This window comes from Opisthorchis viverrini (assembly GCF_000715545.1).
Source record: "Opisthorchis viverrini unplaced genomic scaffold opera_v5_223, whole genome shotgun sequence".
Lineage (NCBI taxonomy): Eukaryota > Metazoa > Platyhelminthes > Trematoda > Opisthorchiida > Opisthorchiidae > Opisthorchis > Opisthorchis viverrini.
In genome coordinates, this window is record NW_008751880.1 from 303,547 (window position 1) to 375,635 (window position 72,089).

General features: G+C 40.5%; 2 protein-coding genes across 2 annotated transcripts in view; one reads left to right on the forward strand and one right to left on the reverse strand.

The window, feature by feature from the left end:
• T265_08525 (hypothetical protein) overlaps positions 1-4,368 on the forward strand; it is a gene marked incomplete at both ends in the record, with an annotated part of 18,955 nt that extends 14,587 nt beyond the window's left edge. The window contains 4 exons of the mRNA XM_009174354.1: positions 425-620; positions 2,041-2,107; positions 2,815-3,272; positions 4,229-4,368. Of these exons, the coding sequence (XP_009172618.1) occupies positions 425-620; positions 2,041-2,107; positions 2,815-3,272; positions 4,229-4,274 (767 nt within the window). The remainder of the gene's footprint in view (positions 1-424; positions 621-2,040; positions 2,108-2,814; positions 3,273-4,228) is intronic.
• A 39,556-nt stretch (positions 4,369-43,924) lies between these two features.
• Positions 43,925-56,887, reverse strand: T265_08526 (hypothetical protein; the record flags this gene model as incomplete). Its single annotated transcript, XM_009174355.1, has 2 exons — positions 43,925-44,061; positions 56,589-56,887. The coding sequence occupies 2 exons, from the start codon at positions 56,885-56,887 to the stop codon at positions 43,971-43,973; spliced, it is 390 nt and encodes a 129-aa protein (XP_009172619.1).
• Positions 56,888-72,089: the final 15,202 nt, after the last annotated feature.

Sequence of the window (72,089 nt, forward strand, 5' to 3'; positions counted from 1 at the left end):
GTCCACCTTTTTTCACGGAAATCTCATAGCACTCATAGTAGGTTAGCCCATAATCGTCTGATCTGCACGAATTTCTTGCTGCAAGTGTGTTTGTTTCAGCTTCACAACTTTGGATTGTTGGTGTATATGGCGTTCGTTTCAAACATTTGGATAGCGAACTGGAGTAGTCAGCTACCGAACACTGAACACTGGGCCATTGTAAACTTTACTACCACGCTGGTAGTGGGCGGAATAATCTAAATGGCCACTAGACCGCTCCGGAGATAACATGAGGACCGTTTGTGATGTTACCACATTTCTTCAGTTGGGCGGTTGAAATGGAATAGTTTTACTGACGTATAGATATCCACACTCGGCTACCCTGATCCTGCTCGTCATCTCGCAGCTGTAACCTAAACCTCTGTTTCCCTGATTTCTACCGTAGAATTGGTGGAGGCAGCTTGGGATCCGCTATCTCGACGTGAATCGGAACGCCTTGTAGCCCTCATGAAAGACTTAACTACAAACTACCCCAGTGTGCGCGTAGGAAGTCGACCAACAGAACAGCTGTTTACCACAATCGTGAAGCGCTTGGAAGTAACTGTCCAGGAAGACATATTCATTCCGTTGTATTCAAGACAGTAAGTTGCCTACTAGCTGTTCATGAGTAGCGTGATGTGCACAAAAAAATCAAACACTTTTCAGTCCTTAGGCTAACAAACCCTTGCATTTCATTTATAATTATTTAAGAAGAATTATACAACCCATATGGTCACAAACTTGAGTAGGCTAGCACAGACCTGACTTCGGCCACCTGTGGTCCCTCGGCAAGTTAGACTGTATCCAAGTCTAATCACAGAAGGACCACCATTTAGTAGTATACCCAAGTTTAATTCAGATATGTTCGGTATGTTTTTGGGGAGCTTCTGAATATCGCGTCACACCAGGCCTAATTTAAGCCTGCAGAGGTAGCACCTCCGACGCTTCCCTCTCGTACTCCACGGATAATCGTTGGAGATTTATGAAGTACCCTGTCCAGGATCGGAAAAATGCTCTGCATGAGGATTTTGCCCTGGCGAGTAAATCTTTTATGCTAGAAATCATTTCAAACTCTGTAAAACGATAGGTTCAGGTCACCCAGGCTTTCCATGATCCCACTTCTTTTGAATTCACTTCCTTTCGGTCGTGCATTGTTACGTTCCGAGTAATAGTCGAACATTGTCAGCATCACCCCAACCTGTTTACCGAGTATTTTTAGGCGTGTACGACTAAGCCCCGTGTGAAGTGCAACAACAAGTGGAAAGTACCGAACAGGTGCCCCTCAATAAGGGTGAAAGAGTTGTACGGTTCTTCCTTTTCGGAGTAGATTGTTTTCATTTGCTGGATGAACTCTCCACGTAAATTTCAAAATCGCACCGCGACAAACTTGCAGGTACTCAGTGGATTTAGTGTCATGTGCAAAAGTCGGTTGGTTTATTCACTAGACTGTTGAACCAGGCCACAGGATTTTCGCTCGCACTCTTAATCTAGAGGCCACTGTTTCATCAGTGCAGTCGAGCTAAAACTGAAGACATTGGGAATCGTTAAATATGTGACCAAACGGCCTCGAGTAGTAAATGCCTGAGTGTGCAAAATAGGTATCCAACTCAGCGAATTCTTGCGTTAAACTGGGAGGTGGATAGCAGCTGCTGTTAATTTGGGCGGCCAGTTGCCTAGTTCATGGTGGCTTGGTTTCTGACCACGCTCGTAGATAGGTCTTCAAACAAGAGAGAGAACTCTGCAAACGCGTGCTGTGTAATATTCTAATGGTACTTTTATACCTTTCATTCCCTAGACAATGATGCCTTGTTTGTAACAGGTTCGGGGCACCCGTATGAACTCGAAAATTTGTCTTCTACTTTGACAGTCTATGCGTTGCTCACAATTTGCCAAAATATCAACACTATATCTGTGCAAAAAATGTAAAAATGTGATCTGCTTGGTGCTGCCCAACCTCTTGATCATTTCTGTGTATTTTTCCATGTTATTCATGTTTAGTCTAATGAAAACTTCCATCCACAGCGTTATGCAGTCCAGACAAAGTGCTGCGTTTCAGTTCTTCGAGCGCCAGCTTCGAATTGGAATCAAGGTAATTACTGTTCCTATGAGGATGCCGCCTATAAAACTACTTTGTTTATCCACTGCTGTTGGCACGTTTGTTATTTCATCATTTATTTGACACAAATTTCATCATGTTCCATAAATCCCTATTGGGAAGCTTATATCAGGTTTTTTATTTTCCACTATTGAAGTTTTTTTGCAGTTCAGTTCGTTAGGATGATTTTTTTATTTGTTCGCCGAACTAGACAGTCCAACTGCAAGCGCTTCACTACGGGTCAAAGGGACATTAATGTCCATTTCTACGCACATTACACATTAATTGTGTTATCCTGACCGACACTGAACCCTTCGTCCAATGCAGCAAAGAAACCAACTTTTTCTCGGCTTAAAAATACCTCCATGTCTTGAAGAGCTGAAACATGAGGTGGTATTTGAGCAGCACACCTAGTCGAAGGATATCGTAAAGGAGAGATTCAGCTGAGATTCACTTGAGTCGTCCGCGATCAATTTAATTCCGCCCAACCAAATTTGGTTTCAGCGGCGGTGTGCTAGTACATTGTAACTGGCAGAATGAGTATACCAGAGTTTACCTTTCGATTGGGTCAGTATTTCCTTTGCCACCCTCATGTACTACTATATATTTCGTTTCATTAGGAAAAGCGTATTTGTGCGGACTGGGTTGATGAACGAATGGTTCAATGAGTATAGTCTCCGTATTTTTCGTGCTACTTTCAGATGCTCAAGAACATCCTTTTGTGGCATGGATTGATCAGTACCGAAGCACTTCAGCATGTCAGCCTGACATGCTTGGTTAACCGTTATCTTCTTGTTGGTCTTGCCAGCCTGATGTGTGCTGCAACACTTACCACCACGTCTACCGAGGAAAAGAATTCAGCTCCCTTTTCCCTGTTAAATAATTTCAACCCTCTCCAAACGGCTACGTTGACTTTCCAAGATTGCGTGGATCGTTTAACTGAGATTGTTGAGGCACTTCCAAAGGAGTGGATAAGTGCATCAAGCCTTCCACAGCACACTGATAACAAAATCGATATTCATACACCGGAAGAAACTCAGAGAAACGATAAGTCCTCTCCGGGTGCGCTTTCGCAGCTGAGACGTTTTGTCTCCCAGCTGATGGAACACTCCTTCCTGTCACCTGATGGCAGTCGACAAGGAACCTCCCAGCTTGAACGGTAAGTTGCACTTGTTTTAGGGCCGTAAAACGTTGTACCCTAGTGCGTTTAGGCAGGCCCAAGCTCATCATTATTGATAGCGTAAAATCAGTGTTCAACATTGATATTCCGCTGCCATATAACCAAACCCAGTCTATTGATGTCGGATCCGGTATCGGTCTAATTTCCGAACACCAGCCCATTCATCACGAGCCGCACCCTCGAATGTAAGTAGATACGTCACTTATCTCTCTCAACCGGCCTTCACTCACTTTTAGCCCAGTAATTATTCTCCGACCATTGACAAAATTTTATAACTTGGTTGGCTTCTGATAGTTCGATGTGGTTCCATTCGAACGTATTTGAGTAACACCACCCGGGAAACCTCCAACATCTCACGGCTTCCCGCTACAGGATCCTCTGAATGACCTCTTTACAACATATAAGTTTTCTCCTGACATTCGTTTCACTTGATGTATGTGCTGCACTCCTCTGCAGCAAGCCTTCGAGAAAAAGGGGATCAAATGCGGTATTATCAAGGAGTTGATCATAATATGAAGAGACATTTACCGTGACTTGGGATTGCTACACAGTAGTTTTAAACCGGGTTCTTCACTCAGACGGCTGATAGCTGATGGGAGTATTACTGTTGTGTGGGGATCACGGACGGAATTCCTCTAGTTATTAGCCCAGTCTTCCAACCTTCTATCCAAGTCAACACGACGTATGAAATACGAGCAAATACCGTATTTTTTACACCAATCCAGATTCACATCCCTGTCAAACGGGGACACATTTAGACCTTCGAACTTTGTTGCTATATGCTCTCTTCAGCTGTGCATTATTTCGTCAAGTTGTGATCTAGCGGATCCAGTTTATCTCCTGGAACTACCATTTTGATTGCCCGTTTGCCTATGCGTACCATCTTTATTTCCATCAAATCGCTTTTGCGAATCTTAATTTTGCTTTCTTTGCAGGGAATGGATCAATACCCTTACACATATCCGGGACTCTCTGGTCTAGTTCTGATCTGACACTGCTGTCTGCATTATTTTCCGGTTTCGCTGTGTGTGTAATACAACTGTAAATTTTCCCTATTACGCAAAGCTTCTAACATAATGCGTGGGAATCTTTTATCGGTGATCTGCGTCCCAACATCCGTTACTGTTGCTTCGGTTTGCAGTTTAATTTTTCCCCTGGGAGTTTCGCTCAAAAATTATGGTTTCTGACTCCCCTTAGTTGGTAATCGACTTGGCAACCCCTTGTGGGGTCATCCCACGATTCACTGTCGTCAACAAGGCAGCGACCATGAATTTGCGTTATCAGCAGCTAGTTCACGCATGTTTGAATTCGCCGGATTGCGAACCAACCAGAATGCTGAAAGCCCATTACTACCACAATTGGAATTCTACTGTTTTTTCACTTCATCTGATAATGAGGAATTCACTTTGCCGCATCTTAAACTAAGGAGGAAACAGTTTTATCTCTTCTACCGAACATTTATCGGCTTACTTAAAACCCACAAGAACCCTTAACGAGGTACTTGGTCCCTCGACGTGTATCTCTTCTGCGGGTCAGTCTTGTTTTTCGGCGTTCCCATTTTTCTGTTTCCTGTTGGGTGGTGATCAGATGACACTTAATCTGCTCTCGTGATTTACAACAAGGTTGCAAACGTTTCTCCATCACAGGGGACGTCATCAGTGTACGGTCGGGTAATGGTGCCTCCCTGAATGGTGAGAAGCCAAGTATCAAGCGATTAGATCGACTGTCACTCGTTTACAAGTGACTTACTACCAGTATTTGACATGTACTCTGTGTGTCTATTGACATCATTATCCTGTCAGTCAAAATTCGATAGAGATTGGCATTAAATCTACCACCAGTCCCCTGAATTCCGTAACGTTTTAGGCGATCATATCAACCATCTGGAAATAGGTATCATATTCAAAATTACTCTCAAAATATTCTTTTCAGAGAACGAGTTCGGTTTACATTGGCAACTGATTTTACTTTATGTGCCCCCGAATTTTCGACATTAGGCGGAGCATTCTTAGCTAGAAGTACGCCGGAAACATAGCTGTGTTGTTAAATCATATCGAATTAAATCATATGTTAAATGGCCTTTGACTGAGAGGTTTCTGCTAGCGCAGCAGAACGCATGTTTCGAGGAGATCTCTTGGACAGCAGGTATAGCAGTATTGTGCATTGCTATGCTTCTGTTTGGTTGCTTGGTTGGCCCACTGTCAGGCTGGATATCCGCTTATAATATACTGCCCGGATTTTGCGCATTTTACTCGCAGCCTGAATGAATCATTCTAGCGATATTTGGCTATTTGTCAACAGTCAGCTGCTGGTCTAATATCTCCGCGGGAGTAAGACAGGTGATGCGAATACTTGGGTGGTCTAGTTGCGTTTGATAGATGTGATCACATATACACGTACCAATCTCCTTGACTACGTAGTGCAACAAACATTTAGTGCATAGAGCAATCTGTGGAACTGGGATATTCCCGATGTGGTTGTATTCCTTGTAAACAGTGTGAATCCCAATTTAGCACGGACTAAATCTAATGGTGTAATAAATGCTCCGAGAAATCGGGGTTCTGTACAGTGCAAAGCTATTTTCCGTAAATCATTGATGAACACAAGTACCCTATAAGGGTGCACCCAACGCTGTAGATAACAATCCAAAAATAGATGTGTTGTCATCCAGGATCTCTAAACAACCTGGCTCATTGAACAATGCTTTTCGTGGGTGTCCCGATGCGCTATGGAGTTCGATGCGCCTGGTATTGGATTTTCTTATCCAAATGCCACTAAGAGTATATCTTGCTACACCCTGAATTGCAAAATTCAACTATTGTATCGTGACTGTGGGGTATCTGTCTCACTACCCTCATTGGCAAATGGATACATAAGTCGTTTTGTGAACTTAATCGTCCCTTTGAAGTATAGGTAAGTGTTAAAACCTGTTCGTCCTGCAGCTTGGATTTATCCCGCTAGTCCAAATACATGCGTCTCTTTCTCTCAGAAAAACGAAGGGGTGTTGTTTGCGAATTCCAGACTGACAGGTTTAAGTACTGTCGTTGCAGACGTTTTACCGACCTGTTCATTCTAATTTCATTTATGGTAGTTAATCAAAAACGGAGAAGTGGATTTCCGTGAAATTTTGTGATCACCTTCCCGTACACTCTGACTTTCACGAAGGTATGGTTCACTAGGGCTAGGAAGACGCGTTAGCGCGTGTAAGAGACTCGTCAAGCCAGTTGAGTTGAAGTCCGGGAAAACCAAGTTTTCTATCGGCATGTCGTTGCTTTTCCAAGAGGCTATTGAAGTTGTTCTCTGCGTTATTGCTCCCAAATTTCGGCCATTCCTTAAGGAGCGCCCCGGCGCCAATACAGTTGATACCTCTTCGGTTATATTGAAATCCGTATAACTGTCGCGCTAAGGAAGTATGAAATAAAGAAATCGCTCACCTGTTGCGCTTTCGGTGCTCAGCCGCCATACCCCCTCCCCCCGAAGGAAGCACGAAGGCTGAGATACTGCCAGGTTCCTCAAACATACAGGAGAAGTCAAGGTGCAGAGGTCGGGTTTGAACCACGGACCTTCCAGAGGGTAAATTCGCGCTCTGAACACTGAGCTGTCTCGCTTACGGGCATATACGGACTGATCAGTCAAGATAGTAATTTCTGTTATGTGGTCCCCCTTCCGCAACAGAAGCATTGTGATTTCGCTCATCCTGTATTACATTTTAATTCTCACCGGGTCAAGTAGTCTGTCGCTGAAGAGATGTGTTGCTTGCGCTTAAATGTAGTGTGTATTTATTTGAATCATGTGGTATCATTTTAAGGGCTTGAGTGGTCATTCATTTGTGTAATATCACTTGAAGTAGATACTTCATTATGGTTTTTCGGTCAGTTGGTTTTTCTTCCCCTGTCTGATGTTCATTCAGATCACTTGTTTGATAGTCCTTACTTTTGTCAGTCATTTGATCAGCGCAATTCTTGCTGTGCTAGAGCTATTGTACTTGTCCATTGTCAGGTATAGTCCGAGAGCAGGACCACTGTTGACTTTCACATTAGTTGTGTGTTGTAATAGTGCACATTCTAAATCCCCAACTCGATCTAACTAACCTAAGCGGTTGATATTTCACAGATCAAAACGGCCGGATTGTTTTCATTTACAAGATGTGAACTACTCCATAAACTATTTGGAGCTAAAGTCTGCGACTGACCGCGAGGTGTTTGAGAAGAATTTGGTGAATGCACACTCAGCGTCTTTATCTAAGGCCATACATTAGTGGGGCTGACTTTTTACCCACACAGCTAAACGGGTGTCACGTGAATGAAGTCTTCAAAACTCTGGTACGTTTTTTTGCGTTGTTTGGGACAGCTAGGCGATTCTCTGTGTAATCCAGATCCCGAAATGCCACCATCTCATGTTTTTTCCATTCGCGCAACCCGCGAGACGATTGCCTCGTATAGAATGTTAAGAGGTCAAATCGGCTAGTTAGTAGCAGCAATACCTACCATATTTAGCGAATAGATTTATGCTAATCACCGTAGCTAGAGAGAAAATGATTTTCAAAAATATGCATCACCGAATCCCTGGACAGTTTGGGAGGCGTGCGTTTACATTGCTCACACGGTAGTCCTTGCTTTCGGTCAAATTTTCCCGATGGAATGTCTGTCAGCTGAGTGACACCTCGTCCAGATCAAAGCACGTTCACCCTGTGTTCCTTAAGTTTGAAGGACTTCTCGGATTGCATTTCATTACTGCTTGCACTCTTGTCTTTCCGTAGTTTAACCACCTTTTTTCAACCGATGGTTATTATTTCGCGTTACGGTTGATTAATCGGAAGCGCCTTGGCCTATTTTATCCTTCTCAAACATTTTGACGAATACTGTAGTTCTTGTATACTTTCATTTCATACGCTCTAGGTCTTCAGAAAGCCACTTAGACCTCATGTGCATGCTCAGCTTTCAACCGTTTTCTACCGAATCATAGCCCTTAGTGTTTTCATCTCCTATCGTCTGGTTAGTTTGATTAGAGTTTGGAGATAGCATCATCCACGTTCGGGACTTAGACTCAAGGCCGATCACATGCAATCGTTGAAGAAAGGAAGTAATTTAATGTGTTATTCACGTAAGAGACACCGTCGCTCTCAAAACCATCTCAAGTCTATGCAAATAAGTGTAGAAAAAGCATGGTTCTTGTCAAAATGTTTTTGGGATAGTTTTCGTTACCTAGATCGTAAATATTGCACTGCGAAAAAGTGCTTACCGAAGAATGTGACAGGTGGTGATTCGGGAATGTTTTACTAGACAAATTTTAGCCGGATTTGTGTAGGTCATTCATATTCAAACGTAGGCTCCCTTGTACCGGCTTTTCCGCAAGGACCTTATCGAGTGTGGATTTCTCATGTCTATCAGGAGCAGCGAGGATATTTCATCCCGCATAATTTATGACTGGTGAATTTAGCCTTCGATTCCTGTTTATCCAAGCATTGTTTCCACATGAATTGTCTTGATTTCCTAGTGCATTTTGTCACGCAACCATAGTTACCCTGTAAGTGGGGGGAGACAGTTTACTCTATCCTTTAGGCGTTTTATGTCCACTGTCTCTAACTTGCCTATCTTTTATGTTTAATATGTCATTATATTGTCTCTTATTGATGTGACAATCAAGTGTGCGATGAATACGCTGGAGTACTTACTGCAACTGTTTCCACTAGGCAATAGAGTTTATCCTTTAATTGTGTGGCTTGTCAATCATTATCAGTCTATCACGGGTGGTGGTCACTAAGTTGTGGTGTTGTCATTCAAGAACAACGGTTACAATCATAATAATTGCGATTTTGCAGGATAACGCTGTGGCTGAGTCGGAGTCCAGCTTGCTCGGAATGCATCTGAATTCAGTAAACAGGGCTACGCTTTCTGCAATCAAGTTTTCCTGTCTTCAGGTTAACCGCTTTGTTAAAATAGTGCACTAAACAAATCCAGGAGCCGGCAGCTCGAATAGAATTTTGTTTTCATGTGGTTCTTCTTGAAAGTTCTCATCTTGTTTTGAAGTACCCAATACTCGTTTGTTGGATGTTCCTAGGGACATATGAATTTACAGTTAGGCTAGACGATCAAAGTCAGTTGTCTTCAAAAAATGCGCGTGCTACAATAAGATGTTGATTAAAACGCCTCGAATATTTGTATTCACGAGTCGAGATAGGACACTATTTTTTAAACGTTAATGACCATAATTCTGGCTGATTTAATGATTTATTTATAAATGATTTTCGGACTCCAACTCAGTCCTCAACAAAATTGGTCCAGTACAGATGGCGCGAAGTCCTGCGGCCGAGTATTAGAAACGGTAGAGTATTCTATATTGGAGATGAAATCCATATTCGGCAGTCTCTTTCAAAGCTTCTAGGTCCAAACTGTGGTATCCATCCATTTATGGGGCTTAAGAAGCACAGAAAAATACCACGCGGAATTCGGAAAATCCAACGCAAGAAAAATTCAACCTGAGAAACTTTCACATACGTATATTCCATGCATCGCTTCAAAACGCTACCAAACAGCTTCATTTTTGGGTATGCGCTCAAATGTTTCGATTTTTATTCTCAACGGGAAAGGCCGAAAGTTCGTCGCTGTGGTTCACCTGACAACCCAAAATGCACTTTGTTCTTTGAGGAGTGCTTCACTTAAAACCTAGCGGTTTATATTCTGTACCCAATTTATCGTGCCCCTGTCCGAGGTAACACCTTGAACTAATAAAACATTTTCAAATGTACCATTATTTGCCCAAACCGTATAATAAGACTTCTCTGGAGTGAGTATGTCTGAATCTACTCACCTGGAAACCTTCAGAAGACCTTTCCCAATCATTATCCGAATTACTTATCCTGTATTCAGTGACGATTACCGGTGATCTGCTTACACTTTGTTCTTACAGTCATATCTTCAACGACCAAAATGTTTACTAGGTACTAAACAGAAGCACTGGTTTCATCCATTCGTATGTTTTGATTTTCAGCTTTTTCTGGAGAACTGGTGGTTTTTCTCTTCAAAAGTATACGAAATTCGTGTTTGATAAAGATGCCGCGGACTCTTAAGCTCAACCAATTAGAGTGCTTCTTAAAAAATAAATGGCTTGCATATATAGATTGAAGAGCCATCCGTTTTAATTTCTGTTTAAAATGGATGGAGGAAACACGCAGAATGTGGCTCAACCATGTTCTTTCTATTCCAACATGATTATTTTGGCTAGCTCACAACAAATCTGGTTTGCACTCGACTGACGTCCTGCTGTAGTTAGGGCTCGTTAGCATTACACTACCTCGACCTTGTGGGATTATGAGCATCTTTTTACCCTATATTGAAGATGAGTCAGTTACTACTATTGCATCACATTCACCGCAATGATGTAACAAGCGGACATGCTGATCCACAAGCAATATGATTTATCTGATCACAACTTTTACCCGAGTATTCTTTCATTTGCTCAATACATAAATACTATCTATACCCAAATAAACGTTTACATTCTAACGCAGCCGAAATCCTTGCTCATTTGTTCATTACTGAAATTTTTTTTCTCATTCTGCGTACGTTCCCGCTTCACTGCCTCATCATCATTGGTTATGGTACAAATCTACAGTTACTGCCTGAAGTAACTGAATTTCGGGGTTCTCAGTATGTTGGGAACCACCTCACTTACGCGGCACTACTCACGACAAGCTTGTAATAAGTAATATGTCAATAAACCCCTTAATACTAAAAGACAGACAGAACGCTGCAATCCATTATATCGTGTCCGAAATATCAGCTTGAAATCAAACGACATAGCCGACCCAACAAGCAAGGCCTCTAAAACTCCCACATTCTCAAAAGTAACAGTCTGAGGGAAAATGTATTTGTCACACTAATGCGCTAAGCTCTTTTCCAGTCTGTGGTTTGTAGGGATACACAGCTAACCGATGAAAACTAATCCACAATTCGCTGATTCTCTTGGGTGACTGGTTTCTCTTCCATCGCTGAGGTTTTACGGGATTTAAGTTAGGGATACTGAAAATAGTTGACTCCCTAGTATAAATGAACTCCAAGTCGAATATTAGTGGAAATAAGAAGATTAAGTTGGTGGGTGTTGAAGAAGACTGAGCTGATGTCATAAACAGGTGAAACCAGTTTCTGCAATAAATTGGTTTCCCTAGCCTGATGGAATTTTAGCAAACTTGTAGACTTTCTGATTGAATCATTCTCAGAACGGATTATTTTTCGTGTTAAGTGAGCACTTCTTTTCTCTTAGATGGCAACGAACAAATGAGCCGATTTCGGATAGCCTATTTCTTTTAATTTTTCACTCCTAAGGTTTCTCACTGCATTACATCATGGCCAAACATGAGTTGTCAAAAAGGATCATAACCGATCGGAGGTACTGCATCGAGAGCGAAGAGTTTAGGAATTGCTTGCAGAAGCTGGGTATCAGACGGCTAAGGAGGGCAGCCTACCATCCGCAACCAAGTGGCCCAACCGAAAGATCAAGAAGTGGCTGGCGGCCAAAGGAGGTGACTGGGAAGTAAACTTGCCGATGATGTTACTAGCTCATCGTGCTTCCATACACCCAACCACAAGCAAGTCCCCGTTCATGCTGATGTACGGTAGACATTCGCTCCTTCCAGTTGATCAGGAAATTGAGTTGTGGACGGCAACGCACTTGTCTATTGGGGAGCTAGGATAGGAAAGGAGGTAAACTTGATCGCGGTTCAGGAAAAGACTAGACAGAAAACAGCGAGTACAAAGGCACGACTATTCTTCAAAGGCGTGAAGGTCAAGTAAAAGGGCCATCAGAATCCTAGAAAAAGTGAACTGGGGTCGAGGAAGCTGGGCAGTCGATGGTAACGTCCGTTTGTCGTTATCGACCGCCGGAAGAACGTCTATGAAAATCAAGACGGTCGGGGATTGAAAAGAGTTAATAGAACTCAGCTTTGGATGTGGCTTGCTACACCCTAAGAGCTGTCGAACAGATCAGCTACTTAGGCCGACTTAAGGTAGGTAAACGGAACTCAGTGGCATGCAAGCGACCTTTAAAAAAGGAAGGACGGCTGATAAAGCATGCGAGTAGTATGCGGCTTTTTTTCATATCTCCGCCTCTCGTCTAAAGTTAGGTGCCCCGCATGGAGTACATTACGGAACCTGCGGAAACGCCTTGATGTATCCACTTACAATTGCGCGATTGCCAATGAACATACACGAAAGTTCAAGTAAACGCGTGAGAATGTTCAATCTTTAACAATAAGGTACATATGAGATATTTACTTTCATGTCCAATAGTTCGTAACCGTGTTTCCTAACGATCAACTGCTCGGCGAAGGGCTTTCCATCTTACGGCGATAGCAGTAATGGGCCGGAGTTTCCGGGTTCCAGGATCTTCAGAGTTCCGTGAGATGCATAGATCTGGTAGTTTCCGATAGCCATGAAGCAGCTGTGCAGTGCTTCCAGGGCTTCATGCAAAGAATTATTTCATTTTTAGGTAGAACTCTGCATTGGAAATTCGCAAATCTCACATTACCAACAAGCACGCTTAGGCGATTTAAAAAAAACACAGATGTAAGCAATGCCGGTATAATTTTCCGCTGTACGATTGATTGTGCGAGAGAGTACATTCAACTGGCTGTTGAAAAGCAACTTCAATATGAAAATAACATGCTTTTCTAAGTAAGGTGAGCGTCCTGAATATTCTGCGCTATCATTTATTGCATACCGTGCTTTGTTGACCAGAGGTAACAAGTGAATGATATCCTCATTTCCCTGCGTGGAAGCTAGCCATCAAGACTATTTTTCTGGAAGGATTTTGTTCTGCTTGATCATAACTTCAAAAGCATCTATTTCAAAAATAATTCCACAATTCACAAAATCATTTATTTGAAATTCTATGCAATCCAATAGAGCCAAACAGGACTGATAAGGTGATATCCTAAAATGTAAAATGTATTACAGGAGAGCACCAAGAGGAGACAAAAAGCTGTAAGAGCACTTCAATCGTTTTAGTTGTGTGATCCTTGTAAGTAAACTGTGGTGTGGTAATCCATAAGTGAGGCATTTCCAAAATAACAGCCATCCGAAAAGGAAATGTGCTAATGCTATAGCTAGAAAAAGGCACTAGTAACAACATACTTCCAAGTTTAAATTTCACAGAGTAAAGCATATCAGACGTCATTTGCGGCTGCAAAATAGTTTGTTGATGTGAAATGTTCGCTGATAGGTAAGTGAACCCAGGACAGCTTTCGTACTCATATATACAATTCTCATTCCAACTAGTGGAACAAGTGAATATTTTTCAGCCGCTGACTTTACTCTTGGATATATATATATGTATATATATGTACAGCGTTCAGTTGCGTAAGCTAACAGTGACCAACGAAGGGGACTTACTTCACTACACCTGAGCATACACCCGAAATCACCGTCGATGAAGAAGCATGAAGCGCAACAGAATATGGGACAAATCCCAGGCTATATAAGGCTCAGTAAGCAGAATGCCACATTTTGCTTTCATTGCCGAATTATCCGACGCAGTAAAGCTTTGCTCTATCATATCTATCATACATTTATAACTGTGAGACATTATCCGGGAAGCGTATTTGAGAGGAATTCTATCCCCTAGAATGTCCTTGCCAGAACGACTCTATTGGTAACCAATTCAGAGTCACCATTTCCTTACATGTTGCGTTAACATTCGTACTTAACTGAAACAGCGAAGACTTTTTGCTCTTATCCACAGAAAGGACTTGTGTACCGGATTGCTGATATTCATTCCAAAACCTAAGCATGCATATTTGTACCTGGAATCTATTGGAGAGTTTGAAAAAAGCTAAACAGTTTACTTGTTCACAGCCATTTTTCATTAGCCTTCATCCCGGTTTCCAAAACTTATTTTAAACTTTCTTAGATCATCCGTCGATCAAGCAATTGGACGATCAAACGTTTTTCACTGATCTTAACCTTTTATTCACATTCACCCCCATTTACTTTACATTTTACTTTAGTCATTGAAACTTCATTTCTGACGCTCTTTCTCTAATACATGCTGCAGCCAAATTAAGTTCGCCGAGCTTTCGCCTTGTTTTACACAATCTGGCTTTCTATGTGGATCGGGCTACATGTATTCGCGTCAACGTTCATCCGTGATCCTGTAGATCACGGTTTCCATTTTGAACGTCTGGGAATTTTTGCGTGCATAATAGGGTGCAAACAAGTGTCCATAAAGTTGTCTTCGGAAGTATTTGGAATAATGGTTTTGCTATTATATCAACATTAGTGCATTAATCGGGTAAAAATCGTTCTTCAAGGCTTTCCTAGCAGGGTTTCTGTGTGCGAATTGACGTGAGGTTTCTGAATAACTTGGGCATTTCAAACGCACTCAGTGTTTTAGTCGTGCAGTGAATATGTTGTGTCTGTTTAGCACGTACCTAATGCTTGCGAGTATGCATGTTTTCCACATTTATGTACCATTGGTGGATAAATTAAAGTGCCTGTTGGAGAGAAAGGGATTAATGTCCTCAAAAAATTATGATTCTAAATTTCAGTATGTGTTCTTCACTGAACAACGACACAAATATGCCCATTGTGGGTGTGTTGAACCGTGTTGTATGTTTTGACTTGTTAGATGTTGGTTCATAGCTGCTCCTGAAACGAAACCTTCATGAAAACTGATGATGATTGCCACGAATTTGAAGAGCAGACGCTCCTTTTGTGATTTCTAAAAACCTTTTGTTTCTGACTTATTCAAAATGTGCCCGAAGCAGGCCTTTAAATTTGTCACTGCTTCTGTAGGTCCGCTATAGTGATGGAGCTGTTGAGTTTTGCCCCTTTAAAACCGCAGTATGTTAGAATTTCCCACTAATTTGTTTGAGAAGAAAGCTGCAGAAGGCACCTTCAAAAATCACCCTGAGTTAATGGCCTAGTGTTTTTTGATAAGGAGAATCAACCACATCGTTAACGTGGCAAAGTAGGTAAGCACCTTGAAAAACGAAGATAGCCGAGGTTGACGTTGTCATTAGTCAAACAATATGGGGTCGCCTCATTAACTATGTTGATTTTATATAAGCAATAATAAAAACATTGTCCAAATTTGTTTGCAAACGTATTTCGCTAATTTCGTGAAATTTGGTTTCAGGTAGAACATAAGGTCGCCTACCTGATGAGACCAAGAAGGGCGTAACCGGTCGTGGGCTGTCGAAAAATTTTCAACAATCTTGTGAGTAGTGCGTCATGTATATACATGTATCGCGCTATCTCGAATATCGTTGCAACTGAAACATGAGGCGGTCTGGTGCAGCCCATTCAGTTGCCTGGAAACGTCCCAAACGAGAGATTCAGCTGGATTCCATCTCGGTCCATCTGAGTTCCATCTGAGTAAATAAGTCCCACTTGGGTTCAAATAGAACATAAGGTTGACGGAAACTCGAAGACTGTGCCTACCTGGTGAGCCCCAAGAAGGGCAAACCGGTCGTTGGGTTGTCGAAGAGTTTTCAGCAACCTTGTAAGCAGTTTCCTTTAAGTCTCTTGTCACATTTAGAATTGTCCAAAATTATATATGAAAGTATGATGAAATAACTATTGGTTTCCTGTTGCCCGACTATCACGTAGCATTCATGCCCGTGTATCTTTCCTAATATCTTCAATCAGTGACTCGATTACCTCCAGTTTAATCCCAATTTAGAAGAAAAAGGCTTTAACGGACATCCTGCAAGGTCTGTGAAGGATTTTTGTAATCTTAAAACAACTTTCATGATTCAAAAATCAAGGACGATTTAATAACGTATTCGTGTACAAAGAAATGTGTTAAATATTAGTCCTAAGTAAGCGAAGAAAATATTGAAACAGCGTGTCTGGGGTGAAAAGTCACAGGACGAAACGGAAAACATGTGTCCATTAGGTTTTAAATCCCGATATTTAATGGAACGCACTCAGCATCCAGATGGGGCCATATATAAAATACTCTGGGGAGAGTGGTGACAGTGTTTCCCAACTTGCTTGTCAGAAATATTGAAAAAGAGTATGATGAAGTAAAAATAAATTATCCGTTTATTGAGATTTTCCCCCAAACTTACTGATGTTTTACATGAAGTGGGTGAGTGGTAAGAGCGCATGTCTACCGGCCAGAAAGTCCGTGTTTCGACCCCGACCTCTGTCTACCGACTTCTATCTAGGCTTTGGCGAACTGGCAGTAAGCCCTCATGGCGCATGTCTACCGGCCAGAAAGTCCGTGTTTCGACCCCGACCTCTGTCTACCGACTTCTATCTAGGCTTTGGCGAACTGGCAGTATCCCAGCCCTCATGCTTTCGCCTGGTTTCATGGTAGTTAGCTGTCGAAAGAGTTCCACAGCTGGACAACGGAGTGACCGTTGTTGTAAAATGTTGAGAAGAGTGGAATGTAATCCGCGATTCTCAAGAAAAAGTATTTAAATAATCATATGCATGAAGTAGATCCTAGTGAAAATGCGTTTATTTTTTAGGCAAGGTTTTTCCTAAGGTTTGAAGTATCTGTGGTTGTAAATTTGGGAATTCGGAAGTTGGAGCCTCAAGGGAATTATTTTACTACTTGCAGGACAATAAGCGTTTGTTTACTCGAGCTCCACCAAACTGTCACTAGGATTCTGCGTCTTCCCGAACGACATGAAGTAGAACGGCCAAGATTTTGTAATGCGAAATTCGGAAAAAAGAATGTGCACTGAACCAACCGAATAGACCTCATTTTCCTATCTGTCGACCTGTCCACAAATGTGGAACGTAACAGTTCGGTGCAACTCTGATTTCAACCGGAGGCACTCCCTTTTCAGGTACAAATTAACTATGGCTCTTGGTGAAACTGCAAAAGAAACTTCTTTGCAAATTACCACTGTGAATTAGCAACTGTGAAATTTTCTGTGGCTGAAACATTCATCGGCTTTCCATAACAAGAAAATTTCTAGTAAAGTCTTCCAATACAGGTACTATTGAAAATGACCAAAAGCAGTATGATTAGAAGTACAATCCTCCACGCTTGCAGGTATGCGACATCATTGCTATTACTCACTGTGGAAGAAATATTGTGCCCGAATAACTGGCAGTGTTCATCGTCAAGCATCATCTCTGGCAAAACAATCTGTTATTGAATTTTCACTTTCGAAAAGTTCTAAGAGCAAAACGTTCGAAATTTAAAGGTTTCTGTACTAGAGAACAGGTTTCTAGCTGTTGGAGACCTAGAGCCACAGAGTTTTGCACTAATTATCTTGGTATCTATTATCTGTTTGTTTATTTAGGCCAAATGATATTTTAATAAAACTGTAACACCTGAGCCTGAAAAAATCGTTGTTTAACCTAGGCAATCTTGAAACCTCACTATTTTGAGGCTTTTCTGGTAAGCCCCAAATTTGGAGCGTTACAAAGATTTTCCTCAAGTATTTGTCACACGAAAATAAATATTATTTATATATGATTCGTTTGAGTGATCCCTGCTTTTAATCCATCATGGCAATTTCTTTTTGTGTGTTACATAATCACCTACATAGAATGTCTAGGATATTTCTGTATATCAAAGCGTTTTCGATCATTCTGGAAGTTGTCAACAGTTTCTTCAATAACCCGTTGATCTATGCGTCCCTTCCATCTATGGGGCGCCCAATTTCCATGTCTCACTTACTCGTCGTCTGCCGTTCCACAGAAATCAAACGACGGAGGAACTGTGCGTCCAGAATTTTAATTTTTTTGCAACCCTGTGCAAGGAATTTCAGGTAAAATTGTGAAATGTAGTTTAAGTAGAATGACATTCAAAACGGGGGATCAACGAAGTAGTTGATCACTTGATTGAGTTAGTCGTGACCAAGGTCCACTTACAAATAACTGCCCGAAGGATGCTACAGTTTTCATGCTTTGATGTACACCTCAAACTAGTGTGAATCGCAAACGCATGAACTTTGTTCAAACAGCTTTTTAATATTATTGCGCAAACGGTTTTTCATAATTATCCAGTTATGATAATTCGATAAGCGAATAAGAAACGTACCAAACAGAGGAACATTAATCACTTTCATCCCAAGATGAGAGAAGTAAGAGCAGTCGAAAATGCATAATGAATATAAACGTTCACGAGATCCACATTGGTCAGAAATCTCCCAATCCTAGCAGTAGAAATGAAAGTTTTCCAACACTAAGGTACTCGACATGTTTTGTCAAGGCCGGATCGTAACAACTGGAAGTTTGACTGCAAAATAATATGAAAAATACTGGTCCACAGCAAACCAAGCATGAACTGTGTGATGGACTATATTGCAGAGGGCGCCCATCTTGAGGTCAACAGGTATACAGATGATGTTTTTGTATTCGAATAAAGGATATATTGCCCACGCTAGTTTCTATGTTCAGAGAGGAGATTTTCGTTCAAGTAATGGAACAACCGAATACAACACCTCTGGTACACTTGCAATCAACGTGCGACACCGGGCATCAAAAAACGCCTTATTTACTAATGGAACATAATGGTAAACGGAGACTTCTCCGAACACACGAGTTACCTCAACGGGTCATCAAATGTTGAAGAGCCTGAGATATAAACTGTATCAGGCTAGAGGAGAAACTCCGGAAGCATCAGTCTTTTGTCCCTACCGCAAAATCTTTCTTGGCAGACTATTCCTATCACGGAGCAAGGCCTGTCACCTCTGATGTAGATTATTTTTTTAAACAACTAATATCAAAACAAAGCATGAGTGTAATCTGTGTTTTCAGAGTTTCTGTCAGAACCAAGCAGACGGAATATTACTACTAATGTGACGGCGGATAATACGGATGAGACACGCGACTTGTATTTGGTTTTCCCGTAACTCCGCCTTACGTCTAATGGAAGGCGGTGGTCACTACGGAACTTATCAAATTGGCTTGCAACGTCCGTTTACAGTTGCGCGGTAGTCAATGAATATCCACAAAAATTCAAGTAAACGCGTCAGAATGGTCAGTTTTAAAAAACGAGGGGCATCTGCGACGTTTACATTCTTGCCCGATGGTTTGTAACTTTTTATTTGGTGTTTGATAATAAACCACTCCGCGCGAAGGTCTTTCTACCTTATTCTGGGGGGAAATCGGACTGTAGATAGATTATAGATAAATGATTTAAGGGCTGCGGAAACCGTGAAAGGGGAAAGTTAATTATAATCACCAAGAATAACAAAAACACTTCATATTTCAATTGCCTAGTTAATTTTTTATGCCTGAAAGCTTGGAAAAATATACAGTGAGTTTCACCATAAGTTTGACCTTACCAAAGAAAACTGCTAAAATTTCCCGGCATCCTTTCACTCCGGGTGAAGATATTCAACCGTACTTATATTAGGTCAGACTTTTTTCATTGTCTGAGCGAGACAAACGATTCAGATCAAAGACAATTATTACCGTTGACCCATTTTAGCGGATCATCTGCGGTGCCAGTGTGCCTAATTTAAAAAAGATCTGGTTTTGGGAGTTCTTTTGTACAATTAATTTATTCCTCATTCAATTACTCAAAAATGAGAGGCAAAGTTGCCCAAAACGAGTGGCTGTGTCAAGCGTTGGCGTGGCTTAGATTAGTGGCTTTAACCTGCTCAGTATGAAACTTATTGGCTTTGTGTTCCAGTTATCAAAAAGGCTATTTTCAACACATGATACATAGCATTTCTACGTAATACTATTCCTTTGCTCATTGTATTGTTTGCAGTAGTTAGTCCATTGTTTTACGGTCTTGGTTGTCTAAAATTTCTTTGCATCAAACTTATCTGGGTATAAATTTTGAACACACAGGAGCTACTGTGAAAACTTTGTCACATACTTGCTTTTTTGCGGGGCATTATTTCCAAGCCTATTAATGATCCACACTGATTGGTATTTAGCCGCTTCCATTGTCCTAACAAGAATAACCATAAAAATCATTAAGTTCTGAGAAACCGCCAACTGCAATGTTAACATTGTTTGGTGTTTAAAGGCTGGGCGAAGAACACAAGGCGTACCATGAAGATTTGGTATACTGCAAATAACCCAGTAGGTAAAAAAGCACCACCACATCTATCAGTTCCATAGTGCAGCACTCTTACGAGAGGGTGAATCAACACACAGCAGCACAGATTTGTGATTAGATTATTCAGTTTTCTGGCTTCCAGCGCAGGCAAACTGGTTGGACGCTGTATGCCATATATATGTTAAATTTACGTTTTCCTCGGTTGCAGCTTATTGTCTTGTTATCACTTGGAACGCCGGAAAACTGTTTATCCATAACCAATGTAATTGATTCGATCCATAACAGCTTTCCCTGGCCTTTACGCAAATGCATGCCTAACTCCTAAGAATAACCCCAGACCATCCCAACTAGCTAAAATTCAATTATTGCGTTAATTCTGAATATGCTAGCGAGTAGGTCCGCAAGTTATCAGTCAAGGACTATTGTGCATGTTACATTGAGGAATGCACACATGTTGTCTACATAGCTGCAAATAATAATGCTTTCGCACAGTTGTCTTTGTTTGATAGTTTGTTGCAAGTTCCCTGTGAAAATACTAAAGTATCGTTAAAGCATCGCTGTGGTGAATTTGAAATTCTTGTTAAAATGATGCTGAATTAACCTAGTTTTTTATCCCAAAATTCTTCGACTTTCAGGATGAAAAAAACAGTATAAAAAAACAAAACGGGAAAATAGTGTGTCACATTTTCCTGCAGCAACACCCTGAAACAGTGCCTCGTTGAAATTTTCGTTCACGTAAGAACGTGGTGATGCGTGGCATCTTAGTTTTTTTCAAAAAACGTGCTCCACCACCACGTATCACACACTATGGCTAGGGTAAAATGCATTTTGATATCTGTAACGTACAAAATATTACCCAATATAAGAATCAGTGCTTTTAGGAATAAAGCCAGGGTTGATCCCGTTCGACTTTTTATCAAAACGACTTAAGGGAATAAGCAAAACTATTCATAATGAAACTTCCTTATTTCTTTCCATGCGTTTTGTTGATCAAATACCCCTTAAATTCCACTGCGTTAACTACTTACTTGGATTTGAAAAGTTTCCGGTTATTTGAAGCTGAATATATGCCTTTTGCTTTGGTCGTGTTTCTCATCAACACAGGCTTATATTCTTTCATCAAACAAAAAAATGCTTTTCACATTTACATTTATCATACCCAGTCTAGTTTCCGCAATATTCTCACGTGTTTGTTGCACCTACTATATTCTTTATCATAAGCTTGCGAAATGCACGGTTATCTGAATGATATGCACAACTGTGGGAGATTTTCTGCAAATGATGTTCTGCAACGGTACCAGCACTAACAAATATACACCATTTTGTTTGCTAGATTAGGTGGAGCAAATTTTACTATTTGCTAGCCCACTGTAGTGTATCACGTGATAAGAAGATACCTGAGCGCATTCTGGTACTTATTGAATAGGGATTGCGTAGAACCTAGAGTCCAAAGCTAGGATAAATGATAAGAGTTTCCGCGTACTTAGTAAGACCAAGTTGCGGTCCATCGAAAAGTTGGTATCCGAATCGCCATCCTAGTAAATATCATTAAACGGAATGTCCATGAACTTGAGGTTTTGTATTCTGTTACCTGTCGTGAACGTCAACCAGAATTTGAAGCTTATCTATGGATAAAAGTAATGCGGCTCAACAAAAAGGGTTCAATCTAGCTCACTTGTTGACAGGAGAACATACGCTGGTCAACTTTGCATTTAAAGCCTCGGTATTAAATTTTAACTGCAGATGTCTAGTGAAATGGATCTTAGAACAATCAACAAATTGTTACATTTATGTAATGTTATATTTATTGCAACTGCGGTTGATATGAATATAGCAATATCCATATTCGAGACATGCATTCAGATTTCCTGAAGTTCCACGTAGATGAACTTATAAAATTACTGAAAGTCTGGTCTATGATTTTAAATATTTGGGGTAGCAATGATTAACATGCGTGTACCGGCATTGAATGATAGGCTAATAATACAGCAGAATTTCATTTCATTTGTTTTTTTTAGTTGTTTTTCAATTCGGCGTAATTGCCTAGTTAACGGACCAATTATATGCCTAAGTTATTGAAGCCAAAAGCCACGATTTTGTCTTTTGGTAGACATTTAATTCTATCCATCAACTTATTCGATGCACTCAAAAGTTTAAAATAAATATATTTGCATTTAATGCTTTCTCTCCTCTTCCTAGCAGCAACCTTAACAGGATATACTGTAATCGCTGAACACCTACCATTCTATATAAATTCGTGGTTGAGTTTTGTTTTAATGCATGCGGCAATAAGTTTATGATAAATGGTCACCTTGCCGGACTTTTGCGAGCTAATTCAACGTAAAGCAGTGCTACCCATGCACTCTAATATTTTTAAGTGGCAAACATATGTCAGCAAAGTTGTGGAGGCTTTTGAGCTAAGTTTCATCGTTAACCTGAAAAAAAACAGGAAAGTATACGCTGTGTAATCTTAAGAAGTGCGCATTCACAATTAGTTTTGTTGAATAGTAGACATCCTGATTATAATTGAGGATTCAAAAGCGCACTTAAATTCACCGTGTTACGGTCAACCTTGCGTCAACAAGTGTTTGAATATCAACTATAAACCCTGATTGTTTACCAGATGAGAATATTTCATTGTTTTGGCAAAAACAGTAGCCTCTCGAAAAGCTATCTGTCCAAAGCGGGTCAAATCCCCGGGATCATCCGCAAGGGTTCCAATATATGTTAATTATTTGTGTATTACCTGCTTCCGAAGGAGAAATCACATCCTAAATTTTTTATAGATGAATTTTTGTGTGATATCCAGAGAATCAGTAATCGTAATTCTCTTATTTGAATTACTGGGCTTCTAGAAATTATATACTCTTCTCACAACCACGGATAAAAATTTTCTTTTCTGTGTTCACTTAATTTCGTATGACAAAAAACCGCTAGGTTTCAATAAAAAATGTGAACAAAAACAGCGGTCTTAGGAGGAATATGTATCGTTTCCATTTTGTTTGATATTTTAGTTTAAAGTCAGTTATCTGAGTAGTATGAATTAAGCCATTAAGGTCATCAAAATGAACGAAACAAATTGTTTCTCATTTCAATTAAATAATTTATCCCATTTCTGAGTTGTGCACACAACTACTAACCCACCGCTACACTACTGCGCTCTCCCAAATAACGCACTGATGATGTCACCTCGACTGGTGATGTAACGTTTGCAATCAGTTCGCCCAGCTCGGAGAACAAGCCGACGACCACCATTTACGCTACCTGAGCTACAAACTTAAGTGTACTATATGGCAAATCACATTACAGATCCCAGTTTATTACCCTAAATTCGCTTTATCATTTGAAGCTGAATATTTTGAATCCAACTGCTATCGGGCCAGAGTGTTAGAGCTATCTCATAAATGACCAGTGTTGGTAATTTGAAAACGTTGCCAAAAATGTCCGCAGCATCGACTTTTAAAACTCATGACTGCCTATAATGATCAAGCTGAATGTTATTCAATGGCATCCAGAGTACAAAAACAAAGTTCATTTTAGTTGAAGCTCGTGAAGAAATTAGGTGCTAACCGAATGAGTTGTCATCTAGATTGGGAAGAACCAAGAATCCTTCTGACAGATATTTAACTCCAGAGCTGACAAATATGCAAAATCACCTCCAATAATATTTCTAGATGATTAAAAATACAAGCTAAAGTGCATTTACGTGCAACTGCGATTCTGATAAGTAATCTAAAGTACTGCACGGCCTGTATTCAACAATGGTGTTTCTAACTTTTTGACATGTGAAGCGAACTTTTATTCACGTTGTTTGCTACCAACCTCTTTTTTTATCAGTCATTTCCTCCGGCCATCCACTTCATTAACCGTATGGCGAGTTTCTTTATATATAAGAAGTTTTATGCATTTTATTCATTACTGCCAAAATGTTTTCCGGTAAAAGTTACAAACAAGCGAGCCTTTAAAATATATCGGCTACTTCAACCTATTTTTTGAATTTCTCTCACAGGTGTCGGGAACTTGAGAATAATTGAATCATTTACATTGGATCTCGGGCAAATAGAGTAAGATGAGGTTACATCGAGGCTTGTTTTATTCTTCTACCATGCCTTGATTAGGTAGTGTTACAGATGTTGCGGAACCCCTTGCTTCTTCGGAAAAATGTGTTGATGACGACAGAAAATTTCTCCTTGTTTAATGAAGTGAACCTATCGTTGAAAATCCTCGTTCAACTACCATCGCGTTGCAAATAGTCTAGGATCAAAGGTACCTCAGCATTATGCAATAATGGAAAATAGCTTCTTACGCTTCGCGGTTGTCTACCAAATGAAAATGTACGCTCAGGTCAGAAGACAACACCATACGATGTATCAGAGAGAGAGAAGATGCCAGTATCCTGGTTAAATTCATAACTTATGCTGTGCCTACCACTGTGTTGAATCAGATCCCTATGTCAGGTGAGGTTCAGTGTTCCACACTTGTGGTTATTAGCTGTCCATCCAACAAATTCTCCACTGCAATCTAGGGGAGTTGAAAAAGCAAATCCTTTGATTCCACTGATTGTGCTTGTTCCAATGTCTATTTCGCGCCTACTCACCGAATACTTTTCCAACCACAATATTTGATATCGGAATTCGGTTAAATACTGAGCCTCGAAAGTGAGACAAATTTAAAATTTACCGGTAATATGCAGTGTTTTATCTGTTTAAACACGCAACTGAAACTTTCAAGATTCCGTCTCTCGGCAAGTAGATACATGGTGTGTCTCTACGGTGGTCCAGTTGTCTGAGGTTCATTCCCGACAAAGCTACCAGTCATTTTCAGGAAGTGCTTCCTACATACGTTTCTACACGGAATAAGACTCAGTCCTCACATAAAGGAAGTGTATCAAACAACACGCTATGTTACGCATAGTTTTAAGTGACACGAAAAGAATAGGTTCGACTCAAAACCAGTTGTCTTCCTGTTGTGTCAAACTTTTTATATAATAGCTATTACTGGGACCCAATATAAAACACAAAAAATGCATTATTTATTATCGTGCTATAAGCGTTGCTGTTTTAACTGTGCAAAGGTGCAAGCTGTACCGGTTTTTGCGCTATAGGATTTATATCGGATCTTAGTTTAAACATAAATATTGTCATTTGCTAACTCGAGGGCCTTATTATACGTTATAAAGTTGAACCCCAAACATTTTGGCTGCCCTCCAGCAATGCTGACAATGATGACAATGATGTATGCTTAAATGAAAGGGCAACCAAAACATCCCTCGGGCAAATTCCTTATTTATAATATTTTCTAACGTAATAAACCAACAGAAACTTCCACAAATGTGCAGGTATGCCGGTTTTAAAAGATTTCCTATAAACTTTCGAACCCCTTGTAGTTCTTCATTTCGGATCCCGTGCGATTACAATGTCAGTGAAGCAGGTCATTCGAATAGGTGCCTTTACTGAGCTGATGAAGTGAATTTTGAGCCAAACGTTTAAAAATATCCATGACTGTTATTGCGTTTGCCTAGCAGGATAAATTATTCAAGTGAGATACCTGATGTCTTGTTGACTCGTCTAAAATGACGGGTGAATCTGTTGCTTTATTACTGTAATATCCGATGAAAATGCAAGAACTTCAATGAAAATTATCGGGTGAGCATTTATGCAGACAAGTTTTAAAACATCGAATTGTTAAAGCTATGTTAATAGTTGTAACACCAATGCACTCTACGTTACTGCAGCTATAATCGTTCAGCTCAGTGTAATAAACATTCAATGGCCGATTTATTCATTGAAAGCCAAGTGTAAAACATTTAAGAGGCACAAACGTTTCAACATTGCATAGCTGATAAATTAGTAAAACACCTGTTTATTCGCTAGTTTATAAAATATCGCATGGCAAGCAGCTTTATTTGCAAAATGTTTGTTGTCATAAAGCCTGATGTTTTCCGGACAGTCATTTTGTTGAGTAAATTTCTCAGTATAGAACAACGCTACTTATAGTCCTTCACGTATCTGCAGTTTGTAGTTTGTGGGCGTTAGCAAAACTTATAACCTAACCGAAGTTCGTGCGGTATAAATTTTGAAAATACCTTACCAAAATGTTGACTCCCGTTTGACATAACCGGTAGAGCACATCTAGCGAACTAGCACCTATAACCGACCACCAATCTTCTTGGTGGACAGAAAAACTTTCGAAAGCAGTGCAGGTGTTTCGTCCAACAATTTAATAGGCGATGCATCGGGGTGTGTAATTAAAGGATAGCGATAAGATATTTTATCTGATTGTGAGGTACTCACACGGCTGATCAGTGAGTCGCGGTTTGACAGATGTCTGCGCCAAAAATTCCCACGTTTATATGAGATCGGTCTTGATAAGATGGGATTAACAAAAAACGCTCCCAGCGTACGAGAAGTACACAGCAGGGATGAAATTATTAAGCCTTAAAGTTGTGAAATTCTTACCTGCTTGATAAAATTTTGAAACTTATACTATGAGTGTCCTTAAATAAAGGACGTGAACAACCAAACACAATGGAGTAAAAGTCAAAAAAACTACTTTGCTCTGATATTTTTAAGTAATTCTTAAATAGAAAAGTCCTTGAGAAGCATTTTCTCTCAGAAGAAATTTAATTGGCAAATGGTTAAGACTGTCAAATGTGACAGGTCATTCTTTCACGTATAAATGACCGAAAAATGATGCCCGGATTTTTCCTACACGAATCGTGGTTCAGGCTTACCAAGTTGGATCCGTTTAATTCTCCTATCTACTGTCATTGCGTAGAGGATAATTCATTGTGCTTCTTAATTTTCTGTAATGTGTGGGAATGTGGGGATTATATAGAATCTTTATTTTATACCTTTCCATCGTTACGATGTCGTCAAACCCGGGTCAAATTTCAGTCGGTTGGGCTATCTAGGGTTCCTGGAGTCGGCTAGAATGTTGGTTACCTATCTCGACATAAGTTAATATGAGAAAGATGTGCACACACTTTACAATTTATAACTTGCCGTAGTGGCATTTTAATCGAAAGACTTTGAATAAACTCTGTCCGGAAGTGATAAAACGTAACCAGTGCCAATTAGCAACTTTCACTTTGCTCAAATGAACCCAAGTGCTTAACGGTACGAGTTTCACTGCTTTCAACAATGTGTGGGATCAAAAGAAATTGCGTTGCTCAGTTACGTGTTAATAAAATAGCCGTGCCCAATCTCGATCGCAAGTTGAACTGTACAAAGCAATTTATCTTGTGCTAGGCCCAGAGTGATGCTCTCTGCTTAAAAGAACCTCCATTGCTCTTATTAAGCGATACAAATTATGAAAAAGCATTTATTTTTTAGTTTTGTTTGGGACCGCCCTTTTGTTGAGCAGGAATTCAAGTAGGTCCATGGGTTTGAACACAAATCTGTTATCTAACTGACTAGCAATCACGCTTACGGTTAAGCTGTCTTTATCCAAAACGTGTAACTCGTAGTTCACCGGTAACGCTTTGCTTCCCTTTATACAGAATGAAGCCTTGATCTTCTAAGTTACCTAACGCTGCTGCAAAAATACGAAGCAGCAGTCTCAAAAAGCATTGAAAATTAGGACTACATGAGATGGGTTATATAGCTGAAAAGATCACTTTCTAAGCAGCGACAGTGAAAAAGTGACAAACTAAGTAATATTTTCTCATGCATGTTTAATCATTTAGTTCCTGAGAGCTGAGCAGCACAGAACGGCTTTTCTGGTTTTTTTGGAGACTAACGTAAAAACACCACGAAACTCCGGGAATGTTCCAAGAGACATAAAAGTTGAATTTCTAAGCGATTGCTCGATTGTTGGTGTTATTTACTCAGAGGCCTGAGGGCTGAATAATCAGGGTGATTCAAAAATGCGGCTCACATCACGTACTGCGTGATGGAATGGCTTCGCTTGAAACATTACTGTGTACCGTTAAGTAAGGTAGCCACCATTTAATGGGTTGACTAGCTTAGATATCCAGTGAGTTAACTTGGTACCAGCAGAGTTACAGCAAACTATTTCGTGGACAGAAGTGCCTCTGGCCAGTTTTTTATAACCTCAATCTTAGGCAGAACGCCTTCGAGTATTTAAAAAAACGATTGTTTGGACAAGGCAGCGAAGTGTGGGATATCTTTTTGGTGCTTCAATGCATGCTGCAGTTCCAATTACATGCAGCCTGAAGTTGTGTTGCCAAAGGTAGGTTGGGCACTAAATGTAACGAGTATGAAAAGCTNAATAAAAAACGTTTTTCTGAAAAAGCCAAGAGTTAGCTCCATAAATTTGGAGTAAAGTGATGCATGCAATAAAATCGCGTTCGTTTGCGGTGCGCGATTGAGAACCTTGCGCAATTAGTACGAATAAAAAAAATAGTTCTATGCTATTCTTCGCGCCACACAGACTTAAGTTCAGTATATATCGTCAAAACAGTTATAGACGCACTACAATATGCCTCCACCGTAAGCTAATATTGTGGCATCGATACTACATTTGGCCCAGTGTTGTCTTCTTTGGTCCTGTTGACAGACAGTTGATAGGGATAGTTGAATTGTAAAGTTCAAATAGTTGATCTACCGTGGAGGCAGTTTATCATTCTAAGCAATCAGTGTGAATCATTCACATGGGGTCAAAAGGCGAAAGGTGAAATAAGTGTGCTAAAACGATGAATCGTTCTCTAGAAGGGTTCGCGGGGAACTCAAAAATAACACACACGAATGAAATGAACCAGATAACTTGGCGGGTAAGCGTAGTGTGCAACTTGGAGCACCCATTTTAAGCTAGATGCCTTAAGTCAGCAATATCGGGTGTGAGTGTGAAACAGAAAACTCCAGAGACTTTTCAAATTCACGGAGTCCTAGGCACTAACTTTTTAGGCAAATAAAAGTGGGTTAAAATCTGAGTTTGTGGGCTATTTGCTTGGGCCCAGAAATAAAAATGGTGCTGAAATTTATGAATGGATACACTGCTTGATCAGTTTTCCGCAGATATTTGGAGGTTCCGTTTCTTGGGCGGCTAAAACTGGAACTATATTTGAATACACTGAGACAACATATGGTTTGTACTATTTCGTCGTTCATTCTGTGCGTTTGTATTTGCAGATACTGTTGAAATAACAAATAAGACGTGTCAGGTTATGCCCGTTTCGGTCAGCTTTGCATATGAAACGTACACAACTCATTCTGTGTTGCCGAACTTTGCTCGCAGACGCGGTTTATCGCAACAGAATCGCCCTTTATTGAAGGAGTTCTACGTTCAAGTTCTTTGGCGACTAGATTGTAGTATTTACACTTGTAGCGGGCACACGTTGCTCGCCATGTCTAATAGAAAGAAGTCAAGTACATGACTGGCGTTTAAATTTGATGCATGGTTTAATCATTTGAGTGAATCGTAAAATGTGTGAGGCAAATCCAACTGTATGATAAATGCATCGCCAAACCTCAGTTTTCGGTCTGATCCTTCCAACCCAGCGGAAGAAAATACAAAAGGTACATGAAGTTTATCTAATGTCCAAAAGGTCAAAAAGGCGTTTAGAATCATTCGCGGCAACATGCTTGACCGCCTTCTGGACGCGATATTGGCACAAATGATCCAGCAAACACTGATATACAGTTGGCTGTTGGTGCCATATTTTCGACCAATCGGAGCTCACCTTCGTGGTGAAGCTGCGACCCCATCTGTCACTCACGTGCGGGTTAGACACGTTGGCCATTGCGACACTTAATTGCAGGCGGTAAGGTCGTTTTGGTGCAGGATTTTGCCTGCCACTTCCCCTTGGTGATGTTAACTCAGCTTCAAAGCCGGGGTGGCCGCCCTAGGTTGCAGTTTCTTAACGATCAGCGTCACCGTCTCAGTGCTTACTTGAGTAGAGGGTCCGACGGAGCATCCTGGTGGACTATTCGCAGTAAGGCCGTAATCAAAGTTCTCCAGAAGCGTTTCTAAAAACTATTCGATTGATTCAGGGGAGAGAATCTGTACATTTATCTACTGGATTCAATTAGCGATTAGGATTTGCCTGACAAGGAAAACCTGAAACTCGCGAACTAAAGATGTTACCTGGCATCCACTTAGGGCGTAGCCATTAATCAACACTCACGGAAATTGACTGAAGCAGCACCCGGTGTCATTGTTATGCTATTTGAATTATGATTTCAATGGCGTATCGCACTGACTCAGTTACTTACATTTGGCCGGATGCTGTGGTGCGTTGCCCAAAGCTTACATCGGAGGAGTGCGCCAACTGTAGATAATTCGCCAGGCAAATTTGAGTTTGGCGTCACTCGATCTGCCTGCGAGAACCTTTTGAAAACCTCATCTTTTGAATCCTCTTATTTGGACTTCTGAAGCGCACGTTTTTTATCGTCAAAGAAGCATTTAGTCTGGCCGCCTAACTATGAAGGAAGCGGAGGCAAGGCGATAAAATCCTGCAAACGCCGAGGATGTGCACTGATTGTCGTTGTCTTACGGAGTAGTGTCCGGAGTTTCAAAGTGGCCAACTGATATTTCGAGTTTAAGGATTATAGTGGAACTTTTCATTAAAATGTTTCAAGGTAACTGGCGTCGACCAGAACTAAAATAATTTGACCACCACTTAGGTGTGCATACCTGACGTGAAGAAAAGACCATGGTATGGCCGTGGCCAATACCTCGCTACGGTGCAAGCAAAATTCAAAGGGGCTAGTGAAGGTAACTACCGTCAAGGGTTTTTTTGTCCCCGGATGCTCCTTCTGAAAACTGTTCGATGAGGGTAGTCGTAGATCCTGTATGTTTTCTGTAATTAAAAAGCATCCGTTCGCTGTTGTATTTCGTCACGCCGGATGAAGTACATTTCCACGTAATCTCGTGTGCATGTATGCGGCCAGTGACTGCAGAATTGTTTGGTGGTCTACTTCAGTGCAAGGCTTTGATCAGCAGCGTGGCGGACCAATTTAGTGATCATTTGGAGGGTGCGAATTGTATCCGAAACTGACTGGTTTACCTCATCTCCAAGAACCCTCTTAGAACTACAGTTTTAACGGTTTCTGTCCTGCCGGAGTCAGAAAAAACAAAGCACCGCATTGAACTCTCTGAGGTTAGTGATGGAATGACACTTGACTTGAAGTCATATCCCGTAAGCACAGGGGCCCGAACCTGCAGACTCCTAGTGGTATATGCTCGAATCCCATTCTTAGAACGAAGTGCAGTAAGGAGTGACTAATGGTTGTTCATTAAGGTAAACCGACGCCGTAGAGTACCTTATGGAACTTCTTGACGGAAAACGAGGTCACACTTCTTCCTTTTCCACCTGTCAGTAAATACCCCACGCCTGTGTCATTGAGCTAGTCGTTTGTGCAAAGGCCTTCCGGATGCTGCTGAGAAATACAATTGAGTTCAACAAACAAAACTACAGTTCAAAGCATCCCATTCAACGAATCGCAACGAATCGTAGTAGGCAAGAGATACTCGGAGTTTAAGATTGATGGGCTTGAGTCAAAAGCAAGTTGGCGCTCTTCTGATGACAAAACAATGGTTGACTGGGTCTCAGGAACCATGCATGGTCGGCAGAAACGAGCTACGGTGACTCACGGTACCGGAAAATATTTCTGGATATTAACATGGGTCCGACGGTGTCAGCGTTCTCCTGTAATGGTCGGAGGCTATGACTGGCAATAATGTAGCCGAGAATCTTTATCAGCTGCATCAAGAATGTGCTTTTTCTCGACGCACTCTACAGGCATACTCATGCAGACAGCTGAACACCCGCCCGAGACGTTGCCACAGTTTTGCTGGGTTAGAACCTAGGACGATTAGATCGTTCAAATAGAGGCAAAACTGAAAGCATCCCTTTTGAACTATACCCATCAGCTGTTGAGATATATCGGCGCTCACTTGATACCGGATAGCTACTGAGTATACTTAAGCAGATCTTGGTGGCTATTGATGGCGAAAAAATTCTCGGTATGCTTCCTTGCCATCAACTTGCAGAAAAACCTCAGCATTTCCTCATTCAACTTCGCAAAAAGCCATTGGAAGCGTCAGACGGTTATGAATTGTATCTGTGTGACCGGTGGATATGTCTGCACACGGACGGATGTCTTCCAAAAATGTTGTTCCCCATTACGGTGATGGTGACACATGCCTATTTGTACGTCGGTTAGAGAGCATCAGTCTTCTGCAGTTGCTCCAATTCGTGATAAAAAAATGGTTCTAGTGGCATGCACCATTGAGATTTTTAAGTGAAAAGTAGTATGGCGCTAAAAAGAAGACTGACCAACTTCCGCTTTTGTGCACCACCTAGGTCAGCCTGCGAATATGGGTGAACAGCATTGCTGGACGTGTTCCCTAAAGGCTTTAAAAGGTAGTTTGTTCAGGGTACTTTCGAGTCCGGATTGCGTAAGGGAGCCTTTGAATGGAGCACATACCGTTCTGGTTGTCCGAAATCATAATCAAAACCTCATATTTGCTGTGCAACCGGTCCAATATTCCTGGTGGTCTATAGCGCAGAATAACTGCTACAATATGGCTTCTAATTCACTATCATCGAGTTGCCTATCATAGCAACCATCTCATTTATTAGGTGTAAAGTAAGGTATTAGGCGTTACCGGAACTTACACAAGTGATTTCAACCGCCACATGTAATTTGTCACCCCGTTCAAATTTCTTGGCATTTTGGCAGAATTCGGAAACCTCTTTGAGCTTTATTTGTGAAATTCGTATCACATTTGTAATCCTGAATGCTTTATAAATGATCTTGATTCCCACTTGAGTTGAGTAAATAAAGCTCTCGGTTGTCCTTATATTCTTCGACAATTGTTTCATTTTACAATCTCCGAATGCGCAACCTGTAATTAAGCATAAATGTACCTCCAAAAATCTGGCACTTCGCCCTACGCACATCGAGAGCAACTACGTTGAGTTTCCTTAAAGCACTTCGAGAATGCCATCGCAAAACAAGTTATCACACTGATAGTCCTAGTAACTGCTTTACTCGGACTATGCATCGTTGTAAAGAATAGAAGCCATGCAAAAATACTACAGTTGTCCCCTATCCAAGAACACTGCTTATGCCTTCCAGGCCCTGACAGTTGCAGCTATGAATTTACAAAGGAAACTTCAATCAGACGAGCACTCAGAACATTGGGTAAATAGCTAGACAACTGCTTAAAGTGAATGTTTTCTTGTTAGATCTATGGGAGAATTCCTTCCTGTTTATCTCGTTTCATGGGCCGCCTAATTTACCTCAGTGCTGATTCAAAAGTTGTGTGGTTCAACTAGTCAACGTACGGATTTATTTTCTATTCGATTAAATTTTTGCATTCAACGGTTTCTTGTTTTCTTGTTTACCCGATATTTGGTTATTTATATTTTTCGAGCAATATTTATCTCTTATTCCTTTTGATCTGCTTCCTGAGCAATTTCCCGATAGCCATTGGCCCAGGCTTTCCTCCAGAACTTAGCCACACTAATTCGGGACGGCATAAGGCAATAAATCTGAATAACTTGGTGGCAACTGCGTTCTCACGTATGTGAAGCATTTTACTTTGCGAACGTTTAATTGGTAAATGGTGATTTTGGTAGAACGTCTGGGCTCTACGGGTTGCTTCCGCTCAATAATGGTGATCAGACATCGATTTCATGTCGACAAAGTCCAATGGTCAATTTGAACAACGTATATCAAGTGCGTCGATTGTTACAAATTGTGGTTAAAAGCTGCAGTTAAGTTCACTGTGATACGTTTTAGGCAAATGGACAATTCTGGACAAGACTGCCGCGATGTTTATCCATTGTGGACGACGCGGTTCAAGATAATAGCGACTCCACAGCAACCCTTAAATGGTCTAGCAGAACCACTTGTAAATATCTTCTTCCGCTAAAGTGACGCTTGTGATTTGGTCGGTGTGAATCATTTTATATCTAGCCTGTAATTATGAATTATATGTATAGTTATTATCCGACTGCACAAACTTAATAGAGACAAAGCCCACGCGGACAGGAATTGTTATTTGCTTGGGAATCTAGCACGTTAAATGACTCCTCCTTACGTTGATCTAGCACAAGGCTATTGGCTTCAATGTCTATTTTGGTCGAAATTGTGCTTCTGCTTCTATTCTACAGTCATAAATACATTTTCCGACTGTCTAGAAAGAGGTTGATAGATCAAGCCCAGTGAGGCAACCAGACCACCGCAATAACCGGGCTGTGGCCATAAACCTGCGCATTTCCCATCGTGAAAAAGTTTTTTATGTGCTATTAGGAAGGTTGCTGTCTTAAACCTGTCTTGTTTAATTCGGATTGACATTGTAGAGTTTTTGGTGGACCTTATCAAACAAGTTCGAAGTTATGTCCTCGTTGGAATGATAAACAGGAATGATAGATGTATTTCGTTTTTTAGTGGAAAAATAAACATGAGCAGCCATTCTCTTAAGAAACATCTAATTTATTCTTTTAGGTGCGGCTTAAACCCACAAAATAGATTTTCAAGTTGCGCAATCGATGCAGCTTTTACGCACCCTGCAAGCCACTAAGTGGCACCACGCTTCAGTTTGCTGAGAAATCTTGAGCTGCACTTGACATGTTTTACCTCTCCTGGAAGTGGCCCTCGAGTTCCGGCATGTTTCAACAATTTGTGCTTCCCAGCAACTGTAGGCAAAATGGTAAATAATGAGGCTAGATGGCAAAATTGTTAGAGATTTGATCGGCGGTAATAGTATGGCCCTTATGTATGCTGGAACAGAACGAATGTGTCAATGAAGATTGAATTTCTAGATGATAACAGACCGTAGAAATTTAAATCCTGTAGTGTAAGGCATGCAAACTCTCTATCCCATCGACGAAACATCGGTGAAAAAGTGAGCTAAAGAGGTCGATCTCAGCAGTTCGAGGTTACGAGATGTCTGAAATGGCCTTCCCTGGTCTCCACAGACCGGAATTCCTTTCATAAAATTCTCATGCCACAATGGACAACCGTGTGCCATGCAAGCAGTGGGGCTTTAATTGACTTTCAATGATCCAGGTCGTGGAAAATGAACCAAGTCGAGACATGGCTAACTCCTGGTCGTCATACAGGTACATTCTAGTTTTGGCTTATTGCTAATAGAGCGCCCAGTTTATCCAGACATCATTATGTCAACTACTAGACCGTTCTCATTTGTGCTAGAACACACTCGCCAGAGCTTTCAGCCTAGGGCAGTGTTAGAGTTGACTTGTTACCAGTGCCATATAAAAGACCAGGTTGAATGGCATTTGGCAATGCCTGACTATGTCTATATGTCTAGGGTGCATCTCATGTACACTATGAGCCCCCAGACATCCTTGTTGATGCGCAGTGAGTATCAACTCTTTGGTGGTGTCCGCTGCGGCAACTAAAGTACGCCGTAAGTAGAGCACCATCGGAATATTCTGTCTCGGTTGTAAGGCTGGACAACTGTCCTACACTACGACTGTCCTAGAAAAGGCTCAATGTGGCCGTTTTGGATCAGTTCACTTTGGACGATGGTTTGTAGCCATATTTACGTCTCTAAAATGCGTGTTCTGAATAAAGCAGGCCATTCGGTGCCCCATTGTATACTCGTGGGATCGTATGTTTGGTTATGCCCACTTTAGTTGACAGTTATGTACAATCATTTGGAAATGCTGATGGCTGTAGGTTTACACCGGAAAAGGGACGTTAATTTGGATGCATATGCGGCCCAGCGCAAACCCTATGGTAAATCACCCACTGTGCACCGTGTACATTGACTCTCCAAGGGTAAACGTCAGCCCACCTCATTCAATCCAACAGTCCCCCGCAAAATTACATCCGTTCATAAGTTTCTGATGAACAAGATTGATATGTTTGTTTTATGTAGTCATCTACAAAAATATGATGGTAGGTCATGAATTTCACAATAGCCAAACCAGATCTCTTTGAAGCTTGAACAACACATCTTACGTAATTCATATTTTGAATAACTTGTCTCTTGATCATAAGGTCCTAAATTTAGTGCGAGTATTGCATTTGACTGTTATGTGTGACACACTAGCGTGAACATGAGACAGAATTAATTAAAAAAATATCTATATATTAGAAGAAACACGCAGCGTACGTTTGTTCCAGTAATGACTCTGGTTTGCGTAAAAGAGGTTGTCGCCCATTTTTTAACTAAAAGGAAAAAGACCTGTAAATGGACAATCTAATTTGCTCATACAGTGGTAAACTACAATGGGATAAAAATGTTTACCAGAACGATCTTAGAGAGAGTGCTTCAACTGGGTGTGGTACATAGATAGTCACGTATCTAATATTTTTTAAATATTACACAACATAAAAATCCTGAAGGTGGACGGTTTTGTTTCTAACTTCCTTTTTAGAAAACTGATAAGCAGCTTAAGAGGTTAGGGATATTCATGTCTGGTAGGTAGGCGAACATGTAGGCATGTTTCGTACTGAAAGTCTTGTCTGAATTTCAGGTAGTTTATTTTAGCTTTTAATAATACTTCATAGTTAATCATAAGACCAGTGTTTATAGTATCACGGTGTGGAAATACTGGTGCAAATTTCTTAAAACAATCACTGAAAATGCACACTGAACTAAGGTTTTTCTAGATTTGGGAGAAAAATTAGAACTATATGAACCAATTTTGTAATCCACCTTCATCAGTACGACTTCCTCGGTTTAGAAGAAATTCTGTAACTAACGTATCTCTTTTCTTTATAAGTGGTTTCTTACGGTGAATGCAACAAAAATGCTTTGGATATGAACATATGGGAATTCGAAACCAATTTCATATGACCAAATATTCACGTTCCATCACAAAAGTGATCCATGAAATGAAAACTAGGGATTCAGGCCGACAGAGGAGTCATTTGTGAGAAGCACTGCTATCCTCTGAAGACGCGATATGGATGAAATTTCGAACAAACAACAGAAAATCAGTACTACGATACTTCGAGTATTAAATTAGTAAAGCCGAGAACCGCAAAATGTGCGCAGTATTTGGATGTTCATAACAAACGAAGAAATTTTTTGAAGAGTATATTATCTTTTCTTTTTATACAAACTATTACTCGACTTCTGAAATTTTTAGGATGATAAAATTTTGCCTCGGGAGGGAACTTCAGCAGGTAATGATTGCGGTTCACAAGAAAAAACGAATCTACTTGACTCTCAAACTCTATCACCAAACTTCAAAGATATGTAGTAAATGGCAGAAAAGGCGTTATTACAAGGCAAAATTACACGGAATTTGATTGGATTACTTTTTGGGAGTTTCTAAAAATCAGCCACCCTAGATTAACGAGCTTTTTTGTCGATCCTTAAGGTATGCTGAAAACTGGCGTGACTTACTGCTTCTGCAATTTAATCTAAATGAAGCTATTTGCAGAATTGTTGATCCCATTTGACAATAAATGAACAAATAGTCTACCGTGTAGCCCTGCAATATTGGAGTATCTTAACCGTAGCTTGGTCTAATTTTTTGCACGGAAAGATGCAGTGAAACCACAGGACATCATGTGCTTACATGAAGTGAGCACATTGACATACGCTCTGATATAAACTTTCAACGCTGTTACCAGCTGACTGCAACTCAAAATATATGAATTGCAAATCACTGACTGGTCAGTATTTGTTTGGCGTCCCACTTGAAACCCGGTCATAAGCGAGACAAACGGTCTGTTTTCCAAACCAGTTATAATCTAGCATTTGCACATATTCTCCCAATCCAGTAAAAACAAAGTAAAATGTTCGCCAGATTTGCGTAAGGTTACATTTTTGTACCAAGGATATCAAAGGTTTTCCGTGATTCGTTTATTGGCAGATTAATTAAGTGGATGTGATCATATATGATAAATCTTATTTAAGTTTAGGGAAACTAAACAAAATAAAAGGGTAAACGTTGCTCAGGAAAGGACGCAGGGAGGCTTGTGAGTAAGTTACAGTGCTGGAAGGTAAATGGACAGAGGTGTGTGTTGAGTGTTATTAAAGTGATTAGAATGAACGAACTCATTGGGCGGACATTCTGGGATGTAGAAAAAAGGCTATGGCTAGTGGATTTGTTATGGAGGGTTTCGGGATAAAAAGTAGGCGTCGAGAGTGAGATGTTTTGCATGAAATGGTGTTATACGCGATTTTGCGGTAGAGTTTCACCTTGTGTTGGTGCTAGGATAAAATGGAATCATTCAACATCATCTGAGCTGATTGCAATCGAGATGTGGTAAATATGACTTTGAAGGACGTGATGTATGAGATTTTGCGGCGACCAGTTTGGAGTGCATCGATGGTGGTCTAAGGTAATTTAGTAAACAGAAAAAGTCTAAAACTGGGCACGAAATTCGTAATGACTTGAATATTGTGAGTGGTCTCCTAGTGGATGCAACAATACAGTGCACTCTATCAACAATTTCACGCAAGGTTCAGCTTTCCTAATATGTGAATAGACTCCAGTTGTTCATCAGTGTGCGTAAACAAGGGATCGGGACATCTGATATGACAGATGGTAGGTAGTTTGGTTGATGAACGTGCATGACTTAGGGCGTTAGGGCAACGTAAAATGAGCTTATATTTCACGAAATTATGGGTTTGACAAAATGGCTACATTTCAGCCCAAAGATAGCATGATATTGACGACCTTATCTAAAAATGCTTACGATAGTTGAGATTATTCATTTTGTCTTCCACACTAGGAAAAGAAGGATATGGATGATTCCAGGTGGTGAGGATTTTGTGTTGTTGAGACGCCGTGAGACATTGGTTGAGGATTTTTACTTTAAACTATGGATTAAGGACCTAGGTAACAGATTTGCATACAGCGACCCGCTAATTCCCATTTTAATTCAAAAGCTGGGAACCGGTTTGAATTTGCAGGCAGAATTCCCCTCAGTATATTTTCAAACCCCTTCTGAAGTGTTAGTGTGCTGATGCATTTTGTACCAAGTTAGCCTCCAGGGGGATATGCACTGAAGCTGTTTTACAATACTGAAAAATGACCATGAATCTTTGCCAGCTTTACTGTTTACATCTGACATGTCTCTCACAGATGACAGTCAAAATAGAGTAAAATTTATGGAAGAGGATAATTAACACAACTTGTTTAAGTACCACCTGTTAAAACGGTTGGATGACTGGCAGTGCCGTAAAAGCAGAAGAGAGGCAGACGGGATGACATGGCTCTCACTTAGTGAGTATTGTATTCATTTGGATAAAGTTTGTCTGAACAGTACTTGGACCAATTTTCATTTTTTGTTCGTAGGTTTCGAGTTAAATTTTCGATCGGAAAAATCGGTCTTGAGCTTTGCGAATTACACAATTGTTGCAGTAAAGAAAGCTCACTTTGGTTGTCTTTAAGCACAAAAAACCTAATCCAAGGCGCGCCTGTATTACGAGCAACTATCTTAGTTTCAACTTTCGACTGTACACAGGCCTGGGGCCACAATTCCAAAAGAACAGTGAGGAAGCAACGTGGTACTGCACTCAATTATTAGTGGTTTAGTTACTAACGTCCGCCACCCGATTAAAACCAAAATATGTGACAGATGTCCCCGGTAAATCTGCAGATGGGAGCAACATGCTAACGTATACTTGCAAATCAGGCAGGCTTACCTCAAATTCTCATACTAAACATCTATATAGGGCACGTGCTTTGTATAGTGCTTCTTGCGTTAGACGGATTAGGCAGGCTCAAACTCACTCATCCTGTTCACCATATTCTTAGCATCTACTAATATTGCTAGCCCGCCCTTAACTTGAGACCCACGACTAAAATAACAAGTGAATATAAACACGTTCTTTGTGGCGGAGTTATAAGGCCTGGAGCTAAAAAGCGTGCCTGGGTAGCTTGGGCTGGCCAATTGGGGGGCCAGCTCGGGAGCGGCCGCAGCATGTTCTTCGTCGTGATGGGTCACTAATTATTTAGTTACCCGATAAGAAGGGGCTGATCTTTGATATCTTTCCATGAGTTCTACCGCTTTGATGAACTGGGTGATTTATGAAAAAAGCCCCATGTCATCCGATGGGACTTGTTTTGTTGATCAAATGTGCTTGTAATTCTTACCTCTGCACAACCGCCATACAACCATCGTGCAGTAAATAGAGCTCGATCACGGTGAGAATCCCCATTCCGTCCAACGCGACTTCTGTCAGCCGAAATCATAAACAATGTCCCTAAAATATTTCAGTTCTGAAACCCAAAATTAAGTTTTACGGCATTTTTTGGAGCGATGCCCAACCAGTTGTTACTGTTGATCACACGTGCTAACTTACCGGAATATTCAGCAGCAAAATCAAGGCATGGGCAACCCAACCCATACTATCATGTTGATGACACAGGCAGCTCGAAGGCTTACGCGATGATTCTTCTAAGCACCAGTTCCACTGTTCATAGGAGTATGCATTTGTGCGACTTGTACTCCATGTGTAAGCAGGCCACAGGTTCAACCAGTTTGGGTGATTACTGAGCTGGACGTAGCTGGAACAGCACGATAGATTTGCTTGGGTATTTTGAATAGTTTAGTCTGCCGAAACATATCAAGTATCTTCCTAGGTAAAAAAAAACGTCGCATTGGCAGTGTCCAGTGCACCATGGCAAAAACTTCGGCCCGATAACGAATCAAAGCATGCGCTTCTGTCCGCTTCATACTTGCAGAATTTATCACGTTACTCGTTTATCTAGTACCACTTGAGCATATGTGTAGCGCAGATGCGACGACCTAGTGGGTTTGCACCGAAGATCCTATTGGTAACGGCTTGGCATGCGCCAAAGCTAACAGACAAATTCACGTTTACAGCGCACTCATTTGAGCAGTCCTTCTCTTCTCCTGGTGTAACTATTCGCAAGAGTCGACACGAAAGAGCAAGGACTGAACTTGAGTTCCTTTTCTACTAGTGATCATCTGTTGCGTATATTTTGGACGAATAGTAACCGTGCTGAGATTGTTCAAACACGGGTGAAGTGATGAGAACACTGCCGATCCAACTACCACCCACAACCAAAACAAATTATCAAGCCGTTTTTAGTCCCCATGTGACGTTTTCTGACTGAGGTACGGAGACAAGCAAGTCAGTTGATCAACACAACCTGAAGAACTACGAACAGTTGAAGCATGGGGAAGTACAAACCCATCGCTCATACGATCTAAAGAACGTGCATCGGTTGAGTACTGGAGGATTAGTGGAGTTTAAACTTCGGCATGGTCAGTGATATACAAGTGTGTACAAACATGTCAGTTCGGCTAGTGTCTCCACGTGATGACCGATGAGGCATGAAGGAAATTTAATCTGTAAAATTCATTATTGCGTTTGGGATGAGATATTGCCACTGCGCCAAAACTTAAGCAGGAGGACGATTAAGGTCTTGAACCGGGGTCTCCAGCTATATAACCCTAACTGCAAGGCAAATGTGGTCGGCCGAAGACTGTTAGAGCAGCTGAAATTGTAAGGAACGTGTTGCCACATTTGTTCAAACCATCACCCTGGATGGTCAGAAGGCTAGGATTTTCAACCCCCAACCGTTTATTAAACTAACAAAAAATATTCTGTGAATACTGCAGGAGCGTCCCCCATTACATCCTAGTCGACTGCCGAGGTGCGCAAACCGTCGCACCGTGATAAGTTCCAGTCTCTTAGCCCTAGGCTGACTAAGGCTTGAAGAGCCTGCGTGACTGTTGGCAATTTAGAAATGATTTGGCAGTCTGCAACATCAAAATGGTAGCATTGAACTGGCTTCGATGCACACATCTTACATGCTGGCAGCTGACGTGAGCCCACTGATTGATATGTTTTAACTATGCTCATTTACACTCTAAAGGAATAACATTATCTTGATCCCTAGTTTGAAAAACTATTCTTCACAAGGAATAAGGCAGAGCAAGCGCTCTATACTTGATTGAGTGTTTATATATTTCTACTAGCACAAAAACATCTCTTGTCTCCGGCACTTCCTGTATCTTCCGGTCATACCACTATCATTCGTTGGTATGTTCCGGCTTGTTTCACCAGCATTTTAAAACAAAAGATGCTTAGACGGTTAATACAACGGCGTGGAATCTACAAAGGCCAGAAATTGGCAGTTTTCGATGCACAATAACTCAGATTTTCTTCAGTTCCAGTGACTCCGGTTTCGTCGTAGGATTGGAGTGAGTCTGAGTAAAAAGGATGGACCCCTTTTAGACAATCGTATCCATCTAGCCAGTAGAACATTTCTGTTTCTATCAACAGATCAGTTTCCGGCAGCACAACATATAGCCCAACAATTGGATTGCAAACGTTTCATCACCAACCGAGGTGACATCGTCAGTGCAGAGTTGAGTGGGTTGAGTTGAGTGAGTTGACCCACTCAACCCTGCACTGACAATGTCACCTCGATTGGTGGTGAAACGTTTGCAATCCAACTGCCAAGCTCGGCGAACAGACCAACAACCAAACAGCGCATCCGAGCTACCTACATTCCACAACATTGCTAATATAGCCCAACAGTTGCAATGGTTCGATATACTCCAGTTCGTCGTCTTAGGAACTGTAGTCAGAATCAACTGATGGCGTCGCAATCACCTGGAAGTTTGTGAACACACGACCTTCAATTACCATGGACGGAAGAAGAAAAAAGAAGATACTGTATCTCTTTCTCGAAGGTGGTTCAGTAACACGACAGGACTCCTCCTGAGTTTGCTTTGTCGTACGAAGTGCAACTGAACTTTCAAAACTAGCAGGGACACGGCTATTGCACCACGCGCACTCGAGCCAAACCATATAATCATCCTTTGACCATTCACGCATAATCTGTTTAGAGTGCGTGGTCTCTATTACGCCGAAGTCCTAAAGATCGACACACATCCGAGCTGCACAAGCAGTTGGGTGGAGCCAGCATCCAGTCTATCTGGTTTTGGCTTACTCAGCATAGCGAAGTCAAATCGCTAGTCATGTACAAATCAGGCGTCTCAGCAGTGCCGCATTACATCTGACGGGATGGACGGAAGCACATTCCAGCCAAAGTACGCACACAATAACGGTACAAGTACAATTATCCAACAGACTAATATACATATGCTGGCCGCCTCTGACTTCCAGCTCTCAGGAACACACAAATCAGAAGTTTGGATAGTGGATCCTAGCAACGATGCTATGGATTATAGAAAATCCTCAAAAGAAGTGACCCACAGCATGCAAACCTCGGAGTGTCAAACCTACTTCCATTCCGCTTGTCTGTCTTTAAACGTTCTACACGGAAAGTATTTGCATTGAACTCGGATTAAAGTATACCTTAATGGAAGTTTTGACCACCAGATTCATCATGTATTACTCACAGATCACCTGTGAGTACTAACCGATCTGTTTCATACTTTCGCATTAAAACTTTGCTACTGATGTCGTAAATCAACAAAGTTGAGAATTGTTAAGTTATCTTGCGTCAACCAGATTTTTCGGTACTGTCGATGTTAGTTACAAATGAGCAGCTTGAGCCTAGTCAGCTATTTTGGTCTAAGAAAAATTGTCATTTTTTCCTATCACGTTCTATGCACCAGCCTTACACACTGTTAACTGGTGCCCAAATCTCACAGCTTCGTTCTTGGTTTCATTCAATACCTATTATTGGTTTGGGGAGACGCCTGGCCTCGACCAAAAACAAGAAGATACATCATTAGAATATGTGTCTACGAATACCTCTTTTATGTGTAAATAAGCATGGTTAATTAAGCAAGCATTTATTGCTGGCAGAATCAAAATTCACTTTGAGCAAGCATAATGAAATGTTCAAACAACTCGGTATACAAAGTCATCCTCTTCATCAATGTCCGGCAGGATAATTCGACCTTCCGCTCCTCGAAAAGACCGCTTTCCAAACCTTTTTGTACATTAGAAAAAATAGAATGCAAACAAAAGTTACCAGAATGGTGACAATTTTAAACTGAAGAGTGACATTTTACGCGGGCTACCACATATTTTCCTTCCTTTCAGGAAGGCATTCCTCAAGAAAATGTAAAAGGCTGTTTTATCCTGCCGCAAAAGAGATAGTGGATGCTCTCAACTCGGTGGTAAAGCCTTCGTGAAATGAAAGGTTATCCCAGAACTTCCACTTAATGCATCCAAGTAGCTCCTCAATCTTGCACAATATAATATACCATCTTTTGGGCTTCATGGGTTGTCCCGCAGAATTTTTCCAGTAATTTTGAACTAACTGCTAACACCATTTTCAAAATGGACACGTTTCACATCAAAAAATATGGCATGTGTGTGCTTTGATACATTTATTTAATGAACCGAGTTTCCAATTCAAATTGTTTTACACTACCATTTTGCATGAAATGTTCCGGGCGTGTTGATGCGGCTCAATAAGAGTAGCAAAGCGGTTGCCGTTGGTAATGGTCTCCGATTTTGTTGGACGAGTTCGTTATACTCACGAAGGATAGAATTTTGGTCAGTGTAAAACAGTTTCTCTTACACCGCCTTAACGATGCAAATCATTATTTTAGTAGAATTTTTCGCTATTCAGATTCAAAATGAGGAAAGTCTTCAACTGCGTAAAAATGGAAACCAAGTCAAGCAGTTTCATTCTTCATTACATTCTTTACCCTTCTTTCGTTGATAAGCAAACCATCCAACACTGATAATGTACAAAAATGAGGAATTTTGTTTTAGCTCTGTGTGAAACACGCTCATGAATTTTGGGTAGAAAGATTTGCACCTTACGTTGGTTCATTTATTTAAAATACAAAAAAGTCCCGATGGCAGCTACAGGAAAAACTCGTTTACAGTCCTAAAACTTAAATCATAGTGTCATTAAATGCTATATCCCGAAAAAAAACATGTAAGATGAGTTCAGTAAGTTTTTGTCCGTTTAAGCGTTTTGCCTGCGGGGCTTGATTATTTTCATGGATAATTCTTTTCATAAATTTTTCAAGAATTATTTATTAACCCCTTGCCATGAAAGTCATTTTTGACAAAGTTGCCTACCACTGTGGCACTGCAACATTCGCAGCTCTGGTGACCAACAAGCAATAAAATAGGGACTCAGAGAAATGAAAGATGAGTTACTGTCTGGCTTCATCCGTTTTACTGCGGACGGTTTAGTACCTTTGAGGGAAAACTCCGGCAAATTTTAAATAGCTTCACATGATGGGCGAAAAGAATTTTTGGAAGAACGGTTGTGTTCTGGTTGAAAATTCTGACTACAACATACGGGCCACGCATTAGCGATTGGCATTAATAACAATTAGGCGTATAAACTAATACGCGGCCATTGACAAAACATAACTCACGAAATAAAAAGCACACAATTATCCAGATTGCTCTCTTATAAATTTTGTCGATTAATTTCACGTAACAAATCTTAATTTGAAAACAATGCTTAAAATTTTTTTATGTTCAAGAGCTATAATTGTGGTAGTTTCATGACTTCCTAAGAAAAATCAATCAAGTGGACGTTTACGCACACCTCAATGATGTACCCACACAAAACTATTCCTACTTTTATTTACTGCTGAGCGAATAGCTGTTTTTGATGCGTGTTCAAAGTTGCCGCCATGTAAAAACCAAGGTTTAATTCAAGCAAGACCTGGCTAAAATGTCCAGGGGTACCCACCACATTTTCTTTATGGGCGTATTTTGTAGTTATCTGATAAAAAACAAGCCCCGTTAAAAACCAGCCAAGTTTTTTGTCAAATAATTACACACATTACTCATTTAATGAGAAATAATTCTCAGTACTCTCTTTACACTAAATTCACGTAATGTATGAGCAACCGGATACATTTCTAGTGATTGAGAACCTCAGTGCTTAATCTTTCTTTGCACAGCGTTAACTTTACTTGCTTGAAATGGACTTATATATCATAAAAATAATTTTCGTCTGCTTTGCCAGCCCCACGAAATTTGAATCATCATATTTTTTTAAGGCGTGACGTTTCATCATAAGCACATCAATGGCTGACTGGATATAATCGGGCTCAGCACCCTTACACATGTCACCGCAAAAGTAACCTTGCCATAGACCTCAGTTTACTGAATTTAAACCTATTATTTTAAGTGCTAAACCATCCTAACCATTTGATTAGACCTCATACAACTACTTGACCAAGAGCTAATCTTCTTAACCTGCATAAGGAACGTTCAACTTCAAATGTACACGAGTTTAGCATATTCAGTCAAGATTTCACTCTTAAAAGTAGGATTGAGAGTTACTATATCTTCACGAAATAGTCTGAGGAATATAAGTCGAAAACATGGAGTGACTGAACATCGAGGTTGCATATAGATATCGTCAAACCCACCTACAATAATCAACTCAGAGTGAATATGAAATATGTCATTATTTAATAAATGCTCAGCTGCACATTAATCGTCTGATATTTTTAAGATGAGCTAATGCTTTCAATTGGGACTGCTTTTTACTAAGGTGATTAGCATTGATGTCTACGGCAAACACAATTTTACTCCAAACTGGAATAGTTCCAGAGTAGATAAGTGAGAGTAATCTGGTTTGTTTGTGGTACAAATTAAAAACCCACAGGTTACTTTGGCCTTGAAGCTAAAACACTTAATGGCCTGAATAGACGTGCATAAGCGTCTTCCGAAATAAACACAAGGGATCTGGCTGAGATTAAAGTTGTCGAAGAGTCTTCACAAACCTTATAAGTAGTTCCAGGGTAAGGTCAGTGGAAACTTATATTACATTGTTTACTTGGTTGGCGTGTTGCAATTTTATCTGTAATGATTCAATTATCGCCACACAAACCTCAAGTCTCGAGTACATAATTCCGTTTTACTGGATTCAATACAAGATTACTATAACGGCTCTCAAATTTTGTGCTCAAGAAATCAGAAACTAGAGGTTCCTATGCTTGTGCCCCGATATCTAACGCTATGCGGTGGAGTTCAGTAAATAACAAGAATGCTGCGTTTGAAATGCAGCCTAGTTAATGGGCGCTCACTTAAATCCAAACATACAAAGGTTTTTGTCTAAAACGTTCCGAATATTAAATGATGAATTTTATTCCATCGGATAAGATGTCGGAACAATATGACGAGACGCTAATGCACTGCTAAAGTAAATACAAAAGGAACGGTTTGAGTGGGAGATGATAAAATGTCAGTGGGAGTGAAATTTATCGAGATAATAAAAAAATATAATAATAAAATGAACATGTTATTATAATAAATTCTAGGAAATTTGAGTGTTCACTCCTTCATGTTTACAAAAGCGACTCAACTAATGACGGGATGTTTTTGCAATATCAAGTTAATAACTCGTAGCAAACCATGTTTAAATATCAAACTGGGTATTGACCATCGTTTATTCATGGCTTCTAAAGACGGCTTATGTAACTTCCACGGCGAAGTTGTTATTTCAATCTAGTATATACTGACAGTACACGATCAACAAAGGTGATCCTTTTTCACTCGAAACCACCTGTGTTTTGCATTTTTATTAAATTTAATCAATGCCACTTTTAAACGATAGTTAGGCAGACTTTCTACTCGACTTGCGTTCACTCACCTTGATGGGCTTGGGAGATCAGCACTCCAAGCAGACTACTATATGTCAGCTTTTATCAAAATCTGTAACGTTTTGCACATATATGTTAAACTGAAAATGTTCAAGTTAGTGTAATCTGTAAGCGTGGTGATGATGCAAAATATCTCCATTATCCGCAGTTCCTAAGCGGCTAATCCAAGACAAGCACGACCTAGTTAGCCAAATAACATTGTTCTACTTCCTGATGTCACTGCTGATAAAAAGACGAATTTCTTCATTTAGCTGACTCCAACCGAACACCACTTCTCAGACATCACAAACTAAAATTAGCTCGCGGTACCTCGCTTGGATATATTTTCCACTGAAATTTTTACTATGTTGTGCCAAAATAGCTTGATTGTTTATTGGTTTGATGGGGGATTACTCATTCATATGAAGTGATTTTGAAAAATACTGATGCGACATCATTTGTGGCCGTCGAGTCACTCATGAAGTCTCTGCTAAAAATATTGAATAAATGACCAGTTTAAACCGCATCCGGGATTAAATTAGTACATTCCTAAAAAAACAAAGTTTGAGGACCAGTTGTATACTAGGTTGGATTACATGTGTCATTCAAAATTATCAAGTGAATCTACATCTGCGAAAGTTGGAAGGCGCTATCCGTTCACCACTGCTGAACAAATGCAAAGATCTGTACGTGTGGCACGGTAAAAACTGTTAATCTATATCGATAATTTATGCGAAATGTCTCCCGAACAATACTGTTCACCACGTTTGAAAATGAAATGTGGCAAACAAACTACCTGATTTTTTTTCGGTTCAGAAAGGCTTTAACTGTATTCCACACACCAAAAGAATTTAAATAGAAATGGTTAGTTTAGCAACTGATGATTTTGGGGCTTGTGCGCACCAAACAATAAAAGTGGATAAAAATTATTCCTATTAGGAGCATTAAGTCTACTACACCGAACGCATTTGTCGAGTGTGTTCGTTATATGAGCTCACGTGCACAGTTCCTTCATTTGAAAACAAATCGTCTGTTTAGAGAAATACACTCATTTGAACACTAACTTGGTCTTGCGAGAGACTCACCTGGAACCAAGCTAAATCTCTCGTTTGTTACGTTCCCAGGCAATGGAATGTGCTGCACCGGGCCACTCCATGTTTCACTTGCTAGGACACTGGATATATTATGATACATGTCTATAATTAATGCGCTATTTATAAAGTTGCTGACAAGTCTTCGACAATCCACTACCGGTTTCGCCTTTCTCGGGACTAATCCAGTCACCGAGTTTCCGTCAACGTTATGTTCTACTTAAAACCGAATTGCAGGGAATTAGTGAAATACACTATTTGCACACTAATTTTGTTTTGCGAGAGACTCACCTGGAACCCAGCTAAATTTTTCGTTTTTTTCCAGGCAACTGAATGTGCTGTCGCCTCGTGTTTCATTTGCTACGATATTCGGGATATCGCGATACATGTATATACGTAATGCACTACGCATAAGATGAATATTTGTTTTCAGCCTAATTAGTGACGAGGGATTTTTTGTGCAAATTTGGCTTCGTCGTGCAAAGAACTCACTCACGGTTTTTAGACTAATATGTAAAAAGTATCCATAGGATGAGCCAGCAGGTAATCACTATGTGAATTTAACCGGCAGTGACAAACAACTGCATCGCATCTGATGAAACAGAATGTTCTTGTGGAATGGGTGGACGAGATGTAAGAGAGGACACAGGACCATCCTTGGTTATCACCAGCCAAAGTGAGGATTTAAATATTGTTGAAAAACAATCCTGATTCTGTTGGTCGGCTTGGATTAACCGGCCATCAGACAGCATAGAGGCTGTAGTGGAAAAAGCATCGATTGCTGAGTCAACAACTTATAACAAAGGAAACTGGAGATTGCCTGGTTGTAGCATAAATTGCAAGATTTCATTTTTTGCTTCGTGATCTACTAATCTACATATTCTAGCCAAAACAGGTAGTAGTTTTAAAATGGAATTTGGGTGTCAAAACTCAACATATTTAGAAATGTGATGGATCAAATCCATAATGGAAATAACAGCGTTTTACTTTTTCCCCTTTATATGACTTGGAACAAATAAACCACCTTCAAAGGACACCACAAGCACTATTATCTAGTTGCTCCTCTATCATATTGGGAATGTGCACCTAGATTTAAGATTATTAGGTCATTTTTTAGCGTCTTTGTCAGCTATCGAATCAGATTCTTGCATATTCACATCGCGGCGCGCCGCGCATCACGTTAACCATCGTGTGCGAGAACCGCTGACAAGATTTTTTTGTAAGGTGCAACCGCATAAATTGACAACCTTAGGTTTGTATTAAGAAACATCCGTGGCGAAGAAAGACTTAGCACTCATTTTGGGGCATATGTTCACACTTTTGGGTGATACATGTGCTTCTGGCTTCTGGACAATTTTAGGTAGTGCAGGCATTACGCCTAACTCTGCAAAAAACACTGTCAAAGTTTGCATCCAACAACTACACTTATTCTTGTGGCAGAGCCAAACATATCATCCATAGTCTGAGTATTCAAATGTCAGTCAAGTTACACTCAAATGAAGGCTCTTATTAAACAAATTAGAGTTATGGGAAATTGTATTAGTTAAACCGTCTTGTATGTACTTTTGTTACAAAACTCAATGAATAAATAATTGACCAAAAAAAATATATCCAGTTTTTAACAGGAATCAGCTTCTCATATATGTTTGCCATCATTTATTCTGAACCTCGAGCAATTAGTATGTATTTTGGTCACCCCAGCTGAATTCATTTTTGGCCTCAAGTTGGTATCATGACAAGCAGTTCGCCTATATTTTGAACGGTCAAATCACAAGATGCTCAGACACCAGGATCCTTTCTACTCTAAGTAGCATAGTCTCAAAAACGTTTGGCATCTTCCCCAAGAACCTAAAATGCACAGAGTACAAGGTGATTTTTGAATGAAGGATAGTTTTTCAAGATTATTTTGTGTTCATATAAGCATATAAGCTGTTCCTTAAAGCTGGTGTTGCAAATCGATAAGATTACTCAGTTTCCGCGTTGTGCACCATTGATCAATATGTCCACCTTCCCAGTTCATCATCAAACAGCACGAAAGTTCTAATCACACTGACGCTTTTCAGATGGTGCATTTCGCCATTGTTCATCAAACTAACACGCAGAAATAAAAATGCCATTCACGTCGTTCTGTGGGTAGGTCCTAACGTTATTTGCACAGGTCAACAATATTTCGCTTAGATTGTGCTTATCAGTGAGGATCAATACGTATGAACGAATGAAATATCCAACTCCCATTTGTGAGAGAAACGCTTGTCCTGATCATTGACTATTTTCATGTATCAGAAGTCAATAAAACCATGGTTTAGGTCTGATTTTGGAAGCTCCACTCAATTAGGTGGTGAAAATAATCAAGATAATAAAAGGTTGCTGACTTATCCTCCGAGTAAATGCCCAATTGATGACCTCGGGTTTTGAATCTTTTTATGTTGCACACCGCATAATATCAAGAACTTCTCGTAGGGATAGACCATCTGTTCCTCACAGACTTGGGCAGAGAGACTATACAATCAGTCAAAATCAAAATTATGCTTTCGCACAACTTGGCTAGCTCAAAACTTAAGGTTTCTAGACCTTACGTTCACGCTGATGGGATACCAGGCAAGAGACAAAGATCCGTATAAAAAGCGGGATTTCCTATATTTGCCGGAACGCTGCTGCTACAGTATCGGCCTCAACAAACCTGTGTTTATCTAGCTGAATCCACACTGATGGCTTAAACCTATGACTTCTGTTGGCGAGTAACAGATAGATTGTCGCACCTTTTAGCACAGTTATTTGATTTCATGCCTACCTGCTCCCGTTTGACTATCCACACACAAGGAGACTGTAAAAGGTAATTTAATGCAAAATGAAGAGAAACTAAATTTTGCCAGTATTAAATTTTTTCCTATGCATTGGGCAACCAAATTTTACTGTACAACCTGAGATTTATATTTTATACGTATTTTCCTTACGTCGGACACATAAGTCCTTCGACTAAAAATCTGCTTGGAATAAACGAACGGCTTTAGGGACACATCACTTTCCGTCAAAAGACGCGCGCCTTTGCTTGATGAAACTCGTGACAGTACGAAAAGTAATTATACTTAATTGTAAGAAGTAAATACAAAGTATGACGAGATTATTTTGACTTACCCATCGGTTTTCCTCAAATTCTCCAATATCTGACCTATTACATCTGAACGCACAAATCTTATCAGTCCTAGCGAACATTCAATGATATCTACAGTCTCCAAAATCTTGTACTGTTTGTTTCTTCTAATCCCTTTTTCAACGCTTGCGTCACCGTTGATTGCTGCACTTAATTCTTGCATCCAATTGTCATCACCAACAAACGGAAATACCATTTTTTCGGATCAAATCTACATTGTTATCCTCAAACGCTTTTCCGGAAAACACATCGTTTTGAAAATCACCTCTCCAATTTTACCGTAGCATCATACAGATAGTATTGAGTAGCTAATGCATTTTGTTACACCCACGCATGTCAGAATCGCACCTGACGCTTCTCAGTCTATCAGCTGCCGACGTCGTTCACTCAAATCATTAGTGGCTTGGTCGAATCTTCAAATTCTCACGCTAAATCACTGTAATATGAATATGGGCGGGTCGGTCCTGGTTGAACACGACAAAATTGTAAAAATGGCTTAGTCATACAAAGAAATCCTATCTCCACAATCGCTGCGGCCGGGAGAAAACAATTTACTCACTGAATTTTGGTTTTCTCCATTCTGCTGTTTACAAGTTAGTATCAATTTGGCTTCCAAGGAGAAAAAGTACTCGTTATTCCTTGATAAGTTTGGCTACTAAAACAATCAACATCAAATACAGCTTAGGTAAATACTCGCAAGAACCAAAATATTTTTGGTCCTAATTTCTCCAAATAAAACTGCCTGTCGTTTATTTGGAGAAACGTGAGAAACGTATTCATTAGGTCTGTCGCACAACGAACGTCTGTAAACCTAGCAAATGCCTTAGGTTGCATTTAAATCACCTTGTAAATTATTACCTCTAGGGATTACCTAAAATGAGCAGCGTAGATCTAATAGGTTAGGACTCCTGAGAGACTCAATAAGGAAGCAATCCGGAAGCGACTTGCCCTATACTAAGGTATTATTTTTAAATTTGCGTTACGAAACTAGTTGCTGGGATAGTGGACCATTTCTAGTATTTCTGAGCTACGAAATCAATGAATTTTAATGTAATTCCTGGTAAGCTTCACATAGTCGGTCCGCGCATTGAATGTTATGAAAAAATCTATTGCATCAGATTTGGTGTAACACATACTAAGACAGGCTAGGGTCTGAATGATATAGTGGTAGTGAAAGTTTGAGGAGATAACAGGTCAGTATGGCCAGCCTCACCAGAGAAAGCTCATGATTTTCAAGAAAAATTCTGTTTTTCCGAGCTAAAGTGCCAAAATACGCCTAGTAAATTCAAATAAGATGTAACATATATTTATCTGCTAATCCACTAAGATTTAACTCGAAACAGCATTTTATTCCTTAAGGGAAGACGGAAAACTGTATCTGGATTATGTTACACAATGAACACTCATTAAACGCCCAGTAAAGCAGACCGAAACTGTCTCCTATAAAATAGGCACACTCGATTACTTCAAGAAACAAGGACAGTATATGCCTTTTGGTCTTGCCCCAATGACAATCTGACAAAAATACATTTTGCATTGATAAGCGGTGATTGCTGGTTGGTAATGCCGTAAGAGAATGGCCGCTTCCAAGTTATTGTGCGATCTGGCCCAGGAGAGCTCAGATGCGTCACCAATACGAATTGTGTGAAAATATTGTAAACTAACAACGAGGAGGCTAATTGCAATGGGCTGGATTGGAATACTACCCAGACGTTTCATTTTTCATCCGATGGGGTTTCAGGATATCCATTCAAATGCAGACTAACATGGATACTATTTTTGCTACTACCAATATACTCACCGGATTAAAACCGGATATTTTGTGTGCTATTGCTAATTGTCGCACAAATCTAGCAGTGCAGTGATGTATACATTCTGAGCGGAGACATCCATCCATTTTATTCATTAAGGTAATCATATTCGCACGTTTCTTACAACCCCCTTCAAAACCGTGTAGAAAATCAACGAATGAAAACGTGTTAGTAATCAGCACCAAACGGAAAAACTGGGCTGCACATAAAATCATTGTATACCCAGCTGGCTGTGCTCTCATCATCAGATTGCCAGTAAGAAACAAATCTGTCTAGTCTTCATGCACAAGAAAAAACAAAACACCCATTAAATCGCCCAGGTCTTTAGCTCCTATTTGTGACCAACGCGAAAGCTATCTTTCCTTCATAGATCATCCCGGCTGTGAAATGGTAAACGCTGTGTTAAAAAGAAGCCAGGATAATATCGGCCACCAGAACATCTGGGGATCCTGTGACTAAATGTGAAAACATGGAAGCAAGAAGTTTCAAATTTAAAGGAAGTCCACAAATTACAACTTGAAGCGTAATCAGCACCAAACGGAAAAACTGGGCTGCACATAAAATCATTGTATACCCAGCTGGCTGTGCTCTCATCATCAGATTGCCAGTAAGAAACAAATCTGTCTAGTCTTCATGCACAAGAAAAAACAAAACACCCATTAAATCGCCCAGGTCTTTAGCTCCTATTTGTGACCAACGCGAAAGCTATCTTTCCTTCATAGATCATCCCGGCTGTGAAATGGTAAACGCTGTGTTAAAAAGAAGCCAGGATAATATCGGCCACCAGAACATCTGGGGATCCTGTGACTAAATGTGAAAACATGGAAGCAAGAAGTTTCAAATTTAAAGGAAGTCCACAAATTACAAACTTGAAGCTCGAATGATTTACTAACGGTGTAGGGGTCCGCATATTTCTACAAACACATGGTCGGATGGCACAATTTCTTCAGTTTACTCCCAAGAGTGCTGCTGTTAATTCTGTAAAAGCGGAAGCCACCTATGTTTTCCTTATTATCGCAAAACTCTAAAAGATAATTATCGTCTGAAAAAAGCGTGAACTTACCACGACTCGCCAAAATCTAGAGCTTATAGGAAGCTCTACTCTTGTTGATTATCTTGCATTTCCGCCACTGTGCATCTCTCGCACTGAAAAGACTTTAAGGTGCTCTTTCATATTCCATCGTCTACCGGACGATGAAATGACGACTGACAACTGCTTCTATTTTTATCAAGTTCTTTTTACAAGAAGTTAGAAATATTATTAGAAAACGGAGTTCTTTTTCCACAAACTTCATACTACTTCATGACTACCGAAAGTGGTGCTGACGGGATGGAGGTCAAAACTTCAAAACAAATAAAATCATTTTTAATGTATCTTTAGTTGTTCTCGTGTGAATGTATCTACTAAAGCTTCTTTTTCGTTTTCATTACCACCAACAAATTTTTCCACAGATGAAATGACTAAAGATCCGTCTGAAATCACAGTGACCGCATATTTTCTGCCGCAAAGTGGATACACCAAAAAAACTCTTGATTAGACCCACGGACAACTAATGGTTTTAACAAACAACTAGGCGGTTTTAATCAAATTCGCAGATTAGTTAAATAATTTATGGCACACGAAACTGTTTTTCCCATCCTTCTATCAGAACAGAAATTCAAAGATACTTTTAAAATATACTTACCCGACATTGCGTACCATTCACACCACATTATTAGACTTTTCAAAATTCAGACAGAAAACATCCGGATTTACACTCTGAATTGAAGTCCTGTCGTATAAAACACGACAAAGCTCAGGTTGTTTATTGTTAAGTGAAATATCGCGGAACCTTTTATATCTGTTCATATCAACAACCGGAGGCATTATTAGTCATCCTTCTGTGAGCAGACAACTCTAATTTCCAAAATCGTTCTGCGGTCAAATGTTCTTTGGTCTCTTGATGCTGTGTTCTTTGGTTAGATCGTAAAACAAGCAACCTGTTTTGATCAAGCCAAGGAAAATTCAAGTGAGACCGACAATCCGTTAAATGTGGACGGATAAGCACATATTCCGTTTTAGAACACCAAATCAGGCGCATACATCCACAGTTGTCCCATGAGCAACAGAGTTTAATTTTCAAATACTCAAGGAGGGAGCATGAATATTCCACACCTCAGCTGATGCAAACAAAACAAGCACACACATACCACGTAAGACCTAACCACTGAACTTAAGGAATGTAAAAACAATTTTTGACGGCAATTTTTTTTTCAGTCAGCCGGAGCTGAATGGCTTACAATATGTGGTTTGACGCAGCACCACGTGAGATAATCAACTAAATTTCACTCACATTGCCCACGTTCGTGCTTAGACTGATCTAAGTATGTGTTGTCAAGATTGTGTTGACTTATTGTCGCGCAGGTACCGACTTTCCCAGTACACAAACTTAAAACGTCAGACTTCTACGAATAATTGAGTTTTTCGTTGCATATTTTTGTATTATGTGTGTTAAATGATTCACAAAATTGAGTAACGGAAAAATTGGTTGGTTGTCTGAATTGCCTGATTGTATCACCATCCGAAGCAGAATATGATGTGGAAACCCATTCGAATAGTCACTGGGACTATATCAAACACAATCGGTTCCAATGCAGAGCTTTCAACAGACAACTCTCTTCTGCATTTACATTATAATCATTGAAAAAAATCAGCAAAACTGCAGTCTACTAATGACTGATGATGATGAAAGACATTTTCAAAATATAATCACACTCGTAACCGCTTACGATATTTTAAATCCTCATCTATATCCGAAATTTACAGCACTGGTACATTCTCGCTTGCCTCTTACCTTGGCCGTCCATGGAGTTGATAAAACGCATTTAGCTCTTGCATCCTATTATCCAAGATCTTTTCGTATGCGTCTTTTATAATTTTCATCTTTGCTTCAAGTTCTTCTTTGCTGAATCGTTTCAACAGTTCTGAGGTTGGTAGACATGTAGCTGAGTGTAAGTACAGCATGCACATCAGAATTCCAGCAAACACCAGTCGAAATACTACCGCATCGGCCATTCCAAAATGCTGTTGATCGTTATGAACAGTCGTGGGTAGACCAACACTAATGCCGAAATTCGCTTCAAACAGGCGCATGCTTATTGGTGAATAAATACCGACGGAAACCGTAGGATGCTGGAGACTATTGGATAGCTATTAATGAAACAAGAGTCATTCGGACTCATGAAAAGTTGAGTAACCTGATCCATTTGCCAACCACTTATTGTGCTCTCATTACACTACGAGGGTAATCCCAAGCGAATTATGTACTATAAACTTTCACAAATTCCAGGTCGCTGTTCATTCCTTCTTTAAGGGTTCTTTTACTTCTTATCTGTAATGTTTATGGTCACCGAGTAGTGTGACATTTGAAATTTTAACGAAGTTAACGGAAAGTAAAAAATAGTTCATTTCACCAAGTAGAAATCGGAAAGGTTTAGCGAAAGAAACTCAATGGAAAATCACTTCTGAAGAAATTATGCACCAAATGCGTTTAGCACGCTTAAATATCCTCATCCTAACATTTGGTTTCGTCTGACTCTACAGTGATATTGAAAATGTGCGGCAATTTTATAATAAGCAACAGAAAAATGGCGTAGGCGACATAATTTATTCTCACGAAGAAACAATGTTCGATGGTTAGAAATGTCACACAAAACATTCTTCACTTCTTCAATTTTTCGCAGCCCGTGCTTTTTGTTTTTTCAAGAAACTAAGATATGCCTGATTGTTTTCTTACTTTATTTCTTCAAAAAACGTTTTAATCTGATGTGGCAAACCAACGGGATAAGTAAGAAATGAATCTTTCGCTGGATTATTTTGTTTCTCTGGAAGCAGTTGGCTTTGAGTGGTGAAACGAAGTTGCTTGTCAAAGCAGACACACCAAGGAAACTACCTCAGATTTTTATTCTCTGTGACAGGGCTCAACAATTGCGGTAAAAATCCTTGAATGCGAGCTAAATTTCCACAGGTGCAGAAAAACTGGAGATGTCAGGAGACTTCTAAGTAAAACCTTCTATTTACTGCGGTTTGCTATCATTTCTGAAAATGTCTTGCTATCGGTTCGAGACGCGAAATTGTTTTTTCCTGGCGGAGAACATCCATCAATTTTGTTGCGTGTTGAGATTGAGATTGATAGTAATCATATCCTGGGTTGACAACCACAGATTCGCTTTGTGGTTCTGGCATTGCATGGAGTGCCTTATTTATCTTTCACTGTACCAGGGTTCATTGGATACGACGTAATCAAAAAATGACCTATTCATGGCAAAGCGATCACACATCATGCGTCATCTCCCCATATATCTGCGTACAACACACCTACACTCTCTTGTGGATTACTCAGACTTTGTGTTTAGTAATATTCATTTGGCAGTATGATCATGACAATTAACGCCTTTCAAAACATTCAGAATTCTACGAATCACAAAGAAAAATAAACTGCACCAGTGTTGCTTACGTTAAAAGAGCTTCGGGTGACTAAAACTATACTCACTCCTTGAGCCTATTTAGCTGCTAAACCATTACAGTAAATCTCTTATCATACTGAGCCTTAGAGGTATGGGAAGCAGTCGAGTTGCGCATTCCACACAATCCCTTTACCGTGCCGAACAAAAAAGGATACTGAGATGAACAAAATACTGAGATCATTATCAGGTGAATGTCGTGTTTGAAAGCACTTTGAAACACCACGATGGGGAAATTTACCAAGATGAATGACGGTAATACTTTGATTCCATAGGAATTTACTGGGAGATTCCCACAAGTGTAATTTCGCTCTCTTAATTAATGAGCAAACACTTTAGGAGGTTGAAGTACAAGTTGATGTACGTTACGACGTTTTTCTGATGCGCAATAGTGTATTTGTTGTGAAATCCTTCGTGTACAGTGGAAGGACAAAATATTTGATACCGGAAACTTTTGAGAAAAGCTCTGAATGCACACTAATAAGAAACCGGTTACGTTAGTTCTACGACTTAAAGCAGGTGGACGAACCTCACACCTTATGGTTAACAGGTGAATTAGGCCCAAAATCAAAAACGCGCAAAAGGTCGCCACGGAGACCGTGTTCATATGAAAAAGTGCCACTTGCGTTTCGGCTCTTGGGGTGGCGCGATACTTAATAAAATCACTTTAAACTTTGTTATTCGCGCAGGTGTGAGAAGTTTTCTGAAGCAAAATCTTGTAATATTGCGAAAATAGGAGTCATTTAGGCGGCAATCAGGCCTTCCATTAAAGCACTGAGGGTGCGGACATGAACAAATTCTGGAAGCACGACCCTTAGTAGGACCAGCCTCCCCAGCTATCATTTAATCATAAACGGCTGGAACCAAGATGGGTCTGTTTGTTTGGTCTAACCACTACTGGTCAGATACTTTTATCCTAAGAATAATACCGTTAACCGTATAGTTGGTTTAGAAATAAGAGTTTACCTACTGATCCCCTAAAAGTGTGCTATTTATTGGCTGTCGGCAGCGTTTGCACAGCAAGATACGGTGCGATTTCCTGATCTCTGAAACCTAGGAAAATTGATGGATCACGCCAACAGCTTCACGGTGAATAAGAAGATAATACCTGCGCTTACTCGTACTTAGGCCGACAGAGAGCTTCAGACGGATAATTGCACGTTTTCCCACTAATCATATTCTCTCCGGTCAACATCAGAGTCAAAACTCAGCAGTATGACATCTGGCTCGGGGCAATGTAGCTGTAGTTCTTCTACTAAGCGCGTTGCACAAATAAAACTATTAACGTATATTATGGTTGGTCATTACGCTACAAAAAACAGTTGGCTATACCCAAAGTGTGTCAAGCTCTGTCAGTTGTATGGTCCACCACTGTTCATCACTCAGATTTGAGAAAAATTCATTTTTGAGTGTCCCTAAATCTTCCACGTGATTTATCTCAGAGCTGAGGGCTTGTCCAACGCTATATCCATGGTTAGAAGAATGAATCGTAAGAGTAACAGATGGTTTTTTTATGCATTAGGAGGTGACAATATTTGAGCGAAAGAGTACTGAGGAGAAACAGATCAATAGTTTGAATTAATCTCTGCTCTATTCTATTGAGGATGGAGACAGGGCAGCATATGTCACAATAACTTTGAAAGCAATACCCATTCCCTGATTATAAACTTTGGGCAATCATTTTTTCATTGACAAAATACACCGTTTGATAAAGGTTTGAATTAAATTTGCTGAACGGGCGTCGGGTTTTTCTGTGAGATGTAGTCTTCAGGGAGCTACGACGTCATCTGAGCTCTACAGAAATCAAATGGTAAAAATGGTCTCGACTACCGCTGATCTGTTACTTTGCTGCCGCTAGGAATGAGTGGAATTTTCGCTCTTCCAAACAGATGCTAACCACTGTTGTATACATGGCGGAAGAGAGATACTGACACTGGATTTCCTGTTTGTTTTGGTGTGTAGTACGTTTACAACCTCCAGTGACCCATTAATAGTTCTGGCTGTGTTGATCAGTCTCATGTGTGTTGTAAATTAACAGGCAAGTAAGAGAACCGTTCAGATAAGAACGGTTTTTACGCACTTCCGTGCTCAACAGTAAATTTAAGTAGTTTTGCACCAGATAGCTGCATTCACTAATCACCAATGCCCAAACACACTGTTCGCTGGTCAGAAAATCCACATTTGATTTGGCCTTTGGGCGTGCGTATATTTTGACCGAGATAAGGTCTACTTGAAGTACAATATTAAGTTTACTCAACAAGATGAATGTTAAAAACAGCTCACAAGCTGACAGTTTACAAATAAAGGGGTTTTAACCAACTTTTCTGAATAAACCAAAATGAACTGAGTAGTTTTTGGCATACCAGAGATAAGGTTTGACACATCTTCAGCGCTGTTTGGAAAGAGAAAACAAAATATAGTTAAAATATAGTTAGAAATTTTGGTGCAACGCTATTTTGAACTTAGAGATGTAAAAGTCAAATTAACAGTTTACTGCTTTATGCGCAAAATTAAGACTCCTATTTCTATACAAACTTAAGTGTGTCTAGTGAGCTGGTATTCGTAAAATGTTTGGTGTTGTTATATCAAAGGATGTACCAGCAGTCGATTTGCCTCAATGACAATAAAAGCAATAGATTTCCCGTGATAAATGAGTATTAATCAGTCCACTTTTTTGCACTACGTTATCACTAATAATCAATGCTTTGCAATACATTTTGGTCGATAGTTGCCGTACAAACTATCCTCACCGTAACTCTAGAAAGCAAATTAAAAAAGTATACATGAAAGTCCAAACTTTTATCAAGCTGAGCGGCCCTGGTCAGGCTTTATTCAAATTCATTCTAGTCGGGTTTTAACAGCATCCTTAAAAATTAAGGTGTTTTATTCTTATATGGTATCTCAATTAAATGTGGATTGTCGCATAACCAGACCAAAAAAGCTTTGTGAGTAAAGATCTGTGGGCATTTGAAACCATGGTGTTTCACATGTTTTGATTCTAGTTCAAATGGGGCTGGCTAGTCAGCCAGGCAGTCAAACAAAGGTCACTTCCTAATTAGGTGTACCATTTTAATGCCTCGATGCCATATCGCGATCTCTCAGCTTTTTACCTCCTGCGATGAACATTCATACCAATTCCAATCCAATCGTTTGTATTAGAGTCTCTTTCAAACAAGGCGAATAGAGCACCGCTAGCCAGAATTGACTGACTATCGGTGCTTTCATTCGTTGAAACAGTGTGCCATATATCTGATCCATTTTAGAGAGATTCTTTTTGGTGTCAATGTTTTGTCTTGCTTTATCTGACTCCATGTCGTGGAAGACTCAGTACATAATGCGTGACAATCGCCTGAAAATATTTTGGGACCAATATACGCCTTTTTCTTCTTAGACCAAAATACTTGTAATGTCTGTAAACAAGGGCGGCTCGTCTGGATTAATTTGCTGTTGATCAGGTTCATGCACTATTGATGTTTCCTCGTATGGTTCCGAAACACGCGCCAGCCAGTTTCCAAGCTCGGCAAATGGATCAACTTCCACTTGATCAACGGCCATCAAATCAGAATATCCGGAAAGCCCCGCGCTCCAAAGAAGACAGGAGGCTTTTTCACGACCAAATTGTTTGTAGTTAAAGTTCATGCATTCTGAAATACCGGGTACCCAGAAACACATTCGGGACCTTCAGTCTGGCAAGAAACTAAAGGGTCAATAATGCTTTTTAGATTCAACCCAGGAAGTATTCATGGATTTCCCAGTGAAGGTGACCCTAATGCAACTGATATCACACTTCAATCCTTCAGCTGTAACACCCTCTCGGTGCCTAGCTGCCATGCTACCCGAAGAAAGCACGAGGGCTGAGATGCTGCCAGGTTGCACAAGCCTATACAGAAGTCGAGATATAGAAGTCAGGTTCGAACCGTGGACATTCCGGTCAGTAAATTCGTGCTATTACCACAAACCAACCTCACTCCATCAAACTTCAGTACCATCAGTGCAAACACACAGCACGCCACCTTCACGAATTTGTTTTGCAGTGCCATTTCAAAGAAGTCGTGCTTCAATGTATCGGAGATCGCTGTCACTGGACGCCATGTAACTAGGCACAACATCAACAGATCACGGTCAGTTTAGTTAACTACGCCAAAATTAGTGGATGTGGAACCCCGTATCCGCTTTCCAAATACAGGATCGTTCCATAGACTGTAAATAAGAAATTAACTATGACCGTTCAACTTTACAATTCCGGTTTACCACATTCTTGTTCAACTGTCAATGGTTTTCCTAAAAAAACCAATAAAGACTACTTTAATTCAGAGATAGTATCCGTCAGATAACAATAACATCTGGTGAGATCGCTCAACCGTCTGCTGACGCCGAGATGGATTTTCAAGATTAAGATTTGTAGTTAGGAATACTCCCCTTCAAAACGCTTAGTTTCTATACGGAATCAACCGTTTAGGAAAAATGCAAAATAAGTGGCACTCCCCGTGGTCAAGGAAGATTTTGATTGACAAAAGAAGGCTTGCGGATGTAGCATTCCAAAGACTTCCGATGCAAGTCACGTGACTGATTAAAAGCTGAATCACAACGTTGTTCGAGCTTTCAAAGTTTATAAACTGTCTTGTAAAATGCCGTACAATGCCGAAGCAACAAAAAGCTTCTGCTGTTACTGAATAATTGGTAATAGCTACCAAAATACGCTAACGAATGAGAAAAAATGATTCCTGAATTTCCATAAGATCAAACTTGTTAGAAATGTTAAGTTACATTTCAGTACTTTTCCAGTACTGTAAACATTTTTGGGGCTGGTTGTGACAAACGGGAGAAAAACAATCTTAAAAGTGTTATTCATTACGATAGCCAAAATTGAGACCTTAGTAACTGATCAAACAAAACAATCCGGAATAACTTTTCCCCTAGCTATTCTCTGCGATCCTCAGTAAAGCTGTCAAACAGTCGAGTAAATCTTATCTTATAATTGGTATTGTGGCCCAGGCTTTTATTAGTTTCCCGAACAAACTTATCACTGATATACCCCTCCCTCCCACGGAATATAAATGGATTACATCTTCCATAATCTGTGAGACTTGTTAACTCTGTGGAAGAGAATGAATTTTCAGTCATATTCGCAGCCTGTGGAGGAAGGTCATTACAACACTGAAAAATAAACACTTTAAATTACGAACGGGATATAAAAATGCCTAAAACATAATTCGACCATCCAGACTGTTTCATGACAGCAAAATTTTGAAACACAATGTTGAGCTACTGTTAGGTGTCTAACCAGGTAAGTGTTCATTGGTGCACAAAACTGCCCTGCAAAATTGTGATACATAATCAAAAACAGAGGCTTTGTGTTCAGTTTCGTGGTTTATCGCAGATATAGCCATAATAACGATGTTATCAGATGTTATCACTGCAGCGAAAAATCATTCTACCAAGGAAGCTAAATGTAACCTGCCACCATATCGTATGAGCACAAAATTGCTGTCAAAAGATACCAATAATTCTCACACTCCCTCACAAATTGACATCGAGGAGTTTGACTGGAACGACGTTCGCATCAACGTTGCATACTGTTGCGAGCAGGAACAGAGAACAAAAGTAAATTTATGAAGGCGATGTACTCTACTAAGAACGACATCAAAAGCCATATTCAATCGGACTCAACGTATCAATTAAGGATTAAGCACAAAGCCTATTGCTACACAGGAAGTCAGATTAGAATCCCTAAAGAAGAATAAAAGAGTTAAGGAGCTTGAATCCAAGAGAAAAATAATTCTTACGGAAATATGTCCCTATCCCATAGATCAAAGGGTCGGATCAAACAAAGTAAATATTAGATTAACAGGTCAAACACAACACCATAAAGAAGAAAGGTAAGCGAAACTAGCCAGGCAAGCCCATAAATGTCAGAATACATCGCAAACCAGACTGAATAAAGGCTGGTTATAACCAGAAAAATCTACAAGCACTACTACCATAAATTTGAGAAACTGAGTAAAACAAATGGAGACGGGCCTCAACGCAACAAAATTTGGGAGCGAGTCAATCAGAATAACAATCATTTTTAAGGGAATATTCTCTGCAGTGCGGGAGATACCCACAACATCGCACCAAATTATCAAAGAAAATGCTGTCATTTTGTCGGCCAGCCAACTTGACTGCCGTCCGAGTATCGTTCGTCTTGCATGATTATCAATCAAATAAACTGTAACTTCTCACCATACCTGTCCATTTGCTTGAAAACACCTCGTCGCCATTTGTGCGAAAGTATGTGGTGCCCAGTTTGGTGGAGCGAGACGCACGTTGGTATTAAGAGCTAAACTGGACTAACACTAGCACTAGACTAACAATTTCTGATGCATACCCAATTATCTGAGCGCCCCTTGAGTTACAGGGTGTTTCATTAAAGGGTTCAAATTAAATTTAAGTACGCAATAAAGATTGACCGGCCAACTTCGAATATTTTTCAAAGGGCTCAGCAGCAAATCGGGCAGTCCACCATGCCGGTAATCACGGTAAATAAAATATTAAAGCAAAAACAAGGCGCACTAAAGAGTACACAAAAAGCTGGATCTCTTATAATACAACCAGTAGATAAAGGACGAATTACAACTCTTGTGGATAGGCTGATCTGCATTGAGAAGATTAGACGATTATTATATTGCACTGCCATATTCCTACCCGTCCTTCAAGACTCTATCTCCAAACTGTTTAGCCTAATCAAAGCCACGTTCAGAAGACTGCAAGCAACACACGGGATAACCAGTCAGTAACAAGTGAGAATAAAGGCCGATGACAGGAAAATTGCAGTTCTACGAATCGCAGCAAGTGTGTATACGGAGAGGCCTACGCATGCCTGTTGTTTCACTAGCCCTATAGCTCGGCGTATATGCTAACAAAAGACTTATGGGGGAGTTTGAAGCACCTGAATCCCGAACCAGAATATTCAATGCTGGAAGGTTGCTCAAAAGATCCCCACTACGTCATGACACAAGATGATGCCATTATGTTCTCATTTGAAGACAAATTTCTATTTCCACCAATCTACCAAGCAGACATTAATCAAAATCAACGGCGTCTACGCACCGCCACAAGCGAGAAGCCGCCAACTCACTGATAGCACTGAGTCAGATTTGGCCATCGAACAGACGGACAAAGGAACAGAATTCGCCGTGGGAGTAAATAAATAAAGCTTGCGGAGGGAGAACCGAAGAATTCAAGTCTCGGGGCAAACAGGACATTCACCAGTAGAAGGACAAGTCAACCAGTAGGCCCATAGGAAGGCTCAAATGCAAAGTCAGTGACTGATAAAGGCCCATCTGAATAAAAAGACCCACATCAATCTATGTGCGCGCGATAACCACGCACTGCCAACCTTAACGTACCTTACTCACAAGGCACTCACCTAGACTGGTGGCGAGACGTTTGTAACCAAATAACCTAGCGCAGCAAAATACACTTCAATTTTGTTTCAATTATTCGACGGTCTTCTTTCCTCCTGTTTTCAGGAGACTAATGTTGCAGTTCAGACAACTTGTCTTTAAATTTTGTGTCTATGGGCTTTTCCTTCATTCTCCATACGCCTTATTTTAACGGTTTTCTTCAGTGTTTTGTTGAGAGAACCAAGCCTAGTGTGCTTGTTCATTCATTTGTGAAGCTCCTTTCTCCCATAACTTTGACCCAAACACTTGTTTTTGACTAAAATGAGATGTACTTTGAACAGGCGTTGCATTTTTGATGGCACTCATTTTCGTGATCGACACAGGCGGTCAAATAAGTAGCTGGTCACTGTACTCTATATCTATCTTGGCGATTTTAAAAGTGAAATAATTTCGGCCTTTTACTCCGTTGTAATTGAAAAAGAGAAGCAAATTGCCCAGCTCGGCAAACAAGCCAACGACCATCTACGCTACCTGAGCTACCGACATTCTCCTCTATAGATAACTTATTCTTATTCACTTGTTCTTGCTTGACTTACTACATTGACGTTGGTCTAGTGAGGCATCAATTTTTGTCTCAAAGTCTCCCAATCGAAACCCACGAATGGCGGATAGGCAAAATACACTTCAATTTTGTTTCAATTATTCGACGGTCTTCTTTCCTCCTGTTTTCAGGAGACTAATGTTGCAGTTCAGACAACTTGTCTTTAAATTTTGTGTCTATGGGCTTTTCCTTCATTCTCCATACGCCTTATTTTAACGGTTTTCTTCAGTGTTTTGTTGAGAGAACCAAGCCTAGTGTGCTTGTTCATTCATTTGTGAAGCTCCTTTCTCCCATAACTCATTCTTGGTCGTTGGCTTGTTTGCCGAGCTGGGCAATTTGCTTCTCTTTTTCAATTACAACGGAGTAAAAGGCCGAAATTATTTCACTTTTAAAATCGCCAAGATAGATATAGAGTACAGTGACCAGCTACTTATTTGACCGCCTGTGTCGATCACGAAAATGAGTGCCATCAAAAATGCAACGCCTGTTCAAAGTACATCTCATTTTAGTCAAAAACAAGTGTTTGGGTCAAAGTTCTATGTGATATATTTGTAAAAATTATCAACTGCGCAAGCATCCCTGCTTGGTTGAAAACTTTTTATCAGCGTTTCCAACTAACTGCTCTAGCCACGCTGGAATGCAGTGTGGCAACACTGGGCAAACCGTGGGATATATCGTTGCGACTTCATCACTGTCCGTATGAAACGGACGATTGTATCTGGAAATGTATTCACACTGTTGCAACGTCAAGTCATTGGGTATGGAATGGGTGACCCTCAAATTGCCTACTCAAGAATTTAGACTACTGCAGACGAGGTCCATTTCCAGCAGGAAAACAGGAATTTTCATTAAGGTTATCATCCGAATTTGGGAAAAGTTTCAGGTGCCCAAAACTCTTGGCTTTGACTAACTGTAGTACACGGATCATGTGCCCGACGGAGAATCTCAGGGAATTTGAGCTTATCACTACGCAATGGGATATTACTCAATCAAACCCCGGTGTTCAGGTTACCAGGCAATATTGTAGAATTAAACGAGGAGTTTCTAACAGTCTGCAGCCACAATTTGGGTAGTATCCCCTAGATTAGGCCAATTAAACATCGATCAGTTTTCTTCTGCACGATCTAGCTAGAACGATGCATGTTTTCTTGCTCGTTCAATCCATCAACTATTTTAATGATACACGACAACTTGCCAGCAGCTACCATTCTCTTAGTTCAGCAAAAAATATCTGAGTGCTGATAGCTTTTCTTCTACCTCGCATCCATGTGTCCTGATGATTGCCCCAATGAAGAGACCTAACAAAGAGACTCAGCAAATGTTGCAGCTTCCAAGTTGATTTTCACATAGAAAGACGACTGCATCACTTAGGCTGTCTAGATGAATGATATGCACACACTCAGTTTTTAATAGTTGAAACTGAAATGTGGTCTTTGAGGAGACCTGTAACGTATGGTGATATTCCAAATTTAGTGGGTTCAGTTAGTATTTCGTTAGTGATTATACCGAGAACAGCCCTTTAGTACTACTCGACGGCAAACGATGTGTTATACAGCGAAGGCCATCACCATGCAAGATATCTATTTTGTTGGTCCTTTGACATGTACAAAACGATGTGTTATACAGCGAAGGCCATCATCATGCAAGATGTCTATTTTGTTGGTCCTTTGATATGTACACTAATAGTGAGTGCCTTAGTAATTGATCAGATGGCTGTTGATCTGTTCGCCGAGCTTGGCAATTGATTTGCAAACGTTTCGTCACCATTCGAGGAGACATCTTCAGTGCGCTGTTGGTTGGGTAGTTCCTCTCTTCGTGCCTGCGTTTATATAGTCTACAAAGAGCAGCCTTTGCGCTGTAACCTGGATTCTGATTGGCCCGTTCTTGATCTGTATTGCGTCGTGGTCGGCTTATCTGTTGGTTTGTGGCGTGCCTCCTATTTTTAGTAGCCTGCTGTTCTATTGATTTCTTCTTTGAGTCCTTGTCCGGCCTCGGGTTCTGTGGTTCTGGATTTCCTTTGTCCTCAGAGGCTGGTAGGCAGGATCAATGTCAATGTGCCTGTTTATTGCTCCACCAGTGGAGTACCACGCCTCCATGAACTCGCGTTCTTTCTTTGTTCTTGCTTGGCCCAGTATTCTGACGTTATTCCAATCGAAATGGTGTCCTTCCCCATCTTCGTGTGCAGAGATGAGAGAGAGTTGGTCATGTCTCTTGGTGGCGAGCTTATGTTCGGTGATTCTGGTTGACAGTTTCCTCCCTGTTTGTCCCACGTAGTGTTTTTCACAATCATTGCATTGAATTTTGTAGATTACATTTGTCTTTTCCATTGCATTAAGTGTCCCCTTTGGTTTTGATAGTACTCTTCGCAGCGTGTCAGTCGGTCTGTGGGCCACTTTTATGGCATGCTGTTGTAATATCCTGGCGGTCATCTCCGAAATGTTTTTGATATATGGTAATGTGATTGTTTTGCTTGTGTTTCTGGTTGTCGCGTTGGTTGAATTGCATTTTCTCAGAGATCTCCAGACGAAATTCCTTGGGTAACCGTTCCTTTGAAACATTCTGTATAGGCGTTTCTCTTCTTTTACTTTAGATTCTACTGTGTTGCAGTGTGTTTCAATTCGCTTGAATAGTGTCCGGATGCAGCTCTCTTTGTGGCAGTTTGGGTGGTTGCTGTGGTAGCTCAGAATTTGATCCGTGTGCGTAGCTTTTCTGTAGACTTCCGTTTGCATTTGTCCGTTCGGCAACCTTGTGACGAGGACATCTAAAACCGCCAGTTTGTTGTTGTTTTCTTCTTCCATCGTGAACTTGATGTCATCGGAGACACTGTTTATCAATTGGATTGCTCGTTGTAGTTCTCTCTTCTTGATGATGACAAAAGTGTCGTCTACATAACGTACCCAAAGCTTCGGGTTGATGTCCGGCAACACGGTCCTCTCCAGTTTTTGCATTGCGATCTCGGCGATGAACCCTGAAATTGGGGAACCCATTGGTGCTCCTTTCAATTGTTCGTAGTATTCACCGTTGAATTCGAAGTACGTGGTCAAACAGAGGCTGAGCAATTCACATATGTCTTCCTTCCTTAGAGGTCCACTGGGAGGTCCATGACTGTCCAGTAGTTCAGCGACTGTTGTCTTTGCCGAGTGAAGGTCCACTGATGTGAACAGTGAGCTGACATCAAATGAGACCATTGTTTCGTCCTCTTCTATTGTCACATTCTTTAGTTTATCCAAGAACTGTTGTGCGTTTTTGATTGAGTGTTGCGATTCATTGATGAGATACTTGACCTTTCTCCATAGTTCCTTTGCAAGGTTGTAGGTTGGTGTGCCTGGGAGTGACACAATTGGCCTTAGTGGTGTGGTCTCCTTGTGTACTTTCGGGAGTCCGTAGAAGCGTGGGGTATTGGATTCTCTGGCTCTCATTCGCCAATATTCTTCGGTTGTGATCTTTTGGAGGTCCTTCAGTCGCTTCAGGCTCTTGTTGATTTTGTTCGCAAGTTTTTTAGTTTGATCATCCTCCAGACGGCGATACGTGGTAGTGTCGTTGAGCAGAGCTTTTGCTTTGTCTACGTAGTCCGATTTGTCCATGATAACGGTCATCCGTCCTTTGTCCGCAGGTAGAATGATGATGGTTTCATCTTTCTTCAAATTTTCTAATGCTTCCCTTTCCTTGTTTGAGAGAAGGTTGAGAGTTTTGTTTCGTGTGATGGCCGGTACCACAGTTTGACGGAGTTGTTGTTGAGCATTCTCATCCAGTTCGGCGGATTTCATAGCTGCCTCTAGGCTGGCCAAGAACTCTAGATTGGTGGCATCTTTGAAATTGAAGTTTAGTCCTTTAACAAGAACATCCTGTTCTTGAGCAGTCAGTCGTTTGCTAGAGAGGTTCTTGATCCACGTCTCGTTGTTGGTGGTGATGGTACCATTTTTGTTGTTTCTGATCAGTCTTGAAAACTTGGTTTCTAGAATAATTCGCTTCTTTTCCGCAGCGGACATAACTCTTCGTTCGATGGCTATACTGAGTTCTTGTAGTAGAGCTGGTCCTATCGTTCTCAAACAAGTGTCCCTTTCTTCTGTGGCGATCCGCGCATACTTCCTAATGCGGTTATGCGCATCCGTTATCATGAGTCTAACCATCCGTCTACCGTTGCTTCTTGCTAGCGCCCAGGCCTGGGGGTGATTGATCGGAGGTCGATAGGTTACGCAACGTGGTAGAATGTGACTTCGCAAGCACTCGTGGAGAAAACGCAGCTGTTGTCGCGTGGAGGCTTGTCGGCAGGCGAAAGTCTCCCATCGACGAGCTGTTTTGAGCGTGGAGCGTCCGAAATAGGAGGCACGCCACAAACCAACAGAGAAGCCGACCACGACGCAATACAGATCGAGAACGGGCCAATCAGAATTCAGGTTACAGCGCAAAGGCTACTCTTTGTAGACTATATGAACGCAGGCACGAAGAGATGAACTACCCAACCAACAGCGCACTGAAGATGTCTCCTCGAATGGTGACGAAACGTTTGCAAATCAATTGCCAAGCTCGGCGAACAGATCAACAGCCACGTGATCAATTACCAACCAATACACCCGAGCTACCAATATTCCAACACATTACCAGTAATTGCCTTCCCAAATAGGCTTTTTATTCAGGCTTTATCCAAGGTATCGTACAAAATCATAATAAAAATACTGTGGATCTTTCAGAGCATACAACGAGAATTATAGATGCCTGAACACTCCTGCAGGCCATCTATCGTAAGAGACCACACTATCGGTTGTACATAACCCAATAATGTTCCCAGCACGCTGAAGGAATTGCACAACGTTCGTAAATTTTGCCTCATTAAACATACCACAGCTTGTTTCATTACCAAACTGAGTGCTCTGAGCTTACTCTTAATAACCACAAAGTTCGAAAATACATGTGGACAAACAGTGTTTTGACCTGCCCCTTGCATAAACTTAGGTCAAATCCGTCGGCTCAATCCCACCCTGCCACAACAAGCTTCTAGTTAAATCTTGTGGAGCTGAAAGACTGTAGCATATTCTTCGCCTCCATGGAATACTTGGCCCTGCCCCTTGCATAAACTTAGGTCAAATCCATCGGCTCAATCCCACCCTGCCACAACATGCTTATAGTTAAATCTTGTAGAGTTGAAAGACTGTAGCATATTCTTCGCCACCATGGAATACCTGGCTCTATCAAACATATATGCTCGACTGTATTCCACAGTATTCATTCCTTCTGAGGTAAATTCCGATGGCTCCTGAAAAGCACCTCTAAGGGGCGGTATGTATAGAAGATTGGAGGTTTTGCAAAACCTCCCATCTAGATTTCAGGACCGAGTGGTTATAGGGTATATAACCACCTTAAGAACTATCTCACCCTTGTTCAGCTACCCTCCTGCTGTTGGTATACGAAAGGGCCTGGTGCATGAATTTTATATCTTAGACTGGGTAAAGAATCTCCTCAAGGAGACTTATCCACAGAAGACGAATGTAAAAATCAGCCCCTACCTGAAATCATAAAGAATGCTTAATGGAGTAGATTTTAACTGGACATTGATCGTACATTTTAAGGTCGAAAGCGCACTCGCAAAGCCTTTTTCGTGTTAAATTTCAGCTTGTGGGAAAATTTAAATTATCCTACTGTTGATCAGTAGATGAGCATTTACAAATATATGTGTACCTTTTCCTTGTGCATATACCTTCGGGAATTTGCCGAATTCCGTGATATTCCGTGTTACTTTGGTTATGGATCCTGACGACAGAGAGCTCCGATATTTCGTGTTAGTCAGATCAGGAGCTCATGTACAATCACGACGTGTGAAGTTCCACGTGTGATTTGGAGCAAAC